This window comes from Triticum dicoccoides, chromosome 4B (genome assembly GCF_002162155.2).
Source record: "Triticum dicoccoides isolate Atlit2015 ecotype Zavitan chromosome 4B, WEW_v2.0, whole genome shotgun sequence".
Taxonomy (NCBI): domain Eukaryota; kingdom Viridiplantae; phylum Streptophyta; class Magnoliopsida; order Poales; family Poaceae; genus Triticum; species Triticum dicoccoides.
Genome location: NC_041387.1, coordinates 334,228,743 through 334,291,659, shown reverse-complemented (window position 1 = coordinate 334,291,659; position 62,917 = coordinate 334,228,743). Strand labels below are relative to the sequence as shown.

Sequence of the window (62,917 nt, the reverse complement as noted above, 5' to 3'; positions counted from 1 at the left end):
GGTGAGCCACCACGTCTCTCCCCTCGCTCCCCCGCACGGATCCATCACCGTAGCCTCCGCGCCATTTTTTTTGCCCGAACGGAGCTCCGCCACCGTGGCTGCTGCTATCGCCACAGGCGTTGTCGAGCTCGGCTGAGCTCGCAGTCGTGCCCGCCGTAACCGTAGGATTCGAATGTGCCACTCGCTCCCCTCCCATTGCTCCTTAGCCACGTCCTCGACATCGCCTGTTTCCGGCCGCCGCCTTTGCTCATTGCCGCCGTCTCCACGGGCCACTTCAGGTCGTGCCACCGCCACCAAACGATGCAGAGTTGAACGCCCGTTCCAATGCACCCAACCGCGCGCAAAACGAGCCACCACAGCGCGTTTCCGAGCTCGCCGGAGCTCACCGCCGCGTTACGGGCTCGCCGGAGTAACTCCGGCAGCCGGCGCTGATGTGGCGCCTATGTGGCAACCCCCTGGGTCACTGGCAGCTGGGCCCGGCGGTCCCAGTTGACCAGGTCAATGACTGACTGGGCAGCTCCAGCCACTGACTGGTGGGCCCCAGTTGACTGGTCAACTGGTCAGCCGGCCGCGGACGTTATGCTTGCGTCATGCTGACGTCATCATTTACTGTTCTGGATAATTCGTGTTTAATAACTAAATTAATTTTAGGAAATGGTTTAATCTTTGAAAATTCATATAAAATAATCCGTAACTCGGATGAAAATGTTTTCTATATGAAAGTTGCTCAGAAAAATCCAACGAATCTGAAAATGCGGTCCGTTCAGCTGTCACATACCTCTAGCATGCTGAACATGGAACTTTCCCCCTCCGGTCATCTGTCTGACACAGGTCCGGAACCGGGAAAACATTCCCGGTTGACTTCCGCCCTCGCCGGTATCGTGTTGCACCACGTTAGAACACGTCTAGCTCTACCTGTTGTCCTAGTATGCACTTGCTTGCTATGTATTTACTGTTTCTCCCCCCTCTTCTTTTCGGTAGACCCCGTTGACGATGCTGATGCCCCTGTGATCGACTACGTCGACGATGACCCCTCCTTGCCAAAGCAACCAGGCAAGCCCCCCCTTTGATCATCCCGATATCGCCCATTCCTTTCTCTCATGCTTGCATTAGATTTTGCTACTATTATTGTATGCTCCTATTCTGATGCATAGCCTGCTTTTGTATCTGTTATTGCACCTTACCTGCTTATCCTAAACTGCTTAGTATAGGTTGGTTAGTGATCCATCAGTGACCCCCACCTTGTCCTTGTTGCCCCTGCTTCATCATTGAAGACCCGATCAACGGGATTGAAGACCAGGCCCCGACACCGCACATCACTTTCCCCTTAGTTGCTCGACACTGCTGGGTTACTATCGAGTGCCGAGGGTGAGACCTCTACAGCACTTCTGATGTTAACCCTGTAGTGTAGCTATTCGGTCATGGTCATCGAGGGTGATTCCACCTTAACCACTTCCGATATGACTCTGTCGTGCAACCCCTCAAGTGTGAACCTCGGGGGTGATTCCTCTTACGTTCACCTTGATGATTACATTGAGTGGAATTCACCGGGGGTGATTCCTCGGGTTTTCCCCTTGATGTTTAAACACACAGTTACTATGGTTACTATGACTTTACACTGAACCATGTTACTAAAGACGGGTCGACCCTGAGGGGTGCCCGCGCGAGCATAATTGCGAGTGATGAGGAGTCGGGTTGACCTGGAAGGTGCCCGTGAGATAATTACGAGGCGTGGTCGGGCATTCTTAGCCCTTGCCGCAAGTCCTCGAGACGGGGCAACGGGGTCACATCTTTCGTGAGTATCTGCTTGTTACCGTGCGTTCCTAATCCACTACGATTTGGATATTTGATCCGAGGGGCCTCTGGCCTGATAGCACTAACCATCACGTGGGCATAGTATGGGCGTTCTGCGTCGTGTACATCAGCCAAAGCTTAATAGACGTCAGCGACGGAGCGGCGCGCGCCGGGTTGGACTGGTAAGCTCCTGCCTTTTTAGGGAGGTAGCTAGGTCTGCTCACCGGCCGCCCAGGCAACGTGCAGGAGTTCCCGGGGCGATGGCCCATGACCCCTGGGGGCATAGGTTTAGTCCGGTGTGCTTGACCTCTCTATTAAGCCTAGGTCAGGTTGCGGCGTATTGTTTGGCCGAGGCCGGGCATGACCCAGGAAAGTGTGTCCGGCCGGAGTCAATCGAGCGTGGTGGGTAAGTTGGTGCACCCCTGCAGGGAAGAACTAATCTATGCATAGCCTGTCCTACGGTAACGGACACTTGGAGTTGTATCCCGATCGATATAACTAGAATTGGATACTTGTGATGAGAATTGGATTGTGATGAGGTGATAACCGGATAGTATGGCTCTGGGATTGCTTTCTCGCAGGGAGTCGAGAAAGGATCTCCGGCCGAGGTTGATAACACTACTACTACTTTACTTTATGCTACTCTACTCCCTCCTGTTGCTGCAAGATGGTGGGTTCGAGAAGAAGCTAGTCTTCGATAGGCTAGGCTTTTCCCCCTTCTCTTCTAGCATTCTGCAGCCCAGTCCACATATACAGCCCTCCCTTTGATAATGTTGCATATGTAGTGTAGATCCTTGCTTGCGAGTACTTTGGATGAGTACTCACGGTTGCTTTGCTCCCCCTTTTCCCCTTTTTCTTCTTTCCGGTTGATGCAACTAGATGTCGGAGCCCAGGAGTCAGATGCCACCGTCGATGCCTACTTCTACGTGGAGACCGTCGACGACCAGGAGTAGTTAGGAGGCTCCCAGGCAGGAGGCCTTGCCTTTTCGATCGTAGATGCTTTTGTGCTAGCCTTCTTAAGGCAAACTTGTTTAACTCATGTCTGTGCTCAGATATTGTTGCTTCCGCTGACTCGTTTGTATTCGAGCTTATGTATTCGAGCCCTCGAGGCCCCTGGCTTGTAATATAAAGCTTGTATTATTTTAATTTGTGTCTAGAGTTGTGTTGTGATATCTTCCCGGGAGTCCCTGATCTTGATCGTACACATTTGCGTGTATGATTAGTGTACAATTGAATCAAGGGCGTCACATACAGGCCATTGCCTTTTATTTGTTTTAGCAGATCGGAATTGAGAAATTTCAACAGCGACAGCCGTTTCCGCCACCGGGCAGTACTTCAGATTCGAGAACTGCCAGCATGCAAATAAGAGACTGGACTTTGCGGCCTCGATCTAGGTTAGCGCAATAAAAAATATGTGGCGATCCGACCGGTGGCGCTCCAGCCCAAGAGATCATGCGTGCAACAGGACACCAGGGCCGACAAGAATTCGGCCATATGGCAACTTGCCGAGAGACTTAATCCTTCCTCTCCTTTTTGTATGTAATCAAAGCCTGGAGGCAGCCTATGCTTTTGTCTTGTTGTCTATCTTCCGTGCACTTTTCCACCTACTAGATTGATTTGACCCTCGCACTAAAAGTAAAATTATACTAGTATTAGCTAACACTTGGTGAGATGCTAGACCTCCTCCTGCTTATTTGATTCGAATCTGATGTCGATTACTACATCATCTGCTGATTGCCTCACAAGACATCAGGTGCTATTCTTCCGAAATGGAAATACAATACAAATTATATGTGCCATCATGTTTTCTGTTAGATTTGCACTGATGTATGTATACAGATCACAACACGACCTAAGTTCGCGTCTGCTGCTTGATGATACATTGGATCTGGACTCAATCTGGTCCACGCACGATCTAGCCGAAGAGATAATGCGAAGCAGTGCACCGATCAAAGCTCGGCTCGATGGCTGCACACCACATGGAGATTAGTTTCTTCCCCTTTTTTTAATTCAATACCTTGCACCGTGGCATGAGGACCAAAAAGTTTGCTATCTCGTTGGCCACTGGCATCATACAGTGGAGATCCAATCGCTGTCTATTTTCCTTGTTATTTAATGAAGACAATATATGCTTTTTGTTAATCATCTCTCTCTCATGCACTTCTCATGTGCTATTACTATTACTAGCTCGCCCCGCGTTCGCCTAAAAGAAGCAAATCCGTGAACATCCACATGTGTCTCTTCGGATTGCTACAACAAATGAACTAGGTGCTATTAATCCTAGAAATTTTTGCTTGCTTGGGTTTATTTTCCCGAGGAATTATTACTCTGGTTTGTTCCATCATCTATACACATGTCAGTCAAATGATGGCCGCATTAATGATGGTTGTGTGATGGTTTGGTCAGTTTCTCGTCTGCAGTTCAGCGAATGCCGCGTCGGGGACTCAGACCGCCCTGTGAATTCAGGCTTTGTCACACCGACACCCCGCATCCACATTGACTTCGACGCCAGGCCACATCTCTTAAAAAAAATATTTTGCGTAAATTAATTATGCGAGGAATTTTTTTTATATATTTATATTATTATTTTTTGGACTGCACTATTTTACATGTGTAGGTAATCGACTTCGACTACATCACGCGGTCACTCCGGCAAGCCGACGTCGTTGTCCCAATCGGCATAAATCGGCTCGCGTGGTCACCTTTTTTGTCGAATTGCCATACTTCGGCATCGTTGAGAGAGCTCTACCTCATCGAGTGTTCGGCACACGGGCCATATTTATTTTATTACTCACTTTGCATAAATTATTAATTATGCAACAATTATTTTAATTTATTATTATTATTACTATTATTTCTAGCTTGCACTATTTTTTGTGGACATGTAAATGATCCGGGTTGGGCAGCGCTGCCACCTCGGCATACTGACGTACCACATCACCTCGGCTGGACAGGGGCTTCATTATCACTTCATTAACCCACACCGGGGACTTTGGCGTCATACTGACGGCCTGCTTCGCCGCCTCAGCCGGACTAGGGGTTCCACCTCGCCACATTTGTCGTGCTATGTCGCCACTTCGGAGTGCCGAGCTCTTCGCTCCGCCACCCGGGGACCGGCTTGGGGGCTGGGACCTCGTCCTGCCATAAGCTTGGGTCGCGCATCGACACCAAGCACATTAACCAGCTAAGTCGCTTCCATGCTCAATTTTTTAATTCTTGTTTGGTTTGACCAAACATTATATTTGTGTTAAAAACTTAATTTGTCAAAAAACATTGTTTGTTAAAAGCACCGTCTTTCCTATGTTAACTAGGGGCTCTTAAAATTTATATGAGCTGTTTTGTAGTAAATGTGTTTTCTGCTTGGTCGTTGCAAAGTCTTTTTCTACCACTCCTTTTTCGACTCGAGTGTATGGTCAATAGACATATAGCCTAGATTTTCTCTAAAGCCGATCGAGTTTAGCTCTCTAAACTGGCCTAAGAGAAGCACTCCGCTTTTGGGATAAGGAGGTTGAAGCCGAAGCTGACCTACTTGCAGTTTAGAGATCAGATGTGTCATGTTAAAGCACGATAGAAGCACAAAAAGCTTTAAGACCAATTTTTGGATTCGCAGCAAATACTTGATTGGGTTTGGGCGTAAAGTTTTTACTCAGTATTTTTGGTTTTCCAAGCCTATGGCACTTTTAACCTATTTGTGTGTCTCCGGCATAAGGCCGGAGTACAAATGTCGGACACCTTTAAAGCTTCGGCAATATCAATGAGGGGCTGCGACTAGAGACGAACTCACCAAAAGCCAAGGTATTCCATGGACTCATCAGCAAAACATTCTCGGATACTGCTTTATATGCATCGGTTTCGAATCATGTCTTCAGTCAATAGTTGGGTTTCCCAGCTCCTGTGCTTGCCTCTTACGTTTCGCTTTGTTCGGCTCGGTGTGCAAAAGGAGAACCACTGTGATTGTGCTTCCAGCTTGTATGGCACCTCAGTGGAGAAAGCCGAAAACTGACTGTCACAACGGGCGTAAACTAGTTAGCGATCCAATGACGGTGACAAACTATAGATCGATACCAATTACCCTGTGTTAAACGATGGGCCTTTCATAACATTGGCCAAAGTGTTAATGGCTAGACTTCGGTCGGTGTCGAACAATAATCGGGGGCTTGTAGTTAGCTTCCCCAGTTTAAAGCTCCTATGACTTAGTGAAAGTTATAAAGCCCGCATATCTGATTGCCTCGTTTCTGCTAACACAACCGCCTTCTGGCACCGAGACATCGGCTAAGGGTTGTTTTGTTATTGCGGAAACACCCTGCATAGCATCTACAAGGGGATGGAAGCCGATGATGGGCCACTTTCAACTAATAAATGGTTTCACCGGAGTCAAAATAAACATATCATCGGCGTTTGTATTTAATATACGAGGGCTGCCTTCCGTAAATATCATTATAAAGCCATAAATATGCATCAATTTGACTTAAGATTTTGGCCAAGTGTTGGTGGGAACGACACCTATGGGATCACAAGAATCCCTACTGTGGTCGGCAGGCGCGGGTCATGCGAAGAGCGGGTCTAAGAGCTAGCACGAAGGTCTTTTACCCAGGTTCAGGACGCGGGGATCGCGTAATACCCTAGTCCTGCTATGGTGTGTATATCAGTGTTCTTGAACTAGCTATCGAGCGTGATTTGCTCAAAGAGCCGAATCCCTCTCCAGTACGCCTTGGGCCTCCATTTATAGTCGAAGGAGGCGCTACAGTGGCACACAGGAGGTGGAAAGGGGTACAGTGCGCAAGCCTATCGCTTGCTATTACGGGACAAAACACATTAAATGCGCCCCTGAGGTGTCCCCCTCACCTTTTCGCCGCCTCGCCTTGTTTTGACACGCTCCTGGGCCAGCAAGGTTATCAGCGCCATGTAGGCTAGCAGTCTGCTGAGGTGGCGGCATCTTCATGAAGATCTGCATGCTACCACGCAGGTGCTTGCTGAGTTGGCCTTGGGACCGCGCGTTGCCACGCAGGTACCCGCCTGGCTGGCTGGGCTGGCAGCTGCATGGGAACCATGGTGGGGTCTTGGCGCGCGCGGGCCTGGCCGCGGCCCCGTTGATGTCTTCGGCAAGGGTCTTGCCGGGGGCTTTGTCAAGGGTCTTGTCGCGGCACCGCAGTCGTAGAAATTGAATCGTAACAACAAGTGCAACTCATGCCACAGGAAATTCTTTAGAGCATTAAACTAGGTAATCCTCAAGGTTCATTGACTGACCAATTCTAGGTAGTCCTTAAACTAGGTACTTGTTCGCCAGATCAACAGCAACTAACTGGCCAATCTACCTCTTACTCTCCTAGAACTTCAACTAATTTTTCTTCCACTTCTTCATCCTTCTCCCAGCAACCAAACTTTCTTCAATGTACAATAGAATTAAGGAAAGGAAAGGAAGAAGATCAATAAGAGAAGGCGAGATATTCTACTACTTGTGCTCTCGAGCACGACCGCCGGTGGAAATGAGATTTTAGGTGCCCTGGCGGCGGTGCCGCTACACTGCCGCCGCCGCCTATCTCGTGGTTTGGTGGAACAGATTCGGCCATGTACCCCCCCCAGGTCTTATCTGGTCCGAGTTTTTTTCCTCGTCTATTTTCTGTTCAGCAAGAGACAAGTGGGGCCGTCCACTTAGAACACTTTCCCCATTTCGCTTCTCTGTTCTCTCCTCCCCTCCGCTCGCCGTCGGCCCTCCTGAAATCTGAAGTGCTCTTCACCGGAATTTCTCCGTTGCACTGAATCGGCTCCAAACAAAAGGTTCCATCCCTTCTCCCTTCCGACCTGCCTATGTTCTACTCGCCTCTAACATCTTCATCTATGTATATTTTGTTCAATCTTGTGGAAGTATCATCGTGATTAAGATCTTCTTCCAAGGATTGGAACTTAGATAGGTTGTTATTGCTATCTTTTTTTGGTGGGTCTGACTACAATGCGTGTTCTGATGGGCTAGGGTTTGTTCTCATGGAATATTTCAGCAACCATGTAGTTCAATTTGAACATGTCAGGAATAGTAGCCTTGTGGAAATACTATTTGTTCATGGTAATTAAGATGTTTTTCTGCTGATATTCACTAATTCGTAGAAGTATTATAACAAATGCTTATTAGAAGATAATTTTAGCAATACTAGTCCTACAACACAGTGCTTATTACAAGTTATGATGAGCTCCAGTTTGTTAGTAGTTCAACACAGTGCTTACAATGAATGCAGATTAGAAATTTGTGCATCAATACTGATAGATAGTGACACTTCCATAGCGAACCAACTGCCATGTTTTCCTACTTTGAATTTCTTCCCCCTTAATTTCATTAGGACAATTAAGATACTCTATTCACTGTGGATGGAACAAGGATGTACTAAGAAAAGAGCAGCAGAAGATATTGTACATGGAGGAAAAAGATCCAACGTAATGAACATATGCTCTATAACATTCTCTGATATGTTTTGCTCTGTTGACTAGCAGTACAATTTCTGTTTATGTTTTGCCTTTTATGTACCCATTTCATTTCCCAAAGCAGTGCGTAACTATCTTCCATGACCACATCCATCGTGAAATGATATAAAACTTCAGCAAATAGCAGTATTACTGCAAGTTATTCCTAATATGTTTGTTAAATTCCAATATCTTAATTGTTTGCATTGTTGTTCCAACCTGAATATTTACTTTCTTTTTTGTCACCAAATGTTTTTTTCTTTATCTGGAGGCTGGTAAAAGCTTGAAAAATCTGTCCACTTTCAGAATTTTTTAACATTTTTGTACAAAACATGTGCTGGCTCCAAGACCTCCTTGTCCAACCAACTTTATTGTTCTTTGCCATTCCTTACCAAGTACAAGTTTGCATTGTTTAATCAAACAACTTATAGAGACACTATTTCAACTTGATAAGCTGTGGAATAGCTAGCAGATTAGTGGCCCCTCTTGTGATCTTTTCAGCAGCCTACCTCTAGGATTCATGACAAAAAAGGGAAATATTTTATTTGACCAAATCCTCTAATATTTCCATTTATTCCTTTATTTTTTTCCATGCAGTGCAATCAATTTGAGCATGTCAAATCATTTCTGAAGCTTGCATCTGAAATGAGTGACAGACACAACCAGTGTGTAGGTAGTATGGGGTTTCAAATATTTCTAAAAATAATAAGCATGTCCAATATCAACTCCATTTACTTCTGGCTTTCAAACAATTTCAACACTACTTCTTGCTCCACTTAAATGGGAAATGGACTCAAATTCCCTATTAGAACTACAACTGTTCACAAGATTTTTGGCATGCCAATTGGTGGAGTTCCTATCATCATGAAACCATCAGAAGCAACGTATGAATTCATCAAGCACGAGTAAGGAACAACTTCACCCACAATCGAGTACCTTTTCTCAATTATCAATGATGAACTTCCTGAAGATAAATACTGCCGATTCTTCATTCTGATACTACTGTCACTGTTTGTTGCACCTAATTCAAGTGGAGTTGTTACCAAGTTTGTCTAGAATGCAGTAGTTGACATAGACCGTATTTCACAATATGATTGGTGTCTGCTATGTCTGAGCTACATGGTTTATTCAATCAAAAAAGCAAAACTAAACAAGGCAAGCACCAAAATGTTCATTCCTGGAGGATGCAAATTACTTATGGTGGTAAGCTCATTTCCCACACAAAATTTCTTTAATTTTTCTTTTTCTATGTACCAATCAATTTTTTGTCTCTGATTCACACTTGTCATTTTTTACCAAATCTGTCTGAATTTTGTTTTCAATGTCAGATATCCTATTTTGAGTTCCTCATAATAAGTGAATTGAAGTTGCCAAGCATTGAACCAAGGCTACCACTATGGTCAACAAACATCCTAATTCATACATGGCACTCGATGCGCTCCATGGCGAGAGAAACGAATATGGCAGACTACTGGTATGGCCTTGTTCTTCATAGATATTACTCTTGCACATTACATAATTCTATTCCCTGTATTTAATTTTCATTTTATAGTTATGGTACTACTTCAAAGTGCAATGGAACATTACATAAATATTAAACATCTTCTTCTTACCCAACAGATAAAACACATTTCCTCTACTCCATTCACTGATTCAGTTATCATTGAACTTCCTAAAGAGATATCACAATATATTGAATCCAAATTCACAGATATTAGTATGACACAAGTAAGTTCTCTTGCTGCTTTTCATCTTTTTCAGAGCAACAACAAACTGACTTTCTCATTTTTTTTAAAGTTTGTTTAACAAGACGTACTCTCTCATTTTAACATGACAAGATAATTCTTCAAATACAAGATCAGAAATTCTACACGAATATCATTCGGAACTCAGCACCTACTCTGAAGACCTATGTAGATGATATGCATACTTCATTGCTCAAGACGTGGACATCTTCCAGCAACCCAAACCTGCAATTTAAATCATCAGTTTAGGATAACACATTCAAAGTTCCTAGGACCAAAAAATTGTTGGCTATAGAATCACCTCCAAATTTCGCAAATGCTAACTGTCCCAACAATCATTGATGAAGATAAACAAGTCAACATCAATGAAATTCTTCAGCAATTGGTCAATCATTTCACTCAGTCTCTAAACATAACTAGCTCTAATTTGTCTCTATCTTTTAATGGTAATCTACCATCTTTCGAAGAGCTTGCTTGTTCGGAATTATTTGTGAAGACATCAAGTTGAAAAACAACACCTCCCACTGAAGTTTCAGCAATGTTGCATCGTAAGTTTTTGTTTCATAGCTCTTCTAAGCATGTTTTTTCTCTGTACCCAAATAGATCATGAAATGAGTAATCACAAATTTTTTTCTACAGGATTCTTGTCTGAATCAAACCCCCCAAAACAAAGAGTAGAAGAAACAAAATTTTGCTTTCCACTGTTCAAATTCTTATTACCAGGAGAGCATTTGGAAGGTCATTTATCTTACAAACTTCATTTTATCCAAAGTAATTTTTTCAAACATGTAGATGAACTGAGTTGTTAAGATTTCTTATTCTTAATGTTCTTTTCACTTTTATTTTCTACCAGATTTCATTGATGCTGAACTGGATAAAGAGTTGTTGCTTGATGAAAATTTAGTTGCGTCTTAGAATACTCTCAACAATACAATGCATGCCAATTCAAATGGAGAGGCCGGTACAGTCACTCAATATGAAGTCACAGATTCTCCTTCATTTGACGCAATTACCAATTCAATTGAGTTAGTTCAGAATGTTCCATTTGCATCTCGTTCCTCTAGTCAGTTCAGCCTCTCAGCAAATTAGTATAGCATGCATTGTCATGCCAATCCCAATGTTCATGGAACCGAGAGCCCTATAAGGATAATGGATTTCCTATCACCGAAACTCTACCCAAATAATATTGCCACGGCTATTGAAGATTCTTTGCTAGTTAAAGCACTCAAACAACATGAAGCACATTCCAGTAAGTTTTCAAAACCAGAAACTTCAACTTGGCAACAACGTGTGAACAATTCTTTCAAATCTGCGACACTAGTAATTCAAGAACCCAAAAAGGCTGGGCAACAGGTCATCTTTTCAGACGGAATAGAGAATGATTTCTACCAAACATTGGTTGGACTACTTCCCAAATTAACTGTCAGGTATGTACAAAAAGCAAATGAATCTTTATGTGATATGTTCTACATGATTCGAACAAAAACAATTTATATACGCTATCGATGCTATTTTCTCATGATTTATTTTCACTTTTCTTCATGATATTCTTCTGTCATCAATAGCCAAAGAATATTTGAGATTGAAGGAGTTTGGGTGGATCAGAAAACCATAACTCTATCATTCAAGCCTGGTGGTTGGATAAACCCTCGGGTTGTTGGCCGTTTTTCAAAACTAAAGAACAAAGACCAGCTGAACCGAGGAAGAAAAGGCCTCCTACCAAACAGTGAAATAGTAGAGCACATAGTTAGCATTGACGACATGGTCAGCCTATTTTTTAAATTCTTTTCCTCTGTTTTCATTTTCACATCATTGACTCCTTTTCTTAACTATCAATAATTTTCTGGGAAACAAACATGCAGGAGAAACTAATGAACCCAATGCTAAATCATTCAGATCCTGCAAATAAACTAATCTTACAGGAAAGTAATGTTGACTTCAGTTTATTGAATGCTTCCTTGGTAAGATAAGTTCTTTTTGTACAAACTATTTCTTATTGATTTTTCTTATTGAAAGAGGTTAGACTAATAGATTTTTCCTTTCCACAATTCCCTAGGTAAAAATGCCCGTATTCAAGGAAAAACAATGGATTTTAATCACTGCTAACTTCAGAGCCAAATTTTTTGATATCATGAACACGTACTACAGTGGTGATACATTTCTACCAACAATTAGTGCAGTTATCTACAACTTCAAGGTCTTGTTTGCTGCTACATATGGAAATTCTACTTCTTTCAACATAGGTAATTTTGAATCAAGATTTGTAGCAGCTCCCAAGGTCAATTTCAGGTGGGTTTTCCATGGAAATCTCCATTTTACAAGATTTGTACCAGCCACGGGCAAATTTTTGGCTCTTTCTCCTAAAAAACAGATTAGAAGTATTTTAAATTCACAATAATTTCCATCTTGAGTATGGAACTGATTGTGCTATTTATTTATTTTTTCACAGGTATGACTCAGGAATTTTCATTCTGCAGTATGTTAGCAAGTATAAAGGTCTTGAATTGCTGGGGTTCTCTAATGTAAGCTATAAACATTTTTTCCATTTTTGCTCATTACTTGGAACATATCAGGAATTAAACTGCACTTCTTCTAAAATACTGTAGGATGATTTACAAGCTCTACGTCAAAAATTCCTTTTTGAGATTGTAACATGCAAGGACAATGAAATTCAACTACCGTTAGTAACTTCTTTCCTGCAGCGACATGTAAGTTATCTTTTTTTCTCGCCTATGGAAACAAAAGAGATGTTATTTTCTTACAGCCTGTTCTTTCATTCTGAATAGTGAAATTAATTTCTTCTAATCGCGTATATGTTTATTCTAATTATTCTTTCTATTCTCAAGGGTCTCATTAATATTGTCACCTTCAAGGGAAGTGCACTGCAAGATTCAACTCAAAGGAATACTTCCATGGGAAAAAAATTCCTTACTGATAGAGCTATATTTTTTTCTCTTGCTGATCTAGTGATAGTTTCTTCCAAGACCTTCAGCTGTAAACAATGTCCGAAAACAGCTGAAACAGTTATGAAAATGAGCAGTAAGACATGTACATTTTTTTCCGTCTTTCATGACGCCTTGGTGATACTATTATCACTCAATTTCATCAAGTTGTAAGCTTACCACTTTTATGATAGTTTTAGAAGTACCACTTTTGTAATAAATGTAAAATGAAATTTCATGTTTTTTTCATAATTAAAAACTAGTTGAATCAATAGGAACAACACCTAGTTTCATAAAATGGAACCTACAACCATTGTTTAGTAAATTCAAGGTTTTTTTGTTTCATGTTTCTTCGGGAAACAATTGAAACAGTGGAACAGAAGAAACTGTACCATTGTTTAGTTTATACAAGGAAAACAGAAGAAACAGTAGAAACTGAAGAAACAGTGGAACCATTCTTTACTTTATAACAGTAGAAACAGTGGAAAACAGCAGCGACAGTAATCAGTGGAACAGCTGCGCGAAGCAGAAACAACGAAGCGGTAGAGACAGTTCAAAACCAGGGAAACACGCACCTCGCGGCCCACAAAGCCCACCAGTCAGCTGCCCCTGTGCGAAGCCGCACCTACTTGACGCAGAATGAATGACATAGGAGTTCCCCTATCCGGCATCAAGCAAATATATTACGGCGACTTATTGAGACCCTCTCTCAAGGGCCCGTCCGCCAATCACTACCTCCTCTAATGTGCATCTTGGATTTTAGGCCGACACACACACACCTTGAGGGCTAATGGCTATATATCTCGTCAGTAAATAAGTTGCATCAATCGAAAATAAAATCCGCAAACAATCAGCCGAAGCCCGAGGTGGTGCATCACCTCGGAAGCAGTGCGACATAAAGCTCGGATGCAAGTGGTTGGCTCTATAGAGGGCATTTCTGGCATTAAAGCTCGAGTAAACTCCGTTGACTTTTTCGAGCCAAGGTGATCTATGACACCTCGGATACAGTCTGGTGTTGGACTTAAGATATAGTCCGGCATTGGAGGTCGAATGCAGTCCAGTGTTGAAGCTCGGACACAAGAGGACACCTCCACATGAGGACAACTTCAAACCCGAGGTGTGGCATAAAAAATAACAAGGCATTGATAAAGGCTGATAACTTAAAGGGGCTCCTTGGATATCCGAGGTGTAAACTCTTCGCATTCACTTCGATGATCCTCAAGATCGAAGATGAGAAGGTTTGTTGAACAAGTTTTCAAGACCGACGATCGAAGATGAAGAACAGTTCAGAAGAATCGAGGAGCGTCCCCAACTTGAAGACCGGACCAGGGGGCTACTAACGGTGTCCTGGACTAGGGTGTACTCACCATGTCGTCTCCCGACCAGCTAGATCTGGCCGAGGACCCCCATGATGGTTCACTCATGGGCCACTTCGGGCAGCCCATGCCGCATACAAGGGAGATCCCATAAGACTTGGCGCACAAGACGAGGACTCTCCTAAACCCTAGGCCTCTGGTGTTATATAAACCGAGGCCAGGCTAGTAAATGGACAACATCTAATATTCATTAGATCAATCTTGTGGTAGATACATGTATTATGTACTATCCACCAATATGAATACAGTAAAAAGTAGGACGTAGGGTTTTAGCTCCATCAAGAGGCCCCAAACCTGGGTAAAACCTGTGTCCGTGTTACCATCGCTCCAAGACGCCTAGCTTAGGACCCCTACTATGAGATATGCCAGATTTCAGACCGACACCCACCTTGGTTGTTCCCAAGACACAAGAGCCGTTGCTACTATACTTGGCGGTAACCAACGAAGAGTTTAGCATAGGCTTGGTGGCGCCGCGAAAAATGGACGAAGCAGAGAGTGAGCAAAGACTAGCAAAGTTAGATAAGGATCAAGGCAGAAATGAGCACGGTAGTGAGAGAAACCCCACAAACACGGCAAGGAAGAAGCTGGTGCAGCGCCCATTGTACTTCTTCAGCTCCTTATTACAGGGGGCTCGATCGAGGTAGTATGGCGTACAAAAGTTGATCTTTGGTCTCATCATGGCCTCAAGGAAACTGTGCCACTACTTCCAAGCCCATGAGATCAGGGTTGTCACTCGCTTCCCGTTGCAAAGGATACTCCGAAACCTGAGGCTATTGGCAAAATAGTGGAGTGGGCTTTGGAGTTGTCCAGTTTTGGTATGAAATCTGAGATCACATCAACAATCCAGAGCAGGGCATTGGTAGAGTTTATTGCAGAATGGACACCATCCCTAATGAGGAAGTAACAGAAACAGTCACCCCCGATGAGGGAGTCCTAGACTAAGTGTCCTCGAGCGTCCGACCTATTCAAGATGGGTCGGACTGATGGGTTGTCGAGATAAAGGAAGAAGGCCACCTCCCGTGTCCGGATGGGACTCCTGTATTCATGAACGGCAAGATTTAGTGTCCGGATATGGTGTTTCTTTTCTGGTAAACTGACTTTGTACAACCCTAGGCCCCTCCGGTGTCTATATAAACTGGAGGGCTTAGACCAGAGACATGATCATAATATTCATAGGCTAAATAATCTAGGATTTAGCCATTATGATCTCGAGGTAGATCATGTCTTGTAACCCCCATACAATCAAGCAAGAAGTAGGGTTTTACCTCCTTTAAGAGGGCCTGAAGCTGGGTAAACATTATGTCCCTTTGTCCATTGTTACCATTGATCCTCAAACATACAGCTTGAGCCCCCCTACCCGACATCTGCCGGTTTTGACACCGACATTGGTGCTTTCATTGAGAGCTCCACTGTGTTGTCAACAGAAGGATTGATGGGACACCTCTACATCAACAACGATAATGTGTCCAGGGAGACTTTTCTCCCCGGACAGGTCTTTGTGTTCGGCGGCTTCATACTATGTGCCGACTCGACCGGCTGCCTCGACCAGGTCGGCAGCTATGCCCCTAGTCACCAGATCAGGTTCGGGAACGTGAACTACATCGCTGATATCCGAGGATATCTCATCTTTGAAGGATTGGCGGCCCCGACTGCCGCTCCCTACCCTCATAAAGAGGGCCATTCGGATCCACCATCAGATCCTGTCCAGGGGCCAACACTCACACCTGTCTCGGCCTTAGATCTCGGGCAGATCATGCTTTTCGACGACGGGAGGATCAACCTCGCCAGACTCTCTCCTACCATGGAACTCTCAGTCGGACACCTAGATGCGATTGCGCCATTGGTAACCCGGAATCAAACGGGACTCTCCCAGTCATCGGGGAGCCGGACTCGCCTCTGGAGGATAACTGTGGATCACTGAGGTCTGCACCGTGGACTCGATCAAGTCTCCGGCAGATCCGCAGACTCCCATACAGCTTTCGCTTAGACGAAGCTCTGGGCTTAATGCAATCTCTCGCCATTATGGAAGCTTCGCCTCCAAACTACACCTAGCATAGGTTGGAGGCTGAGGTCGGGGAATTTCACACCCCACCCACCACCCACTTATTAGCCACTTTCGAGGATTTAACCGACATGCTGGACTACGCTTCCGAAGACATGGATGGTATGGACGATGATGTTGACATCGAGCAAAGCCGAAACCTGCCTACTATAGTGTGTTGGTCGGCCACTTATGCCTACGATGTATACATGGTGGATACTCTTGAGGAAAAAGAAGATGATGGCATTCAAGATCCATGTAAGGACAAGCCCGTCGATGAACCACCAAAGTGCCAGCGTCAGCAGCACCGCTCACGATCGCATCGGGCAAAGCATAGTACTATCGGCACAGGAGACAACGAAACCCTGGACAACACCGAAGACCACCCCATCGAGCCCACGTCTGAACAGGACGAAAGGGAGGAGGGTCAATACAACCCCGAACATGCCGATCACGTGGACTCGGAGGACAACAATTACTTGCCTCTCTCCGAGGAGGATGTGAGCCTCGGTGACGAAGATTTCGTCGTCCCGGAGGAATCCCTCGAACAAGAACGCTTAAAGCGACAACTCATGACAACTGCGAGGAGCCTGAAAAAGAAACAACGGCAGCTTCAGGCCGAACAGGACACATTCAACGATAGATGGACCAAGGTCTTAGCCGCCAAAGAGTACGGCCTTGAGCGACCAGTAAAGAATTACCCTAAGCATAGGCTGTTTCCACAATTCGATGATGAAGCCCTCGAGCCAATTCCGTCGAAGTACAACTATGCTGATCAACCGGACCGACCACCACGTGGACGGGACAAAACGGCCTATCAGGCTGAACACCAGCCCGCACCACCTCGCCGTAGAGGCAGGGAGACAGCGGTGCCGGACTACACTTATGACCTATGTTAGGACCTGGCCAATAAAGCCAGGCAGACCAGATCGATCTATGGATCAAGAGGACGTGCTCCAGCACGAGATGACGGCCACCAAACGCGGTGTGATCAACATCATCAATTTTGATGTCAGCACCGAACACAGATGTCATCCGAATTATATCGCGATGTAGCCAGGTATAGAGGTGTCTCACACCCTATGTGCTTCATTGATGATGTAATGCGACACAAATTTCCAGAAGGGTTTAAATCCGTAAACATCGAACAATACGATAGAACAACAGACCTTGCCGTCTAGATTGATGACTTTATTCTCCACATACACATGGCTTGCAGAGATGACCTCCATGCCATTAAATATCTCCCATTGAAGTTGAAGGGACCAGCACGGCATTGGTTGAACAACCTCCCAGAGAGCTCCATAGGGAGCTGAGAAGATTTAGAAGATGCTTTTCTGACAACTTTCAGGTTACATATGTCCGGCCTCCAGATGCCGACGACCTAAGTCACATCATCCAACAACCCAGAGAGTCAGCCCGCAAACTTTGGAATCGGTTCCTCATTAAAAAGAACCAAATCATGGACTGTCTAGATGCCGAAGCCTTAGAGGCCTGGAGTCCATGCCGAGGGCTCTTGTCATGAGTTTGTGCTTCACGCCGCCATGCCTCCACGCTCTTGGATTCGCCTTTCTCCCTCCTTCGCCGTCGAGATGCCGCCGAGGGGGGCTGTGGAGCTCTGGCTGCAGCACCCTTCCGACCGGAGCGGAGGTCGAGGTTGTCGCTTCGGGCATGGTCTACATGACCCGGGGTTGGGGCGAGCTCGCCGGGTCTGCCGGACAGGGGGCGCCCTCGTAATTCATCTTGAATACGATGGCTCCTCCTTGATGTTCTTCAAGGTCTTTGAGGCAGAAGGACGCCGACTGGAGTGCTGCCCAAGGAAGGCGACCGAGGCATCGAAGTGGCGAGGGCCAGGCCTGCCAACCGCTTCCCCAGCAGCTCCTCTGGTAGAAACGGACAAGCCGGAGGGTCCAGCGACTCTTCCGAGCTTCTCGTGAGTCCGAAGACGAGCGACGATAGCTACGAGTCCCCAAGCTCGCGTCGCGCTTGGAGCAGGGCAGCTGCATCCGGCCGCCGACGCCGCTCATCTGGATGGGGTTGGGGCCGGTGCTTGGTGGCCCACTGTTGATGATGGCGTCTCCTATGGAGGCACGTGTAGTTTGCGTTCCTTAGGATTAGCACCTTTTGTTCCCTGCGAGGATTTGAAGAAACACCCCGCGGGGGTATGTAAGGCGTTTGCCATGTGTTTTGTGAATATTATCCTTATTATGAATCGATGCGAGATGCTTGTCCTGTCTCGGCTCGGCTCCCCCTTTCTATCCTCGCGAGGGCTTGGTGCTCTACGCTGACAGGTGCCGGTCCCCAGGCAGGCTTCAACCGTCGCTGGTATGCTAGGTCGCGATGCCGTGGTCAAGGCTAGGAGGTGAGTGGCCCAAGGTCCAGTAAGAGCCCCTGAGGCGCGATGCTCAGGAGGTCCCCTTTAGCGCTCAAGCAACCTCCGCTGGGCAAGAAAGGAAGGCAGCGTTGCCGTGACAAAGCCGCATTAGGCGAGGGTTTAGTGTCGCGTTGATTTAGCTTCTGCAGGGGCGTGACTTATCTCGTGAGCTTGGAGTCGTTATTCGGCGAGGTGCCTGGCCCGTGCGTCGGCAGCTGGGGTGTCGCTGGGTCAGGTCCTCGTGAGCTTCTCCCATCTTCCCCGCACTTTCCTTCATGCTCTACGTCCTCATGTCCCGGCCCTCGAGCAAGCTCAGCCGTCGTTGGTATGACAGGTCGCGATACCGTGAGTCAAGGCTAGTGGGTGAGGGATGGAGAGCCAGTAAGAGCCCCTGAGTCGCGATGCTCAGGCTCCCCCATTTTAATGCGCGAGCGGATCGCACGGGAGAGAGAGAGAGAGAGAGAGAGAGAGGGAGAGAGAGCTCACGACACCCCCATGCTATTCCTTAGGTGGATCATGTACATCAACACGAGGAAAACAAGGACTGCCATTATGGTTGCCAGCCAGCCATTGGTTGCTCCAAGGGAGTGATTGAGGCACTAAGGGCCTGGTGAGGTAGCACTTTGTGGGTCTGCCGCGGCCAGAGCTCGACCAGTCAGATTTGTCGATGTTGCAGGGACGAACCCATGCGCAAGCGTCGTGCCAGAGCGAGCGGCTCCAAAGGTAGGTGTCAATCGAGCAGGCGATTATCTCAAGCAGGGTAAGCATGGAGAAGCAAATTAACTTAGATAGATGCAGAAAAAGGCACACGCCACTGGGTCAGGCCCGAGCGGCTTGGGGATGATGAAGCCCGAGGGGCGCCCCCAACAAGGTAAGCTAAAGACATAAGAAAACCGGATACATGCCGCGGGGACAGACCCAAGCGACCTGGGAATGATGCAGCCCTGAGGGCGCTCCCAGCTGAAATGAAACTTGAGAGAAGTCACCTGATACCGTTGTAGAGCGATTGTCGGAGTAGCTGATGGTGCATGGTGAAGAGGCCAATCCTCACGAGCCCTAGGAGCTCCGAGCCTCGGGAGTCTCGGGAGGTCCGGGCGGCTCGGTGAGGTCCATCTCCATTTCCTCCAGGAGCGCGCAATGCTTGGCCACCCGAGCTTCCAAAATGCTCCTCATCAGGCGCTGGTGGGCAGCAGCCGCATTCGGCAGGCCGAAGGGCATGCGAACGTAGCTGTGCAGTTGACCCTCGCAACGTCCCATGCGCGAAGGCCAGAAGCGCTCTTGCGATGCGATTCGATTGAGCCCTGGATTGTCGATGCAGATGCGCAGCCCGCCATCCTCGCCTGGATGGGGAGCTACGCTGGGCAGGCGGCGGTTGCGGCGCATGACTTTTGATTCCTACTGCTCCTGAGCGACCTTGGTGATGAAATCCTGAGGGTTGGGCCCTCCTTGCCTTACGCCTTCCTGAGGGAGACGTGCCGCGAAGCACGCCTCCAAGTGGTTCCCGAGCGCCTCCCTCGTGATCTTGGCAAAGCCAGTGGCTCCCCAGGAGAGAGCCCCCAGCCTTGCCCGAGGAGGGCGCTGGGCGCGCCTCCCTATGCGACGGAGGGTGGCGCCCTTGGATGGGAGCATGTCCGGATGCGGCGCCTCCGGAGGTGCCTGCCTCCTGAGGCCTGGAGCCAGGTGATGTATTCTTCTTCTTGGAGGTTGCTTCAGGAAGGTTTCCACTCTTGCTGTCTGGGTCCTCGATTGGCGCGGCTTGGAAGGCGCGCTCGAGAAAGCACACCGCATCCTTCTCTTCACAGGGGACCGTGATGACTCCGCCACTTCCTGGCATCTTGAGGACGTTGTAGCCATGGTGAGTCACTGCCATAAACTTGGCCAGAGCGAGGTATCCGAGGATGGCATTGTATGGCAGACGAATGTGGGCAACATCGAAGTCAATGAGCTCGGTACGATAGTTCTTGCGCTGCCCAAAGGTGACAGGGAGGCGGACCTGCCCTATCGGGACAGTGGAACCATCAGTAACTCCTGAGAAAGGCTTGGTTGGTTGAAGCTAATCGTATGGCACTTGAAGATTGTTGAACGTCTCGACGGACAGGACGTTGAGCCCTGCTCCACCGTCGATGAGGGTCCTGGTAACTTGCACATTGCTGATGACTGGGGAGCAGAGCATTGGGAGGACACCGGCCATTGCCGCGCACTTGAGTTGATCCGCTGAGCTGAATGTGACGGCACACGTAGACCACCTGAGGGGGCGCGTGGCCTCAAGCTTGGGGAGGACAACATTTACTTCGCGAGCAAACTGCTTGAAGATGCGCTGAGAGGCTGGGGTCCGAGCGCCGCCCAAGATGCAAGCGATTGCACGCGGCTCTTGGAAGCCCCCAACCCCCTCGTCCTGATGATGGTCGTCATTCCTTCTTGGTGGCGGTGGCAGAGGGGGAAGTCCTGCATTGCCTTGCGGGTGATCCTCACGAGGCTAATCCCTCCAAGCCCCCTCGCGAGGCTGGTCCTGCCAGCGGTCCTCGCGGGGCCAGTCACACCACCCTTGGCGAGGGCCTCGGTCGTCCCATCATCCTCCACCTCTTCCTCCGCCTCGACCGTAGCCCCGATTGTTGCGCTCGAGGCATCGACCAACACGGCCTTCTCGCACGGCCCTGAGCTCTTGGCATTCGTTGGTGTTGTGGGTGTGGAGATCGTGGTACACGCAGTACCGGCTGCCCTTGGACGACTCCGGTTGGTCCCTGCCGTGCTTCTTGTCTGGCTCGGCTGTGAGCACAGCTGCTATCTTGCGCTTCACATCCTTGGCCTTAGCTTTCTTCTCTTCTGGATCTGCAGCCGGGAGCTCGAGAAGGGAAAGGCGTCCCTCCTCAGCCCTTGCGCACTTGGTCGCTAGGTTGCACAACTCCAGAGACGTACACAGGTCTTCGTGGATCGCAAACTCCTCCTTCATCTTGACGTCGCGGACGCCATCAGAGAACGCCGAGATGATGGCCTCCTTGGTCACCTTGCGAATCTTGAGGCGAGCGTTGTTGAAGCGCTGGATGTACTTCTGCAAGGTTTCTCCGATTTGTTGCTTGATGTGGCGCAGGTCACCCACGGCCGGCGGACGGTCGTGAGTGCCCTGAAAGTTGGCGATGAAGCGAGTGCGCATCTCGTCCCAGGAGGAGATCGTGCCAGGGGGCAGGTTCAGGAGCCAGGTGCGGGCACCGTCCTTGAGTGCCATGGGAAACCAGTTCGCCATGACCTTTTCGTCCCCGTTCGCTGCTTCGATGCCCAGCTCATAGAGCTGTAGGAACTCCGCGGGGTTGGCAGTGCCGTCGTAGTGAGGAGGCAGGTTAGGTTTGAACTTGGCTGGCCAAGCGACACTGCGTAGCTCGATGGTGAAGGCGCGGCAGCCTACGGTAGCCACCGGAGCTCTCTGCTGATGCAGAGCTTGCTCTTGGAGGTTCCCGCGCGCCGCTGCCTGGAGCAGCGCGGGGTCTTGAGGTGCTAGCGCAGGGATGCGGCCATGGCGCACCGGTGCCGGGAGCACACGTGCACCTTCTTGGGGACGAGGGATTTCATGGCAGCTCATTTCTTGTCGCGCGGGTGCTGGACGCGGTGGATCTTGTCCTGGGGCCGCACGCCTAGGAACCAGGGCGCCTTCTTGGGGAGAAGGTGGCGGAGGCGCCTCCTGATCTACGCCACCTGCACAGTAAGGAGGGCGAGGCAGCGAGAGGGACGGTGTAGGGGAGCCCCCTGCTGCGTTGACGAGCTCGGTGATGCGAGCGAGCCACTCCTCATAGAGGTCGTCGATGGGACGGTAGTGCAGGAGCTCACGCGCCGGGAGCAACACGGCATGCGCGTCCGTGGGGGCGCGACGGGCGTGGGACGATGAACCATCTGGAGTCAGCGACGGGGTGGCGGTGCGGCCTTCCCGGCGCACCAAAGGATGCAGCAACAAGGCCTACTGCTCGTTCCCCGCCGGGCCGGTGGCGGCGTTGGTGGCAGGCGACGGGGAATGACAGGGACACCCGCCGACGGGAGCCGTCTGAGCGACGCGGGCAGCGAGAGCAGCCCGACGCTCGGCGCGAGCCTGGCGAGCGTCAGCCATGGACGCGACGGGAGATCGAATGCGGAACGGCGGAAGAAACATTCCGGCTCACCCCTACCTGGCGCGCCAAATGTCGGATGTTGGGTTCCGGCAGACCCTTAGGGTTCGAACTCTGGGGTGTGCGCGAAGTACTTCCCCCTACCAATCCACGTCCGATCGCCTCGCGAGAATCTAAGCTAAACAATGAACAACACGGGGGACACACTATTTATACTGGTATGGGCCACCGTTGTGGTGTAAAAACCCTACTCTAGTGTGTGGTGTGGTGGATTTCCTCAGGGGCTAATGATAAACAGTACAGGGAAGAACTGCCTCGTGAGAGGCGTTCTTGAGCTGGTGCGATGAACTGCTTGGATGAGTTCGATCGCCTCTCGGTCTAATGAGCACTCGATGAGATGCCCTCCAATGTGGTGGCTATCCCTACATATATAGAGGCCCTGGTCCTCTTCCCAAATATTGAGCGGGAAGGGCACCAACAACGGCCATTTTGAAGGGGAACATCTAGTATAAGTTATCCTGACTAAAGTTGGTCTTCGGCTGCCAAAGGCACTAGTGATGATGCCGTCTTGGGCTCCACGGTGACCTCCATCCTGCCGCTCTGCCGGTCTTGGTCTTGTTGCGCTGAAATGGTATCCTTTACCTGATGACTCGGTACTCCACGTCTGTGCTTTCCCCCTTTGCACCAAAGAGGAAACAACGACACTGCGCGGGCCGGCGCCCACCTGGTCTCGATCGTCACGGCTTGTGTCATGAGCACCTCGCGAGGTACCCTACCTTGATCTCTCCGCCTCCTCGCGAGCCTATCTGGCGAGGCTGTTCCCGAGGAAGTCTTGTGTCGTTCGCCTCGCGAGGCTTCGCCCCTCGCGAGGGTCTTGAGTCTTGCGCTAATGAAGATGGGTCGTGCTGGGCCACCACTCGAGCCACGCCATAGGCCGCAGGCAGGCAAGTCTGGGGACCCCCGTTCCCAGAATGCCGACAGATGCTTGGTCCGAAGTCTTCTTCTCCAAGGACTCGCACTTAGTAATGGCGTCCTTGAGCTCTTGCTCAACTTCGCCCACACGAGCCTCATATTTGCGTCTGGCAGTTTGCTCCGCTTCCAGTTCCTTTGCCGCTTTGTCAGCGGCTGCCCTGTTCATCTCCGCCTCTTTCTGGGCTTGGGCAAGCGCGCTCTTGAGGGATTCGACCTCGATCGTGCCAATTGTGATCATAATCACAATATCAAATAAGGTAAAAGACTCAATACATATCTCACTTCTGATATATAAGTTCCGCATACCTTGTGTTTTGTCGAAATGCTTGTTGATGCGGTCGAGCTCCTCATCGGCCAATTGAAGCTTCCGATTGAGCTCGGAAACCTATGCGGCATGGGTGGTAGCCGCCAACATGGATGCTTGTCACACATTTGCACAGTATATTAGTAACTTCTCTTGGGGATCCTCTGTCCGGATTGTTCTAATCCGGACAAAGTCTCAGGGGCTACTGTCTATACATGGGTTCATCCTTTCATATGAACAACTTGTTAGAGGATTACATCGCATACCTCAAAGCCTGTGAGTAGGCTATTGAAGGCTTCGTTCAGTCTGGTTTTTGCAGACTGGACCTTTTCCATTACCTCCTCCGCGATGGAAGCGCTTTGCAACGGCTCATCCAGAGCATCAGCAGCCTCCGGATTAATAGGGGCCACTGCGGGAGCTATTGCTCCTCTCCCATCTGTTGAAGGGGGTTGCACATGCCTTTACGGAGCCGTACCGGTCTCCAGAATGGTGTACGGTGGGGGCACGAGCTGTTGGGGCTCCTCGTTGTTGGTACTCATGGGGGTCGCCTCCCCTAGGTCTTCGGCGACCGAGGTGTTGACTTTAGGCGCCTTCTCGATGCCCTCGTCCACCCCTCCTCGGCCAGGGGGAGTCCTTTGGGATGACACCTCGGTGTCCTCCATGGAAGTAGGTGAGGGGGCCAGCGACGGAGCATCACTCGCCACTTCCTTAGGCGCCAGAGAATTCCCCGACGAAGATGATGCATTCAAAATATCGCGAGGGGTCTGAAAAGCAAACAATAACATAGCTTATATCACAAAGGTAGGTAAGCGGGAACTAAAGAGTGAAATTTTGGATACTTATGAATCGCCCAGGGGCTTAGCCCTGGGGGCTCTCTTGGGGACGTGTTCAGACTCTGAGTCCAAACTAACCAAGAGGGTAATCTTCCCCCTCTTCCGTGCCGCCCCCTCCGGGTTCTTGGAGGCTATCCTCTTCTTCCTCCTCCCCAGGAGGGGGGGGTCTCTTTCCACCTCCTCCTCCTCCTCTTCGTTTTCGTCTCCCTCATGAGAGGATACGGTTTCGGTCTCTCGGGACATAGTGTCTGAAGGGCCTCTGCGGCGGGGGCCACCCTTAGGCTCCTTGCCCTTCTTCACCGGCGCCTGGTAGGATGCTGGGACGAGCATCGCCATCTTCTGGGGAGTGGCTCTGTATTCGGGCAGCGGAGTTGGAATTTTGATCCGTGCCACCATTGCTATCCAGCCCTGTGAAGAAGTGGATTGATAAGATTCTTATTGATTAAAAGATATTGACCAGACACATCTTCGGAAAGATTAATACTTACCGGAGTGGCCGAATTCTCGATGTCGAGCCTGACGTCTTCGGTCTCCATAGGCCCGCCCTTCTGGGCCTTGAAGAGCAGCTTCCATATTCCCTCGTGCGTAGTGCCGAAGAAGCACTTCAAGGTCCGTGGCTCCTCCAGATTGAACTCCCACATGCGGGATGCCCGGCGGTGGCAAGGGAGGAGGTGGTGGAAGAGAATGATCTGCACCACATTGGTGAGACCAACATTTTTTCCCAGCATGTTGGTGACGCACGTCTGTAGCGTCCTCACCTCCGTCTCGGACCCCCAGTCGAGGCCCTTAGCTGTCCACGAAGTAAGCCTCGTGGGGGGTCCGGATCTAAACTCCGGATTGGCCGCCTAGTTGGCATGGTAGGGCTTGGTGATATAGAACCATTCCTACTGCCACACCTTGATGGTCTTGATGAAGGCCCCTTTGGTCCATTGGCATTGGGCGACTTGCTTATCATGGCCCCGCCATAGTCTGCATGCTGTCTGTCAACCACCTTCGGCTTCACATCAAAGATTTTGAGCCATAGGCCTAAGTGTGGGGGGACGCGGAGTAGAGCCTCGCACACGCTGATGAACGCCGAGATGTGGAGGAAAGAATTCGGGGCTAGATCATGGAAATCTACCCATAATAGAACATGAGGCCCCCGACGAAGGGATGGAGTGGAACCCCTAGCCCTCCAAGAAAATGGGGGAGGAAGACGACCCTTTCACCGGGCTCCGGAGTAGGGATGATTTGGCCCTCGTCGAGGAGCCTGTGCGCAATGTCTGCGGCCAGGTACCCCGCGCTCCGGAGATTCTTCACATCCTTCTCCGTGACGGAGGAGGCCTCCCGCTTGCCCTTGGAGCCTGACCCGGACAAGGCTGGGGAAGGTGCTGGCGGTGAGGAAGATGAGAACTTTTTTCGGGCGCTGGAGCTTGAGAGATTGGGAGGTAGAGGCTAGATGAAGGCGTGGGGAAGAAAGGCAGAATCTTTTGCCCTCTTATAGGTAGCAGAAATGCCAACCGCCCCCCCCCCCCACTTATGCCTTAAAACTCGCCCATTCCTGATGTGAGCGTGCATCGTAGTCGGCTGGGTTACCCAAATCCCGTTGATAATAATCCCATGATAAGTGGGCACCATCTCTGTTTTGATGAGACGGGCCAAAAGGGCTCGACCTCGAAACACGAAGCGAGGAGTGTGAAAACGGTTCAAAATACTAAAGAGCCAAGCCTGATGCTTCACGAGAAAAAGTTGTCAGTAAAGGCACTATTCCTATTTTTTATATATTCAGCCTTTGCGGCTAAGGGTTGTGTTAATTATACAGAGTCAGATATAGTACTTTTATGATGGGAAAGCTGATGTACGGAATTCAAGGAGAGGAACCCACCTCACAATGTCGAAGACAATCCACATGCCGAACACGTCGTCATTGAAGACTGGTTCAGGGGCTATTGAGGGAGTCCAAGACTAAGGGGTCGGGCGTCCGGCTTATTCAATATGGGTCGGACTGATGGGATGTCGAGATAAAGGAAGAAGGCCACCTCCCGTTTCTGTATGGGACTCCTGTATCCATGAATGACAAGATTAAGTGTCCGGATATGATGTTTCTTCTCCGCTAAAACGACTGTATACAACGCTAGGCCCCTCCCGTGTCTATTTAAACCGGAGGGCTTAGACCGGAGACAAGATCATTGTCGGCGTTCTGGATATGGGGGTATCCGTCCCTGCCTTCCTGCGGCCCACAACATGGCTTCGGCGACGGCCTGGTACGGCCCAGCTTCAACATCAACAACTCAAGACCCTCGCGAGGGGCCAAGCCTCACGAGGCGGACGACACCAAGACCCCCAGGGGATCGGCCTCTTCAGGCTGGCTCCCGAGGGGCGGAGAGTTCTATGCAAGGTATACCTCACGAGGCTCAACGGACGTGAGCCATGATGACTAAGGCCAGGCGGGCGCCAGGTGGGCTCCAGGAAGGCGCAGAGCGCAGGTTTCCTGTTCAGTGCAAAGGAGGCAAGCCACAGGCGTGGTGTCCTGAGGAATCAGCCAAAGGTTTCCATTCTGGTGCAACAAGACCAAGACCGCCAGGATGGCAGGACGGAGGTCATCGACGAGCCCACCTTAGCATCACGAGCAGACGCTTTTCGTAGGCGAATACTACTTTTGTCAGGATAAGTTGTACTACTTGTCCCCTTTCAAATCCGGCCATTGTGGGATCCCTTCCCGCCAACATTTGGGAAGAGGACAGAGGCCACTATTAATAGGACTAGCAACCACCATAGAGGCAAGACAAGCCGAACTAGCTCACACCTCACCAGCTCCCTCGAACTCAAGAACACCTCACCTCCTGAGGCCAGTTCATCCATTGTACTAGTTCATCCTCAACCCTCTAAGGCAATCCACCAAAACGCTGGAGTAGGGTATTACACCGCAAGGTGGCCCGAACACGGATAAACTGCTGTGTCTCTTTGTCTCTTCGAGCTTGTTGCGCTAGGCCTAGGAGGATCGCGAGTAGGTAGGCTGGGTAGGTTAAGATCTCTGCACACACCCCAGAGTTCTAACCTCTCAAGGGTTTGCGGAACCCGTAATCTGACATTTGGTGCGCCAGGTAGGGGTGCGTCAGAAATCTTCTACCCCGACTGCCAGATCGCGCCACCGGCCCCGATGGCGGTCGCTCCTCCGTCGACCCAGCCGACACGCGACCCCGAAGAAGCGCCGGGGCTGCACTGTTTCACCCTCTCCCTGTGGCAACTAAAGTGGCCGCCCAAGTTTCGACCGGAGATGTCGCCACGTTATGACAGCGCGGCAGATCCAACCGCCTTTCTTCAAGCATACGAGAGGCAGTCTGGGTGGCCGGAGGGGACGACAAGGTGAAGGCCAACTGGCTCCCCATGGCCCTTTTAGGCGCACCGCATGCCTGGTTACTCAACCTGCCGACATCCTCTGTGGCCTCCTGGGAAGAGTTGCACGACCTCTTCCTCGTCCGCTACGCGACACGGGCGCCCCTGGTCGTCACAACTCTCCTAGGTGGCTCGCAGGCACCACCCTTCGACCGCCACATCAAGCAGTTCTACAGGCGAGTAAGCACCACCCAGGCGGGCTCGGGGGCTCCCCCGGGCTGGACGGCGCCCTAGACCGACCTAACCTTCGGCCTCGAGGATCATCCTGCCGCGACGACGGGAGCAGGCGTGCTCCCAATGCTTTGCACCCCCACCATCTGCAACGCGGTGGTCACAAGAACCCTCATCGACGGCGGAGCCGGCCTCAACGTGCTCTCGCCGGAGGCATTCGGCCTGTTGCACGTGCCGCCCAACTCGCTCCGCCCCTCCAAGACTTTCTCCGGGGTCATTGGTGGCTCCACCAGCCCCATGGGGCAGATCCGCCTCCCTGTCACCTTCGGAACCCGCGACAGCTACTGCACCAAGCTCATCAACTTCGACATTGCCAGGATCGACCTGCCATACAATGCCATTCTGGGGTACCCGGCCTTGGCCTAGTTTATGGCTGCGACCCACCCTGCGTACAACCTCATGAAGATGCCCTGCAGCAATGGTGTCCTCGTGGTGGCGGGGAAACCAAAGGCACGCTGCAGGCCCTCAAGCTCGCCTTCAGGTCAGCCGTGTCTGTGCTGCCCGATGAGAAAGGGAGTCAGGAGGCCCGAGAAGCAGCGCCGACCAAGAAGAAGCAATAGTTCTCCCAAGACCGAGCCAAGACGAAGCAAGTGCTGGTCAGTGAGGATGGGGCGGCCAGCGCAACCTTCACCATAGGGGCTGGCCTCCCTCGGGACCAAGAGGAGGCATTGGTCAACTTTCTGCGAGCCAACAAGGATGTATTCGCTTGGGAACCCAAACACCTGGCTGGGGTCCCAAGGGGAATAATCAAGCACCACCTGAGGGTATGCCCAAACGTGTGACCAGTGAAGCAGAAGGCTCGTCGCCAGTCCACCGAGAAGCAGGCCTTCATCGTCCAGGAAACCCGCAAGCTACAAGCCACATGGGTCACCAGAGAGGTATGATACCCGAAGTGGCTGGCGAACCCCGTCATCGTCCACAAGAAAGGAGGGAAGGAGCGCATATGTGTCGACTTCACCAACCTCAACAAGGCCTGCCAGCAAGATCTGATTCCGCTCCCTTACATTGACCAGATCATGGACTCCACTGCCGAGTGTGACCTGCTGTGCTTCTTGGATGCCTTCTCAGGCTAACACCAGATCAAGATGGCTGTGCAGGATGTGGAGAAAACGGTGTTCCTGACCCCCTGCGGGGTGTACTGCTACACCTGCATGCCCTTCGGGCTGCGTAACACTGGGGCAACTTTCAAGTGACTGATGCATATCGCCCTGGGCTCGCAGCTCGAGAGGAACGCAGAGTCCTGTGTTGATGATATAGTGGTGAAGTCTCGGGAGGTCGGGACCCTGATAGCAGATATGGAGGAGACATTTGCCAGCCTGCGCAAGGTTGATCTTCGGCTTAATCCCGAGATGTGCGTGTTTGGGGTTCCCTTTGGCAAGCTACTAGGCTTCTTGGTTTCACACAGAGGGATCGAGGCCAACCTAGAAAAGGTCAAGGCAATAGAGTACATGAGCCCCCCGCAAAGCCTGAAGGAGATGTAAAAGCTGGCGGGCTGCAAAACCTTGCTTGGGCGTTTCATTTACAAGCTAGGGGAGCGTGCCCTCCCGTTCTTCAAGCTGATGGAAAGGAAGGAGCCATTCGAGTGGACCCCAGAGGCGGACACAGCCTTTGAAGACCTCAAGAGATATTTGACTAGCCTGCTAGTGATGGTGGCACCGCGCCGTCTCGAGCCCTTCGTGCTCTATCTGGCAGCCACCCCACACTCATCCAGCGCCACCCTGGTGGCACTGAGGAAGGAACAACCGTCCAAGAAACCTCAGCAGGATGCACATCCATCGAGCAAGACACAACACCCTCAAGACGATGTGTTTGGGGCCTCGACCGACCCGGTGGTCGACATTCCTCCGGAGGCCACGATCGACCACGCGGCCATCGAGGCTCCTGAGGGCGGACCTCACAAAGCCATGGAAGACTCGTGCCCTCACGAAGAACAAGACTCCACTGATGCCTCCCCCTCGTCAAGCACCCTGCCTACTTCATCAGCATGGTACTAAGGGAGGCCCGGGCGCGCTACCCCATGCCTCAGAAACTCTTGCTCGCGCTCCTGGTCGCCTCCTGAAAACTGCGCCACTACTTTGAAGGCCACCCCATCAAGGTTGTTTCGGCATACCGGCTAGAGAGGGTGCTCCGGAGGCTGAATGCCGCCGGGCGAGTTGCTGAATGGAACATCGAGCTTCAGGCATTCAATCTCGAGTTCAGCACCACCAGGGTCATCAAAGGTGCATCCCTCGTGGACTTCGTGGCCGAGTGGACTGACACACCCGACCACGGAGTAAGCGAGGACCGCTCCCTCTTGCTAGGAGACGAGGAACCAGACGTATGGATCATGTACTTTGATGGGGCATTTGCGTGACAGGCGTAGGAGCAGGGGCCATCCTCATCTCAACCACCAAGGACAAGCTCTACTATGCAGTCAGCTCTTCTTCCAGTAGGGCGAGAAGGTCTCCAACAACATTGCAGAATTCGAAGGCCTGCTCGCCGGACTCAGTGCCGCAGCCGCGCTGGGGGTGAAGCGCCTCACCATCAAGGGCGACTCTCAGCTCCTCGTCAACTTCTCCAACAAGGAGTACACGCCTAAGGACGAGCACATGGAGGCGTATGTAGAAGAGGTGCGCAAGATGGAGAAGCGGTTCATGGGCGTGGAGCTGCAGCAGGTGCCACGCAGAATGAACAAGGAAGCGGATGACATGGCCAGGAGAGATTCCCGCATGCTCCCTCAGGAGCTGTGGGTGTTTGAGGAGCGGCTCTTCAAGCCGTCTGCGACTCCCCCCGCCATGACTCCAGCTCCTCGCAGGCTCCCTCAGGCACCTGAGAGGGGCGCCCCACCCTGTGGCCACCCCTCGGGGGCCCGCCTACTACTTGCGTTCGAGCCTCAAGAGGGGTGCTGGACCGAAGAGTTCAATGCGTACTTGCTTCAAGGGACCCTGCCAGAGAAGAAGGAGGACGCCGACCGCGTGGCCCGTCAGGCTACCGCGTATTGCATCCAAGATGGTGAGTTATATCGCAAGAGTCCCAATGATGTTTCGTTGCAGTGAATCCCTAGGGAACAGGGGCTCGAGCTGCTAGAAGACATACATGGTGGGGACTGCGGGCATCATTCTCATCACGCACTCTGGTTTGCAAGGCATTCTGCAGCGGCTTCTCCTGGCCCACCGCGCTCAACGACGCCGCCGAGCTAGTGCGCTCTTGTGAAGCATGCCAGTTTCACGCCAACCAAATCCACCAGCCCGCGCAGGGCCTCCAGACAATCCCGCTGATCACCCACAAGTGAAGGGGATCGCAACAGTTTTCGAGGGTAGAGTATCCAACCCAAATTTATTGATTCGACAGAAGGGGAGCCAAAGAATATTCACAAGTATAGCATTCTAGTTGTCAATTCAACCACACCTGAAAGACTTAATATCTGCAGGAAAGTATTTAGTATCAAAGTAGTATGGAAGTAACGGTAATAGTGGAAAAAGTAATAGTAGCAGTTTTGTAGTAATTGTAACAGCGGCAACGGTAAAGTAACTAAGCAAAGATCAATACGTGAAAAGCTCATAGGCATTGGATCAGTGCTGGATAATTATGTCAGATGTGATTCCTCATGCAACAGTTATAATATAGGGTGACACAGAGCTAGCTCCAGTTCATCAATGTAATGTAGGCATGTATTCCGAATATAGTCATACGTGCTTATGGAAAAGAACTTGCATGAAATCTTTTGTCCTACCCTCCCGTGGCAGCGGGGTCCTATTGGAAACTAAGGGATATTAAGGCCTCCTTTTAATAGAGTACCGGACCAAAGCATTAACACATAGTGAATACATGAAGTCCTCAAAGTACGGTCACCGGGAGTGGTCCCGATTATTGTCACTTCGGGGTTGCCGGATCATAACACATAGTAGGTGACTATTGACTTGCAAGATAGGATCAAGAACTCACATATATTCAGGAAAACATAATAGGTTCAGATCTGAAATCATGGCACTCGGGCCCTAGTGACAAGCATTAAGCATAGCAAAGTCATAGCAACATTAGTCTTAGAACATAATGGATACTAGGGATCAAATCCTAACAAAACAAACACGATTACATGGTAAATCTCATCTAACCCATCACCGTCCAGCAAGCCTACGATGGAATTACTGACGCACGGCGGTGAGCATCATGAAATTGGTGATGGGGGATGGTTCATGATGATGACGACGACGGATTCCCCTCTCCGGAGCCCCAAACGGACTCCAGATCAGCCCTCCCAAGAGAGATTAGGTCTTGGCGGCGGCTCCATATCGTAAAACGCGATTAATCCCTCTCTCTGATTTTTCTCTCCCCGAACGTGAATATATGGAGTTGGAGTTGAGGTCGGTGGAGCCTCAGGGTGCCCACGAGACAGGTGCGCGCCCAGGGGGGCAGGCGCCGCCCCACCCTCGTGGACAGGGTGTCTGCCCCCTGGTCTTGATTCTTTCATTAGTGTTTTTATTAATTCCAAAAATATTCTTTGTTAAGTTTTAGGTCATTTCGAGAACTTTTATTTCTACACAAAAATAACACCATGGCAATTCTGCTGAAAACATCGTCATTCCGGGTTAGTTCCATTCAAATCATGCAAGTTAGAGTCCAAAACAAGGGGAAAAGTGTTTGGAAAAGTAGATACGATGGAGACATATCAACTCCCCCAAGCTTAAACCTTTGCTTGTCCTCAAGCAATTCAGTTGACAAACTGAAAGTGATAAAGAAAAACTTTTACAAACTCTGTTTGCTCTTGTTGTTGCAAATATGTAAAGCAAACATTCAAGTTTTCAACAAAGATTATGAACTAACCACATTCACAATAACATCTAGGACTCATATTTACTCATATCAATGGCAAAATCAACTAGCGAGAAATAATAATAAATCTCGGATGATAACACTTTCTCAAAACAATCATAATATGACATAACAAGATGGTATCTCGCTAGCCCTTTCTGAGACCGCAAAACATAAATGCAGAGCACCTCTGAAAATCAAGGACTAACTGGACATTGTAATTCATGGTAAAAGAGATCCAGTCATAGTTATACTCAATATAAATTAATAGTAATGGATGCAAATGACAGCGGTGCTCCCCAACTGGTGCTTTTGAATAAGAGGATGATGACTCAACATCAAAGTAAATAGATAGGCACTTCACAGAGGGAAGCATGGATTTGTAGAGGTGCCAGAAGTCGAGTTTTGAAATAGAGATAAATAATATTTTGGGTGGTATACTTTCATTGTCAACATAACAACTAAGAGATCTTGATATCTTCCATGCTACACACATTATAGGCGGTTCCCAAACATAATGGTAAAGTTTATACTCCCCCACCACCAACAAGCATCAATCCATGGCTTGCCCAAAATAATGGGTGCCTCCAACTAACAACAATCCTGGGGGAGTTTGGTTTGCAACTATTTTGATTTGAGCATGGGACTGGGCATCCCGGTTACCGGCCATTTTCTCGTGAGTGAGGAGAGGAGTCCACTCCTCATGAGAATAACCCACGTAGCATCAAAGATATAGACAACCCTAGTTGATACATGAGCTGTTCGAGCATACAAACAAAATTTCGTTTGAAGGTTTAGAGTTTGGCACATACAAATTTACTTGGAACAACAGGTAAATACCGCATATAGGAAGGTATGGTGGACTCATATGGAATAACTTTGGGGTTTATGGAAGTGGATGCACAAGCAATATTCCCTCTTAGTACAAGTGAAGGCTAGAAAGAGACTGGGAAGCGACCAACTAGAAAGCGACAACAGTCATGAACATGCATTAAAATTAATCAACACTGAGTGCAAGCATGAGTAGGACATAAATCACCATGAACATTAATATCGTGGAAGCTATGTCTATTTTGTTTCAATCATGAGACATGTGCCAAGTCAAGCCACTCGAATCATTCAAAGGAGGATACCACCCTATCATACCACATCACAACCATTTTAATAGCAAGTTGGCACGCAAGGTAAACCATTATAAAATCCAAGCTAATTAAGCATGGCATGAGCAACTATAATCTCTAATTGTCATTAAAAACATGTCTCATTCATAGCTGAATCAGGAACGATGAGCTAATCATATTTACAAAAACAAGATTGGTCGAGTTCATACCAGCTTCTCTCATCTCAACAAGTCCATCATATATCGTCATTATTGCCTTTCACTCGCACGAACGAACAGTGTGGACAATAATAATAGTGCACATGCATTGTACTAAGTTGGAATCTGCAAGCATTTAATATAAGGGAGAAGACAAGGTAATATGGGCACTTGGTTAAATCAACAATAATGCATATGAGAGCCACTCAACATTTTCATCATGGTCTTCTCCTCTCCACCCCCAAAGAAAAGAAAAGAAATAAAACTATTTACACGGGAAAGCTCCCAACAAGCAAAAGAAGAACGAAAAATCTTTTTGGGTTTTGTTTTAATTACTACTACAAGCATGGGAAGTAGACTAGCGAATTCTTTTTTGGTTTTTCTTAAGGTTTTTCAAACACACAAGAAGAAGGCTTAGAAAAGAAAATAAACTAGCATGGATAGTACAATGAAAAAGTATTAGCACCGACAACTAGAATGAGTGTGTGAACATGAATGTAACGTCGGTGAGAAATACATACTCCCCCAAGCTTAGGCTTTTGGCCTAAGTTGGTCTATGGCCACGGTTGGCCTGGCGGATATCCAAAGTTGTAACTGGGGTCATACTAAGATGCAGCCGCTACTGCCTAACGAGTTGCAGCTTGGAGGCGAGCTACCTCCGTCCTCCTTTCATACTTGTTCGCCTCCTCCCTAGTTATAACATATCTCCTTTTTGCCTCAAAGTCAAAGAAAGTAGGATCAGGGAGAGCAATATGGACAGCAGGCTATCTGTCAAAGATTAGTCCGTACTGAAGGGGCTGCTCATTCCTCTCAATAAACTGATGGCGAAACATAGCATTATAATCTAAATAAATAGGAGGCAATTATATATCATTTGCGTGTATGGGTACATCAATATAGTTAGCTAAACGAGTTGCATAAATCCCACCAAACAAATCTCCACTTATACTATTATGATGCAACCTTCGTGCAACAATCGCCCCCAAGTTATATTGTTTATCTCTTAATATTGCACTTTTGAGAACACAAAGATCTGGAACGCACATGTGACAAGCTTCATCTTTACCATTAATTCATCTACCTATAAAGAGAGCAAAATAAGTTATGGAAGGAAATGAATGCTCCCTATGGCAGCTTGTGTTATTTCTCTAGATTCCCCCATAGTGATACTAGCAAGAAAGTCTTTATATTCAGATTTGCGAGGTTCACTAAAATTGCCCCACTGTGGGAGTTTACAAGTAGTATTAAAATCTTCTAGGTCCACGGTATATGATTTATCACAAAGATCAAACAAAACAGTGTGAGAATTGCGTGAGGATGTGAATTTGAACCTTCTCACAAAGGAATCAGTTAGGTAGTAGTATTGGGGGGCAATTATCTAACACAAATCCCTCAAGTTCAGCATTACGCACATACGCGTAAAATTCCTCCTTCATGCCTGCTTGAACCATAAAATCTTCCGATGGCCATTCACAAGGCCGCACTTGAGCTTCCCTCGGTGGTTCATCATCTGGGTCACGTATCGCGAGCCTTGGTCCTTGCTTCCTTGAGGAACCACCTTCGTATTTTTTCCTATCCATTTTTCTTTCTCTGAAAATTTTCTGAAATTCTTATGGACTCAAAATAAAAGTGAACCAAACTCAACAAGATTGATAGCAACTACTCCCACAAATGCCTAGAAGCTAAATCATGCATTAAAACTACTTTTGACCATATAAATTTGACATGCAAGCTCAAGAACAGGGTCATCTTAGCAGCAAAAATTTGTAGTAAATAAAGCACTAGAACAAAAACTAATTGGACCATTGGAGGAGTCACATACCGAGGAACAATCCCCCAAAATAGTTTCGTGAATGAAGCTTTGAGCAAGGAGATCAAAAATTGTAGCAAAATGAGCTAGAACACGAGTTTGAGCTGTGTGGTGATTTTTTTTGGAGGAAGACGAAGTGTGTGCATGCAGGAATAATTGGAGGGGGGCCACGAGGCAGGGGGGCGGGCCCAGGGGGGCAGGCGCACCCTGGACCCTCGTGGCCAGGTGGTGTGGCCCCCTGATGTGTTCTTAGTGCCAAATATTCTTAAATATTCTACAAAAATCATATTTCATTTTCGGGACATTTGGAGAACTTGTATTTTTGGGGTATTTTTTATTGCAAGGATAAATCAGGAAACAGACAGAAAAATATTTATTTTTCTTTATTTAATCTAAATAACAAAAAGTAAAAGGAGGGTACAGAGATTTGAGCTTTCTAACTTCATCCATCTCATGCTCATCAAAAGGAATCCACTAACATAGTTGATCAAGTCTTGTTAACAAACTTATTCCAAATCACATGAAACCGGAGAATCTCCGAATAGCACTAAGTTACCTCTATGGGGATATGCATGTCGCCAACAATAAGAATATCATATTTCTTCTTGACAATAGGAAGAGGAAATTCAAAACCTCCAATAATAATCATTGAAATTTTTCCAATACAACTGATAGTGTGGACTTGAGGTTGTTTCCTCGAAAAGTGTACCATATGCTCATTACCATTAACATGAAAAGTGACATTGCCTTTGTTGCAATCAATAACAGCCCCTGCAGTATTCAAAAAGGGTCTACCAAGGATAATTGTCAGACTATCATCCTCGGGAATATCAAGAATAAAAAAGTCCGTTAAAATAGTAACATTTGCAACCACAATAGGCACATCATCACAAACACTGACAGGTATGGCAGTTGATTTATCGACCATTTGCAAACATATTTCAGTAGGTGTCAACTTATTCAAATCAAGTCTACGATATAAAGAGAGAGGCATAACACTAACACCGACTCCAAGATCACATAAAGCAGTTTTAACATAGTTTCTTTTAATGGAGCATGGTATAGTTGGTACTCCCGGATCTCCTAGTTTCTTTGGTATTCCACCCTTAAAAGTATAATTAGCAAGCATGGTGGAAATTTCAGCTTCCGGTATCTTTCTTTTATTTGTAACAATATCTTTCATGTACTTAGCATAAGGATTCATTTTAAGCATATCAGTCGAACGCATACGCAAAAAGATTGGTCTAATCATTTTAGCAAAGCGCTCAAAATCCTCATCATCCTTTTTCTTGGATGGTTTAGGAGGAAAAGGCATGGGTTTCTGAACCCATGGTTCTCTTTCTTTACCGTGCTTCCTAGCAACGAAGTCTCGCTTATCATAACGTTGATTCTTTCATTGTGGGTTATCAAGATCAACAGCATGTTCAACCTCTACATCATTATTATTGCTAGGTTGATCATCAACAAGAACATCATCATTAACATCATCATTGGGTTCATGTTAATTACCAGATTGTGTTTCAGCATCAGAAATAGAAATATCATTGGGATTCTCAGGTGTGTCAACAACAGGTTCACTAGAAGCATGCAAAGTCCTATCATTTTTCTTCTTCTTCTTTTTAGAAGGACTAGGAGCATCAACTTTATTTCTCTGAGAATCTTTCTCAATTCTCTTAGGGTGAACCTCAGGATACAAAGGTTCCTGAGTCATTCTACCACCTCTAGTCACAACTCTAACAACATTATCATTTTTCTTATTATTTAATTCATTGAGTAAATCATTTTGTTCTTTAAGCACTTGTTCTGCTTGAGTTGTAACCATGGAAGCATGTTTACTAATAAGTTTAAGTTCACCTTTAACTCTAGACATATAATCACTCAAGTGTTCAATCATATAAGCATTGTGTTTCGGTTGTCTACCAACATAAGCATTGAAGTTTTCTTGTTTAACAGTAAAATTATCAAACTCATCCAAGCATTGACTAGCAGACTTATAATGAGGAATATCACTTCCATCAAATCTATAGAGAGAATTTACCTGTACTACCTGTGTCGGGTTATCAAGACCATGTATTTCTACAATAGGTGGTAAATTCTTAACATCTTCAGCTTTAAGACCCTTTTCTTTCATAGATTTATTTGCCTCATGCATATCTTTGGGACTGAGAAATAGAATACTCCTTTTCTTCAGAGTTGGCTTAGGAGTTGGTTCAGGAAGTGTCCAATTGTTTTCATTAGTCAACATATTATTCAATAACAATTCAGCTTGATCAACAGTTCTTTCCCTGAAAACACAACCAGCACAACTATCCAGGTGATCTCTGGAAGCATCGGTCAGTCCATTATAAAAGATATCAAGTATTTCATTTTTCTTGAGAGGATGATCAGGCAAGTCATTAAGTAATTGGAGAAGCCTCCCCCAAGCTTGTGGGAGACTCTCTTCTTCAATTTGCACAAAATTATATATTTCCCTTAAAGCAGCTTGTTTCTTCTGAGCGGGGAAGTATTTAGCAGAAAAGTAATAAATCATATCCTGGGGACTACGCACACAGCTGGGATCAAGAGAATTAAACCGTATTTTAGCATCACCCTTTAATGATAATGGAAATTACTTAAGGATGGCTATATTATTCAGTTTAGTAAGATGTGCCACAACAGTTTCAGATTCATAGCCATAAAAAGGATTGGATTCAACCAAAGTAATTATCTCAGGATCGACAGAGAAATCATAATCCTTATCAGTAATACAGATAGGTGAAGTAGCAAAAGCAGGGTCATATTTCATTCTAGCATTTAGAGACTTTTCTTTCAGCTTAGCTAATAATTTCTTAAGATCTATCATTGCAAGCAAGAAAATCTCAAACAGTTTCTTCAGCCATAACATAACCCTCGGGCACAACAGGCAATTCATATCTAGGGGGAGAATCTTAATCATCACTTTCATCAGTATTATCAGTTTCAATAATTTCATTCTCTCTAGCCCTAGCAAGTTGTTTATCAAGAAATTCACCTAATGGCACAGTATTATCAAGCATAGAAGTAGTTTCATCATAAGCATCATGCATAGCAGAAGCGGCATCATCAATAACATGTGACATATCAGAATTAATGGCAGAAGCATGTTTAGGTGTCGCAAGTTTACTCAAAACAGAAGGAGAATCAAGTGCAGAGCTAGATGGCAGTTCCTTACCTCCCCTCATAGTTGAGGGATAAATCTTGGTTTCTTGTCTTTCAAGTTCGTCATAGTGATCAACAAATATAAATCCCAAGTGACTCAAATAATAGAGATATGCACCCTGGCAACGGTACCAGAAAATAGTCTTGATAACCCACAAGTATAGGGGATGGCAATAATTTTCGAGGGTAGAGTATTCAACCCAAATTTATTGATTCGACACAAGGGGAGTCAAAGAATACTCTCAAGTATTAGCAGTTGAGTTGTCACTTCAACCACACCTGAAAGATTTAATATCTGCAGCAAAGTATTTAGTAGCAAAGTAGTATGGAAGTAACGGTAACGGTGGAAAAAGTAACAGTAGCAGTTTTGTAGTAATTGTAACAGCGGCAACGATAAAGTAACTAATAAGAGATCAACATGAGAACAGCTCGTAGGCATTGGATTAGTGATGGATAATTATGTCGGATGCAATTCCTCATGCAACAGTTATAACATAGGGTGACACAGAACTAGCTCCAGTTCATCAATGTAATGTAGGCATGTATTCCGAATATAGTCATACGTGCTGATGGAAAAGAACTTGGATGACATCTTTTGTCCTACCCTCCCGTGGCAGCGGGGTCCTATTGGAAACTAAGGGATATTTAGGCCTCCTTTTAATAGAGTACCGGACCAAAGCATTAACACATAGTGAATACATGAACTCCTCAAACTACGGTCATCACCGGGAGTGGTCCCGATTATTGTCACTTCGGGATTGTCGGATCATAACACATAGTAGGTGACTATTGACTTGCAAGATAGGATCAAGAACTCACATATATTCATGAAAATATAATAGGTTCAGATCTAAAATCATGGCACTCAGGCCCTATGTCACGCCCAATATGCGACCCTATCCAAAAGGAACTCGAAGGTCCCACCAAGGATAGACCAGCATATTGAAACGCTTTTGCAAGGTGGATATCATTACATCAACATTACATAATAGATGGGGATACATACAAGAGGCATACAGTGCCACACGAATACAACATCATCATACATAAGAGCACCATCCGACTACGAATGAAACACAAACAGAAACTCAAATGACATCCACCCTGCTAGCCCAGGCTGCCGACCTGGAACCTATCCCCTGATCGAAGAAGAAGCAGAAGAAGAACTCCAAAACAAGTCAACATCGCTCTCGTGTCATGATCATCGCATAACCTGTACCTGCAATTGTTGTTGTAGTAATCTGTGAGCCACGAGGACTCAGCAATCCCATTACCATGGGTATCAAGACTAGCAAAGCTTAATGGGAAAGGAAGGGGGGTAAAGTGGTGAGGTTGCAGCAGCGACTAAGCATATATGGTGGCTAACATACGCAAATAAGAGCGAGAAGAGAGCAAATGGAACGGTCGTGAAGCTAGCAATGATCAAGAAGTGATCCTGAACTCCTACTTACGTCAAACATAACCCCGAAACCGTGTTCACTTCTCGGACTCCGCCGAAAAGAGACCATCACGGCTACACACACAGTTGATGCGTTTTAATTCGGATCTGGTGTCAAGTTATCTACAACCGGACATTAACAAATTCCCATCTGCCTATAACTGCAGGCACGGCTTTCGAAAGATTATACCCTGTAGGGGTGTCCCAACTTAGCCCATGAGAAGCTCTCGCGATCAACAAAGGATATACCTTCTCCCAGGAAGACCCGATCAGACTCGGAATCCCGGTTTACAAGACATTTCGACAATGGTAAAACAAGACCAGCAAAGCCGCCCGATGTGCTGACAATCCCGATAGGAGCTGCACATATCTCGTTTTCAGGGCAACACCGGATGAGACATCCTACGAGTAAAACCAACCCTCAAGTTTCCCCAAGGTGGCCCCGCAGTCTACTCGTTTCGGACCAACACTTAGAGAAGCATTGGCCCAGGGGGGGGCTAAATAAAGATGACCCTCGAGAGAGCGACTCCCAAGGGAAAAGTAGGTGGTGGTGAGGCAAATGGTAAAACCAAGGTTGGGCCTTGCTGGAGGAGTTTTATTCAAAGCGAACTGTCAAGGGGGTCCCATAAATCACCCGACCGCGTTAGGGACGCAAAATCTGGGAACATAATACCGATATGACGGAAACTAGGGCGGCAAGAGTGGAACAAAACACCAGGCATAAGGCCGAGCCTTCCACCCTTTACCAAGTATATAGATGCATTAATTAAATAAGAGATATTGTGATATCCCAACATAATCCTGTCCACCATGGAGCAATCTTCAACTTCACCTACAACTAACAACGCTATAAGAGGGGCTGAGCAACGCGGTAACATATCCAAACAACGGTTTGCTAGGGAAGGTGAAAAGTTTAGAGGCTGGCATGGCAATTTGGGAGGCTTGAAGAGCATAATATAGGTAGCACAGCATAGCAATAGAACGAAGCAACTAGCATAGCAATGATAGTAGTGAGATCCAAGGTGACGGTCATCTTGCCTGAAATCCCACTAGGAAGAAGAACGAGTCCATGAAGAAGACGAACGGGAGTAGTCGAACGAATCCTCACAATCGCAACATTACTAGAACTAAAAAGCAACACTGGAAAGAAACAAACAACATGGTAAATGCACAAACATAAACATGGCATGATGCACAAACAAGTATGATGCATGTCCGGTTTAATGAGGCATGGCATGGCAAAGTGCAACAAACAACACTACAATTTAAGTGGAGCTCAATATGCAACGAGTTACACATTGATGAAACACCACATTCATTTATTTAGTTCTCTCCCGTTTATGTACCCAACAATATTAAATGTTGTTAAGCATGGAAAGAGGTGAAGCATAAGTAAACTAACTATTTAGGCAAGTTTAAATGAGGCCGGAACAACAAACAACAATTCCAGAAAATCCCCATATGCATATTTCGAATTTGGTACTGTTCTGCCCTAAACCATATTTTAGAGTTGTTAAATATGCAAAACAATGCCACCAAGTTAAACTAGGCATTTTTCCACCCCATTTACATATAAAGTTTATTAAAATTGGAGCTACGGTTATTTAGTTATGAAGTAAATCATTTTAGTATGGCATTTAAGCAAATTTAAACAAACATCATTTAAAACATTTTAAACATGGATGAAAGCAGCATATTATGAAACTAGATGAAAAACTAAGCATTTTACATATATAAAGTTTTTACATATGATGCACAGATCATGAGTTATTATATGCATGAAGTGCAAGGGGGTTTCTACAAATCTGTAAAACTTGGATAATAGCTAAATTCACAGCAGTAAAAAAACACAATATGGGCCAAATCTGGCTGGCCCGACAGGAGCACTGGGTGCGTCTTAGAGATGGGCTGCAGCTCACCTAGCTGGGTCGGCCCAGATCGGTGGAGAGGGAGGCCTGCAGGGGGCACGATGGGCCTGGCGAAGAGGCGGCTTGACAGGCCCGCACAAGCACTCGAGCGGGGCGCGGTCAACGCAGGAGGGCGGCTCTCGTCGTCGTCTCGTTCATGAAGCAGGGGAATGGGCAGCAGCAGGACGAAGCAGAGGACGCAGCGACGCAGCTTGGAAATGCGACGACAGCAAGGCAGATGCGGACGAGGGACTTGGCGGTGGAGGCAGGCCAGGTGCACGACGGGGAGGGCGTGGTCAACGCGCTCGAAGCAGGGGAAGCGGGGCATCTCCTCCTTGGATCGAAACAGCCACGGCTCGGGAGGAACTTGCTACCAGCGGGGTGGCGACGCAGCTACGGGAGGCCGAGGAACGGGTGGATCCGGTAGCGAGGCTGCGTGGGAGCCGGATCCGGCGGCGAGGAGGACTTGGACGGCATCAGAGACATTTGGCGGCGGCGGTCGCAGCTCCACGGGGATGGCGCCATCGGTTTCTTCAGGGGAAGAGATAGGGAGGTGAGGCAGAGAAAAGGCAGGGCACGGGAGAAGAAGGGAGAGGGAGAAGAACAACGGGGAAAACGAGGTAGGGTCGGAAGAGCTGAGGAGGCCGGTGTCTCGCGGCTGCGCGGGGACGAGCCGTCGGGGTCCTCTCCCACTCGGGATCGAGCGAGGAGGAGGGTTGCGAGTGCTGGGAATGGGTGGATCGAGAAGGGGATGGATTTGGTTGGCTTGTGACTGAAATCGAGGAGGAGGGGATCAGGAGCTTCACGCGTTGGCTCGGGTTCGATCCCGAGGAAGGAGGAGGCTGGTCGGTGGATGGATTGGGCAGGAGAGATCAGGTGGAGGTGCTGGGGTTGGTCAGGCACAGAAACAGAGGAGGTGGGTGGCGATGGATCTGGGTGATGGGATGGAGAGCAGTGGCGGCGGCTGGGAGGACCTAGGAAATAGGGTTAGGTCCAAAATGGACTAGGGGTAGACTATATATATGGAAAGGAGAGAAGTTTGGATCTTCCGATCGAAAACCGACGGATGAGAATAAATATGCTTAGGACTCCTGTAAATAAAACGATGATGTTTTAGGGATGAAAGGGGATGATCCGGACCTATTGGTAACGACTGTTCGGGTCGGGTTCGGAGCAGTCTTCGGGCGCGCTCAAGAGGGGTCTGAGGGAGGTCGACAAAGACAAGCGGGGAATGCGGCAACTATGAACAGATGAAAACTTTAAAAACAATGACGACAACGAGTGCAGATGCAATGCGGATGATGTCATGAGATTAGATGCATGACATGAACAAAACGCAAAACAAAAGACAAAGACCCAACCACGAAGGAAATATCATATCGCATCTCCGGGAAAGGCAAGAGTTGGAGTTTTGAATATGGAAAGTTGTATCCGGGGCGTTACATTGGGCAAGGCACATTGTCCACTTTCTACAAACCGGAGAACTCCCAAATGACCAAGATGAGGCTGAAAGAGTAGCCCGAAAGGCTAGTATGTATCAGTTTGTCGATGACATTCTATACAGAAGGAGGCGCAACGGAGTGAAATTGAAGTGCATCTGCCGAGAAGATGGAAAGGAAGTGTTGGCTGAGATACACAAAGGCATGTGCGGCTCCCACATTGGATCAAGGGCATTAGTTGGGAAAGCATTCCGACAAGGATTCTATTGGCCCACAGTCCTCAAAGATGTTGTTGAGCTAGTCACGAAATGTGAAGCCCGCCAGTTCCATTCCAAGAACATTCACCTGCCTGCCCAAGCTCTTCAGACAATCCCTTTATCATGGCCATTTTTTGTCTGGGGGCTCGATATCCTCGGCCCTTTCCCCCAAGCAATCTGGGGCTTTGAATTCTTATTCGTTGCCACCCACAAGTTTACAAAGTGGCCGGAAGTGACTCCTGTGAGAAAGGTGACTGCTCAGTCAGCTATGAAGTTCTTGAAAGAACTGATGTGTCGTTTCGGAGTCCCGACAAGGATCATTACCGACAACGGCACCCAGTTCACGAGCCGTGCCTTCATGCAATATGTTCATACCCTCAGAAGCAATGTCTCATTTTCCTCTGTGGCACATGCCAGAAGCATTGTGCAAGTTCAGAGGGTGAACACTGAAGTGTTGTGGGGACACAAGACAAGAACCTTCGATACGCTGCGGAAACACGACAGGCGGTGGATCAATGAGTTGTCGGTAGACTCCTTTCTCCCTGGTATATGGGGCAGAAATAGTTATCCCCACGAAACTCATTTATGGGTCACCTCGAATGCTTGCCTACGATGAAGTAGCACAAGATCAGCACCGGCGTGACGACACTGTGCTACTCGAGGAGAACCGTCTCCAAGCTGCTACGCGTGCTACGTGCTATCAGCAAGCCCTGCGTTGCTATCATAGCCGCTTGGTTCATTCCCGGTGTTTTGAGGAAGGCGACCTTGTCCTTAAGCGCGTTCAGTCGGCCATGGGTACAAACAAGTTGACGGAAGGCCCTGGTTGGGTAGTACGAGTCACCAGACCTCACGCAGTCTATATGGAGACCGAAGATGGCATACAATTGCAAAACTCATGGAATATTAAGTATCTCCGCAAGTTCTACCCATAAGGCGCAGATGTTGGGCCCTGCCCGGCAATCATCCTTTTGGACAGGCGTTGCCTCAGTTGCATATAACCCCTTGTACAAAGCTAGGATGATGACCCTGTGGAATAGAGAAATAAATGAAGCGCTAGGGCCCTTGACCAAGTTGCATGCATGCATGAGCATTCCGAAGCATTGCATAAGCATTTCATGAGCATTTCATATGCATATAGATAGGATCGCATCCTGCATCATTCTCATCTGCATGAAGCTGCAAGTTCCTACCGTGAATTTGGCTTCTTCAAGGAGTTGGGAAGATGGACCAGCACTTCGATCCCCGACAAGCCAAACAGAGTAGTTCTACCTCTTGTCCATAAGTGCTCTGTAAGCTAAAACTTGTGCATGAGAAGACCTCACCGCTCTTCAAAGATTAGGTGCTCCCACTTTTGGCTCGAACGTTGCTTCAGCCTGGGTGGTCGCAGTGGCCTTTGCTAAAAAAGGGTTGGCAGGGGGCTGGTCCCTTTATTTTTTTCTGGTAGACTCTGGTCCCTGGCAACAAAATAAAAAGGGTACCGGGAGGACAGCCTGCCGGGAAAAACTCATTTATTTAATGGAAGAGGTATCCCACCTCTACGTGGAGATACACATGCACGTGTTCCTGGCAAGGACCATCTTTTTCATTAATATGCTGATCATACAAGTACAAGCCTTACATAACACAAATATGGACTCGAGAGATTACATTATTTAAATTAAAATTTGGCAAGAGCCTACAGATTTAAGATTGAAAAAAGATAAGTGCCCTGTAATCTCCTCTTTTTGTTTTCCCTCCACCAGGGGTGAACGAGGTCTTCACTTCGTCTTCCTTGGACATGAAGATCCGGTGATACCCATAATGTGCATCCAGGAAGGAAAGCAAATTGCAGCCCAAAGTGGAATCCACGATCAGATCGATGCGCGGCAAGGGAAATGGGTCCTTTGGGCAAGCATTGTTGAGATATATGAAGTCTATGCAAAGCCTCCATTTCCCATTAGCCTTCCGGACCACCACTGGATTTGCTAGCCATATGGGATGTAGCACTCCTATAACCAAACCAGCTGCTTCAAGCTTCTTGATTTCCTCTGCAATAAACTGCCACCTCTCCAAGGCCTGCTTCCAGACTTTCTGCTTGACGGGTCTGGTGTGTGGGAAGACAGCAAGGTGGCGCTCGATTACCTCCCTGGGAACACCGGGGATATCAGATGGTTTTAGGGCAAACACATCGATATTCGCCCGCAGGAAGGCAATGAGCGCGCTTTCCTATTTGTCATCAAGGGTAGCACTGATAATTAAAGTACCATCAACGCCAGCCAGCCATGCCGGGACCTTCTTCAATTGTGGAGCAGTAACCTTGGTCCCTTTGCTATTGGAACTCTCCGGCAAGTCATCAATAGGCGCAGCATACTCTGAATTGGTATGCTTCCTTGATTCCTTGCCAGTGTCCTTGCTATCCTTCTTCTTTCCTCTGCTCTCCTTGGCAGGAACTACTGCTGTAGCTGCCTCTGCCGCGACCGCGTCTTGTTACATCTAGTCCACGTAAATGATTGCGTCCTTCTCATCTGACAGGATTGAAATGCCTCCAACTGGCCCAGGCATCTTCAAGGTGTTGTAGGCATAATGGGATGCCGCCATGAACTTAGCCAAGGCTGGTCGTCCAAGGATCCCATTGTACGGGAAGGGGAGGTCGACCACATCAAACACAATCTTTTCAGTATGATAGTTCAACTCCAACTCCCCTCCAAATGTCACAGGCAACATGATCTTTCCCTTAGGATGGCTCCTGCCGATTAACTCCTGGAAACGTCCCGGTGGCCTTTAACTCCTCTTCTGCTATATGAAGCCTGTTGATAACCTTTGGGGAAATCAGATTCTACCTGGCCCCACTGTCCACCAACATCTTAGTGACCTTGAGGTTTCGAATTGTTGGAGAGACCAACAATGGCAAACATCCTACCGCAGTGGTATGGTCAGGATGATCCTCTTCGTCAAAGATGATGGGTGTGCATTACCATTTGAGTGGTTTCCTGGCCTCTGGCGTTGGTTCCACGACATTGACCTCACGCACCCACCGTTTGAGTTGGTGGTGAGAGGTGTGCAGGGATGCACCCCCGTCAATGCATAGGGCGTCAGTGGCCTTCTGAATCTCTTGCTCACTGGTTTCCTCTTCATCCCCTCCATCTCTCTCATTATCACAGGATTCCTTCTCTTGACGTCTGGCGGGTTTTCCTTTGTTCTGGAGGGGTTTGCCGGGGAGATCTACTTCACCACCTCGACCCTTACCGCCGGCGACATTCTGACCCTTCTCCTTGTCACGCTTCTCGTACTCAGCTGTTTGCCTCTTGACAAGCTATTCAACCTGATAACACTCTTGAAGGTCGTGGCCCTTGATCCAATGAATCTTGCAATACGGCCCATCACCTTTCCCGGCCTTCTCAGCAGCCGCAACTTCCTGGCAGCCATCGCACATGGTAGCTTCCTTGCCGGGGGCTTCAGCCTTGGCCGTCTTGCCGGTACTAGGTGTACCGATCCTTCAACAATCATCGCTGCCTTATCCTTGCGCCTCTTATTGTGCTTCTTGCTCTTCTTCTGGCTGGTGGATTCATCATCATCCTCTAAATCAACATTGATACAGTCCTCCTCCCAGGAAACTTCGTTCCTTCCTCCATCCAAGCACACTTATCCACCAAGGTTTAAAGCTCCTTCATAGTCTTGGGAAACCATACGTCATCTTGGAATGAATCCTGCAGTTGCGCACATTGGACTGGAAGGCGGCTATCACAGCTGCTAGATGGATGTTCGGGATGTTCCTATGGACTTTGCTGAATCTCTACAAATACTTCCAAAGAGTTTCTCCTTCTTTTTGTTGGAGAAGCTGCAAATCGCTGGGCCCACCTGGTTCTTGATGGCCGCCAGTGAAGGCGCCAATGACCTCATGGCACAGGTCAGCCCATGATGAAATGGAGTTCTCTAGCAGGTGCATCAGCCAGAACCTCACATTGGACTTGAGAACCAAAGGGAAGTAATTGGCAAATACCTTCTCATCTCTTCCCCCGGGAGCGTGAACAACGAAGGTGTAGATGCTCAGAAACTCTATCGGGTTTAGCCTCCCATCATACTTCTTAGGTATCTATGGCTTGAACTGCAGACGAACAGCCAACGGAATCGCCGCAGCTCACAAGTAAAGGTAGGGAACCCAACCTTGAAAGGTAGGAACCAGCCAATATCGAGCGCAGGATTGTCGATGTTAGGACCATCGCACACACTGGTCTGGCGGCGGTTGTCGCGGTGTTGCTCAAGAACAATGCGTGCTTCTTCCCTCTGCCTATCCTCCGGGGCTTGCCGCCGATCTGGACATGCTCGAGGGCCAGAAGAGGCCATCGAGACGTCGTCAGGTTCTTGACTCTATCATGCTCGCGATGGCTGCCGGGCGGGGACTATACTATGGGGGGTGGCCCCTTCCATACAACCAGCAGCACGAGCCATCGTCGCCGCTTGGGGGGGGTCATGGCGGGCTAGCTTGCTGCGAGCCCCCAGCCTCGGCAAAACTGAGCAGGCTTTGGATGGTGGCACGCCACTCGTCCTTCTGCTCACCCGCTGGCGGAAACCTGAGCAGCAGCTGAGCCCGTGCCATGGCCTCCATAGCCGTGCTTGGCATGGGTGACGATGATGCAGATCGCACCGTCGCTCGGGTCCTGACGGTGCCAGCAGCGATAGTACCATGCCCTCGCTATTGCATGGCAGCCACTTGGATACCATGGTGGTGTGGCGATGGCGCTTGAGGGAAAGCGGGTCCATCGGGCGCAACGACTTGGTCAACTCGCCTCGGGGGAGGCATAAGCGCTACGGTCACTCCCATGATGGGGGCGGCCGGAGGGCGGTGATTCACCCCGGACCGAGCGCCATCATTGTGGCTGTGCCCGTCGGCGAGAGGAAGGACTGTGGATGGAGTAATCCCTTCACCCGTACCTCGTGGAGCATGGCCGTCGGGGTGTTGCCGATGTCGCTCGCCTCAAGTGTCTCCTGCTCCTGCTTCGGCCACGGGGGAAGTGGTGACGGTGCCGCCTGCTCTGACCACATCCCCACCAGCGTCCACATCCTCGCCCGCCTCAGCACCTGTTGTAGCATTGGTGGTTGCGGGCAGAGAAGCCTTTGAGCTGGACGGGTGAGCCAAAGCACTGGATTTCTTCTTGGGCACCATGGTTGATGCCGCTGTCAAAAATGAAGATCGCGATGAAGATGAAGCGCTGCACATTCTTTCAGGTTCGCGCAAGTGATCCCCCTACTTGGCGCGCCAAAGATGTCATGGGAAACTACAACCACCTATGGGACCAAGGGTCCCTTGCTGGTTTGGCAAGGGGGATGTCATGTTGCACAAAGAGCAGAGCAGCTTGGGCAGCACGGTAGAGATCACATGAGCAATCTTACCCAGGTTCGGGCTGCCGCGAGGCATAAAACCCTACTCCTGCTTTGGTGGATTGATGTTGGAAGGATGGTGGTGGAGCGCGGTACACTTGCCCGGCAGGGGCAGCAGTGGCTATGCGCATAAAAGTGTGTGGGTGTCTGAGGGAGTCCTTGACTAAGGGGTCCTCGGGCGTCCGGGCTATGTGATATGGGCCGGACTAATGGGTCGTGAAAATATGAGATTAAAGACCTTTCCCCATGTCCGGATGGGACTCTCCTTTGCGTGGGTGGCAAGCTTGGCGTTCGGATCATGAACCTTCCTTTCTCTGTAAACCGACTCTATACAACCCTAGATCCCTCCGGTGTCTATATAAACCGGAGGGTTTAGTGCGTAGGGCAATGACAATCATAATGATACAGGCTAGACATCTAGGGTTTAGCCATTACAATCTCGACGTAGATCAACTCTTGTAACCCCTATACTCATCAAAGTCAATCAAGTAGGAAGTAGGGTATTACCTCCATTAAGAGGGCCCGAACCTGGGTAAACATCGTGCCCCCTGCCTCCTGTTACCTTCGATCCTTAGACGCACAGTTTGGGACCCCTACCCGAGATCTGGTGGTTTTGACAGCGACATTGTTGCTTTCGTTGAGAGTTCTATTGTGTCATCACCAGAAGGCTCGATGGCTCCATCAACCATCCACAACAATACTGCCATTAGGGATACTTTTCTCCCCAGTCAAATCCTCCTATTCAGCGGCTTCGCACTACGTGACAATTTGATTGGCCATCTAGAGCAGATCGACAGTTGCACCCCTGGTCATCAGATCAGTTTTGGAAACCTATACTATGTCACTGATATCCGAGGAGACATGATCTTCCAAGGATTCGCGGCCTCAACCACAGCTCCGGCCTTAGATCCGGAACAACTCACCGAGTCCGAAGACGGGGATCTAGAGCCTGTTGGACTCTCCACAGTCACAGAGCTCGACACCGGAGACACAGAGGTGATCATTTCACCGGCAGGCCTGAAGTAATACCAGGCTCCCCTCATCAACACGAATCCAGAATCCTCCCCGAACACCATATACAAACTCTTGAGGTCCATGTTATTTGAGCTCGGCTTGGGTACTCCTGCCCCGCCCTGCTCCATGGACTCTCGCTCCCCTGTCCAAACCGCACTCTTTAACGAGGCCCTGGACTTAATGCGATCTCTCGCCAAAACAGAAGGAGCGCTGCCGAACTAGGCCCAACCCATACTAGGGGCTGAGAGTGAGGAATTTCACGTCCCACCCACCACCCACTTCATAGCCACTGTCGAGGATTTAACCAACACGCTCGCCTACAATTCCGAAGACATCGATGTTATGGACAATGATACTAGAGGTGAGAAGAGCTGAAACCCGCCATTCACAGGTCGCTGGACGGCCACTTCCTCGTATGACATGTACATGGTGGACACACCGAAAGAGGATGACGACGACAATGGGAATAATCTAGAGGATGAACCTACTGAAGCACCTACGAAGCATCGACGTCGGTGTCGCCGATCAAAATCGCGTCACGAAAAAGACAACAATACCGGCACCAGAGACAATAACACCCCGAATAACGCTGAAGACCATGACGCCCCTGTCGAGCCAACATCCGAACAAGATGACCGGGAAGAGGGGCAAGTCAACCCCGATGATCCTATCGGGAATGAGGGCTCGGAGGATAGTAACTACCTACCGACCTCCAAAGAGGATGAGAGCCTTGGCGACGAAGACTTCATCGTACCAGAGGACCCCCTCAAACAAGAGCGCTTTAAGCACCGGCTAATAGCCATAGCAAGAAGCCTGAAAAAGAAGCGGCAACAACTTCAAGCCGATCAGGATTTACTCAATGACAGATGGACTAATGTCCTGGCAGCCGAGGAATACGGCCTCGAGCGCCCAACTAAGAGTTACCCAAAGCACAGGTTGTTCTCCCAATTGGACGATGAGGTCCCAAAGCCTATACCGACAGCATGTAATGCTGCTGACGGGCCAGACCAACCACCTCGTGGCCGGGACAGAGCGGCAACCCAAGCCGAACACCAACCTGCGCCACCTCGCCCTAGTGGTAGAGAAACAGCGGCTGCAGGGTACACATAAGACCTGCGATAGGACCTCGACAATAGAGCCGGAAATACAAGATCAATTTATGGATCATGGGGGCATGCATCCAGTGCGAGAAGACGGCCATCAGGCCTGGCGCAATAAACAAAACCTCACCCAGGCCGAAAACCACACACGGACTCCTTCTGAACTGCGTCGTGACGTCGCCCGACACAGAGGAGCCGCACACCCCCTATGCTTCACCGATGAGGTCATGGAGCACCAGTTCCCAGAAGGGTTTAAACCCATGAATACTAAATCATATGATGGCACAACAGATCCCACAGTATGGATTGAAGACTTTCTTCTCCACATTCACATGGCCCGCGGTGATGTCTTACATGCCATCAAATACCTCCCCCTAAAACTTAAGGGACCAGCACGGCATTGGCTGAACAGCCTCTCAGAAAAACTCTATTGGAATCTGGGAGGACTTGGATGATGCCTTTAGAGAGAATTTCCAAGGTACCTATGTTCGGCCCATGGAAGCCGATGACCTTAGTCACATAATCCAGTAACCCGGCGAATTAGCATGGAAGCTCTAGACCAGGTTCTTAATTAAAAAGAACCAGATTGTGGATTGTTCGGATGCCGAAGCCCTTGCGACCTTCAAACACAGCGTCCAAGATGAGTGGCTCGCCTGACACCTCGGCCAAGAGAAGCCGAAGTCCACGGCAGCCCTCACCGCACTTATGACCCTCTTTTGCGCGGGAGAAGATAGATCGCTAGCTCGTCAAAGCAATAGCACCAGCGACCCATGCACCTCTGAAGCCAGGGATGGCAATGGCAAGCCACGACGCAATAAGCACAAGCATCAAAACAAGTGTGAAGACACGACGATCAACGCCGGATTCAGTGGCTCCAAATCCGGTCAGCGAAAGAAGCCATTGAAAGGAAATAAATATGGTCCATCCAGATTAGACAGAATACTTGATCGGCCTTGCCAGATTCATGGCACCCCTGATAAACATGGCAATCACACTAACAGAAATTGTTGGGCCTTTAAATAGGCCGGCAAGCTCAATGCCCAACACAAGGCGAAAAGGCCGCCCAGCGAGGAAGACGATGAAGAGCCTTGCCCACCAAACCTGGAGGGGCAGAAGCAATTTCCCCCCGAGGTCAAAACAGTGAATATGATCTATGTCACCCACATCCCCAAATGTGTGCATTGAGGGACGTCGATGCCGTCGAGCCGGTTGCGGCAAAATTCAACCCATGGTCGGCTTGTCCGATCACCTTCGATAAAAAAGGACCACCCAGCCAGTACCCGTCATGGAGGATCAGCAGATTTAGTCGTCGACCCAATCATCGACGGATTCCATCTCACGCAAGTCCTCATGGACGGTGGCAGTAGCCTTAACCTTCTCTACCAGGACACCATCCACAAAATGGGTATTGATCCGTCAAGAATCAAGCCAACTAAAACTACCTTGAAAGGAGTAATACCCGGCGTAGAGGCCCGTTGCTAGGGCTCAATAACATTGGAAGTTGTCTTTGGCTCGCCCGACAACTTCTGTAGTGAAGACTTGATCTTTGATGTCGTACCCTTCTGAAGTGGCTATCACGCACTGCTCAGATGGACCGCTTTTGCTTGATTCAATGCGGTGCCACACTATGCTTATATAAAGCTCAAGATGCCCGGTCCATGCGGCGTCATAACGGTCAACGAAAAACATAACGCTCCCTCCGTACCGAGGAGCACACTGTGGCTCTCGCAGTTGAAGTACATAGCGGGCCCCTCAAGCCGCACACCTCATCGACCATCAAGCCGGTGGACTTTGCTAAAAAAGTCCGATCGGTCCCGCAAGTTGACGGTTCGGTACTTCCGGAGCTAGACTAGCAGTTTCGCCTCCGTCGATCACTGCGCACAACCGCAGAATTCATACGCGCATGCATCACTATGCACTCAAAATACCTTGGGCATCAACGGAGGCACAATACGAACAGGTCTATAGTACGGTTCGACATTGTATGACCTTCCACCTGTCTTCGGCTACCACATGTACACTCGAACCTATATATCCTAGGACTTACAAGGACTCTCTTCGAGATCGGTTTCGTGCAGATAACCGAAGACCATTCCCTTCAAGGAACCCCTCTCTACAAGGCGAAAGTGGCACGGACGTGCGGCAGGATATCCAAAGAACTCTTCGGACCAAACCTTTTTTAAAGGACTTGTACTAAGCTTTTCTCTTTATTATTAGACACCTAGCATGTCAAATGACTTTTGTGCTTATGGTAACCTCTGTATGATCATATTTTGATGTATCAAATCATATCCTAGTAAGGACAATCTGTCGGTATCAACTTTATTCATAAAACTGTATTCCGTCTCTGCAATTATCTCACTCACATACCCCGTCAACAATTGCCAGGGGCTCTATACGGCCACATATCTACTGCTAAGCAAAAGCCCGGACAGCTTTGTAGCACACTTCGGCATCCTGAACTTGGCATTATATGCATCGGCTCTGAATCTTGTCTTTGGTCAATAGTTAGGTTCCCCGGCTCCTGTGTTTGCTACCTTACGTTCCATTTGTTCGACTAAGGTAGTAAAGGGAGAACTACTGCGATTGTGTTTCTGGTTCGTCCGGTCAAAAACCTCAGTAGAGAAAGCCGAAAATTGACTGTCCTGATGCGGCGAGAGCTGGTCAGCCGCTCGGTGACTTACTAAATCTTTAGCGATTTTTTTTTATTAAACGAAGGACTGTTTTTCCAGTCATATATGTAATGCATTCGCATTCGGATAGCCGCATACATACCAGGGGCTATTTTATAGTCCCATCATCAAACTTCTATGGCTAAGTGAGAGTGGTAAAGTTGTATAGTCCAATTGCCTGGTTCGCCGCACTGACACCTCCGTCACGGACCAAGAAGTTGGGTCAAGAGTGCTTATGTGCTATTTTGAACACCCCCGTAGCATCTACGTGGGGGTCGAAGCCGACGACTGGAAAACTCTCAGGCATACAAAATCGGCCACACAGGAGGAAAGCAACTTCAGATAATGGCATATTACAAAAGCCTTAATATATATAGTACACATGACCGGGTCGTTCGGATACATTCATTCAAATATAATGTCCTTTGAGCATTGACACTCTATCAAGCGAGCACCCTCCAGGACGTCGTCTAAGTAGTGCTCCGGCGTGTTGTGGTCCTTGCCTTCAGGAGGACCCTCCACCACGATAACGGTGGCTTTCATCTTCTCCTAGTGCATGTTGACATGGGCGAAGGCCCTATGTGCACCTTCTATGCACACCGGCCGTTTGATGGCATCAATTCGGGGCACGACATCAATGAGTCGCCGCGCCAGGCCAAAATAGCTGCTCTGAACGGGTTCAGCCGGCCATATCCGGAGTATGACCTCCTTCATGGCCGCTCCGGACATCTTATGCAACTAGGCCCACTGCGCCATTTGGTCGTTCAGCAATGTCGAGCGCTGCTACGTCGTGAACTGCGACGAGAACAGCTTCTTTCTCGCATGCCCCTCCTAAGCCCGGTAGAATTGCGCTGCGTCAGCGACACTCTTTGGAAGATCTGCAAAGGCGTCTGGAGAACTCTATAGTCAATTAAGTAAGGCATACCTCTGATCGCCAAACTTAGACTGTAAAAGAAAGGCCTTACCAGTCGCTATCTGTCTGTCCTGTCGGAGCTCCTCACTAGCCGCTCGAGATTCGGACCTTGCCTCTTGGGCATCCTGAAGGGCCTTGGCAAGTTCGGCCGCCTTAGCTTTATTCTCCTCCGTGGATCCCGCACTTGCGAGTTGCGTCCTTGAGCTCTTGCTCAATGTTGGATACCCGCTCCTCGAACTGGTGTCGGGTGGCCTGTTCGGCCTTCAAATCAGCAGCCGCTTTCTCAGCAGCCGCATCGCTCTCCCTTGCTTGCTCCTTCGCGCAGGCAAGGTCACTCCTGAGGATCTCGACCTCAGCAGCGCCATCTGCAATTATTCTTATAGCAGCGCGTAAGCTTCAACTTAGCATTTGCAAACAAATTCAATTCAATATGGAGCACTTGAAACATACCTTGCGCCTCGTCGAGCCGCTTGTTAATCCAGAAATTATCCTCATCGACCAGCTAAAATTTCCGCTTCAGTTCGGAAACTTCGGCGGACTGAGCGGTCGCCACTAATAGTGAAGCTTGATTTTTATCAAAAAAGATAAGTATGTTATTTCCTGTGGATACCTATAGACCCTCTGTTCACCCTCGTTATTGGACAAACAGAGTCTCTGTGGCTACTATCTATATATGCATTTTTTATGGAAAGCAGCTAAAAGACATTACATCACATACCTCAAAGCCTGTTAGTAGGCTCGTGAAGGATTCATTCAGTCGGCTCTTAGCGGACTGAACCTTTTCAACCACCATACCCATCAAGGTACGGTGCTCCTCCCAGACAGATGCACTTTGCAGAGCATCCATCAGCATTTTCAGCGCCTCTGCATTCGTAGAGGTTGCCGCTGGAATAGCCGTCTCCTCCTCTTGCAGAGGAGGCTGCTGATCCGATTCGGGAACCTTTCGGGTCTCCGGAACAGTATCTGGCTGAGGGTCGGATGATCCAGGACCCCCGTTGCCGGTCTCCATGGGGGTTGCGCCCCCCATATTCTCGGCAGCCTCCGGTGCCGCCTTGGTCCCCTCCCGCACTTCTCCGGAGACCGGAGAAATCCTATGGGACGACACCTCAGGAGTGTCCGCCCTAGGAGGCGGGGAAGCTCGTGGAGGCATCTCGTTCTCCATCTTCTCGGGTGAAAGATCCCCCGATGTCGGGGAAGCTGATCCACGAACACCTATGGGACCGGCGGACCGAGCCCCTTTCGGTTCGGCGGGGGCGGAGATCGCGCGAAGAGCGGATCGAGGCGAAACACACGAGCAGTTTACCCAGCTTCGGAGCTCTCCGGAGAGATAATACTCCTACTGCTGCTTGTCTGATTGTATTGAGTTCTTGCTCAGGAGCGCTGAGTGCTACAGTACACTCGAGCTGCTAACGAGACCGAGCGTGAGTGTTTTCTGGTTTCGAGCCCAACCAACCCCCCTCTACGTTGTGCATGGGCCTCCTTTTATATGCTCAAGGGGTCACCGACAGGTGGCAACGTAGACAAGGGCAAAAAAGGAAAAGAATAGGTGGTTGGTACAACTACCTGTACAGTGCATCCTACCTAACCCTGACGGCAGGGGACAAAGGCATTAAATGCCCGTCTGTGTCGCCCAAACAGTGCAGAAAAGGACCGTCAGGGACGCCATCGCTCGCCACGATGGTAATCTTGTCAGCGTCGCTTTCCACCTCGCACCGCTGGCTGCTCAGCCTCCTGCCACGCGCGCCTGGGAAGGCCCCGGGGCGACACGTTGGTGGATGCGCTGGAGCGCGGGTGCAGAGTGATAACCTGCCGCAGCAAGCGCCTTGCCGCGGCCGTTGTCTTGTCGCGTCCGGAAGCTTGTCGCTCACCGGGTCTTGCCGGGACGCGTGGCGCGTCGTGGCAAGTTCCTCGAAATGCCTTGGTTGGCCTTCCCGGCAAGCTCCTCTTGCCGGGGCCTTGTCTCCTTGGCTTGAATACTTTGTTCTTGAATGGCTCCAAGGGAACCACAGAGGACCTTGGCGGTCGCCCAGCAAGCCTTGCCGCGGGGTGTTGCAACTGCCCGTGCACAAGTTCGGGATACTAGGGTACCCCTACTCTAGTACACCGACAGGAGCCCCCGGGCCTGGGCCACACACGGTGCCGAGCGCTATTGGGCCAGGCCCATAGCGGGGCACGGGCACGCGCGGCTTGGGTCACGCCGTATCTTACTCCGTATCCACCGTGCTCTCCCCGAACGGCACGCGTTGAATGCGGCATCGTGGGAGAGATCGTGGGTGGTTTCTTTATTCGGAAGGACGAAACGTCTGCCCCCTCCCTCCTTATAAGCAGGGGAAACAGGGGCAGTTCGCCCACCTCGCCGGTTGCTACTCCATTTTCACAAACCTCCGCCGCTCCCCCCCCCCTTCTTCCCGAAGCTGAAAGAGAGCAGCGCTCCGCCCCCCATCACCACCAGCACCACCAACGCTGTCGATCTCCCCCACCACCTCCGCCATGGCTCCGAAAGTCGACAAGAGGAAGGGCGTGAAATCGGTCGAGGCGCAGTGGCTCGCGGCGCTGCGGAAGGAGCAGGCCATCTTCCCCCCTCAGCTTGACGCAATGGAGCTGAGGGAGTACTACTACCTCTTCTGGTCGACGGAGACGCGAGCGCATCCGCGCACGAAGGTACTCCCGGCCAACGCTTCGAGACTGGCTTCGAACGGGTATCCCTTCTTTGCGCTGTTCTTCTACTGCGGGCTCTGCCCGCCTTTCTCTGAATTCTTCCGCGACATCATGAACACCTACGGGCTCCGCCTCCTTGACTTCACCCCCAACGCCGTTCTGACCATGGCAGTTTTCGCACATCTGTGCGAAAACTTTGTCGGAGTCCATCCAAACGTAGCCCTTTTTCGCCACTTCTCTTATGCCTCGGGTTGAGAGAGGAGAGCCCCTTGCCGGCGGGATCGCTTGGATCTCGAGAGTCGGCAAGAAGGAAGCCTATCTGGAGGGAGAGCTCCGCAGCAAGTGGGAGGAATGGAGAGCAGAGTGGTGCTGGATTGTCGAGGAGAACCCGCAGCCATTCATTGCCCTGCGCCAAGCCCCAATAGTACACGGCAACAATTGGAGCAACGTGGCCCCGGAAGACGACAGGCTGAAGATCGCCGTCACCCGGATCCTACGCCTCAGGCTTGCCGGGCTCACCGTAGGTGCCGTTGGCGCAGATTTCCTTCGCCGCCGCATCGCCCCCCTGCAGGAGAGGGGGAGACCCGCCTGGGAGTTCCAGAACTCGGCGGATATCATGAGGCTGCGCCCGGGCCTCAACTTTAACTTCACTGTCCTGGAGCTGGACGCGATGCTCCTGGAGCTGTTCAAGCGCGATCCTCAGCATCCATTCATGTTGCCGCAGGATGTCGTTCCGCTATGCAACAATTCTTCGCTTGACCGCATCCGTGCAATGATGCCGCTGTGCAACTCTCACAGAATCGTTCCGACTTGGCAAGAGCCGGCAGATGCCATCGTGCAAGAGTTCCTCGATGGCTTAGTAGAAGTGCCGGTCCACGCCGATGAGCAGAAGAGCCTCACCCGCGACACCACCGATGCGGAGATGCAGCACATCGCCACCAGGCTGGAAGAGGCGGCGGCAGCCGCTGCCGCGGGTGAGTTTGGATTCACTGTGGAGGAGGCAGAGGCAGCGGAGGCGGCAAGCCTTGCCGAGCGCGAGGAGTTTGCTGACGAGGAAGGGCCTGCCGGGCCCGAGGATGAGTCGAGCGAGCCCGGCGAGGGAGATCTTGTCGGGCCCGAACCTTCAGGCAGCTTGCCGCAAACGGAGCCCCCAGCTCCGCCAAGAAGGCGTCTCCGCAAGGCCGGGGACGCAGCGGGGCGGCAGACGGGTCAACAGCCGCCGAGCCGCGTGACACGCTCTACCGCGGCAAGCACTGTTGCCGCGGGAGCGCCTCACGCCATTGCGGCAACCGGAGCTGGGTCTTCCCGGTCCACCGCTACTGCTCTTGCCAAGCGGACAAGGGAGCCTACTCCTCCGCCTCGTCGCATCGGAGGCGAGCCGGACTTTGATCTCTCCGCGCTCAGCTCCGACGAGGAAGAAGAAGAGTAAGATTCCTTGCTGTACTTGTAGTTCTTCAATTCTTGCTGTCTTGTCTTGTGTCTGATTTGCTTCTGAACCTGTTCCTTTTCAGAACTCTGGCCCAGAGAGCGGTGAAGAGAGCCAAGGCCCCGGTGATTGTCATCGAGGACGACCCCACCACAATGGCAGAGGACATGTCTCGAGACCACCTTGTCGGACCCGGCAACCATTCCTCAAAGCATCCCCCAGCGCAGCCCCCAGCGTAAGTATATGGTTTACTTCTTGCTGTCAGGCGCTCATGGGTTCTCTTCCTTGCTAATATCTGATTGCTGGTTTGTGTAGGAGCAGAGCAGCCTCACCAGGAGGGCCCGAAGGCCGCTCCCGAAGTGCCATTTGCTTTGACTACACCGCCAAGGGAGGACTCCCCGGCAAGGGAGCATTCTCCGGCAAGGGAGAATTCTCCGGCAAGGGGCAGTTCTCCGGCAAGGAACAGCGCTAGTGATCCTCCGGTGGTTGAGACCACGACTGCAGATCCTAGCACAGGTAACCCTTTTGCCTGAAAACTTCCCTTGGGTTCTTCTTCTCCTGATTTTCTTTTTGAGTGTTTGCTTGACTTTTCTCCCCTCTTCGGTCGTCAGATCCACCTGCCACGGAGCCGATGGAAACCGAGGCCGCCGGCGAGGAGAACGCGCGCGGCAACAATGACGACGCCGCCGCCACCGAGGAAAAGGCCGGTGCTGATGATCCCGCCGGCGAAGAGGCCGCCAAGGCTGCCGCCGCAGAAGCTGGCGAGGAATCCGGCGATCGCACTGACGGTCTCGAGGCCGCAGGAGCGCCAGGCGCTGCACCGACCGCCGATCCCTCTGCCGCTACCGCAGCACCAGGCTCCGAAGAGCCCCAGCCCGGCGCCTATTTGAAGGCCGGCGATGGTGTCTTCATCAAGCTCCCCTGGGCGTCGAGCTCCAGGGCGCCGGTCGAAGGAGAAACTTTTGACGAAGAGGTGCTCGCCTCTGCTGGGCTGACGTTGGTCGACGCGCCAAGCAGCAGCAGCGATGAGCCTGAGGAGGAGCGGCTGCTGCGGAAGCTGTTGTCGCTCTACCGCGCCCAACAAGCCAAGCTGGTGTCCCGAGAAGCACTTGTCGCGAGGGCGGGAGTGGATATTGAGAAGCGCGCTGAGGAGCTCCGGGGTCTCAGGCAGGAAACTCTCCGGTCCCTGGCGGAGGAGCGGGAGCAATTTCTCGAGGAGCGGAAAGCCTTCCTCCTCGAGAAGGCTGAAGTTGAAGAGAAGCAACGGCTTGTCACCGAAGATCTATTTGCGCAGGAAGGAGAGTTGGCGCAGCGCAAGGTCAACCTTGACAGCCACGAGGAGGAGCTTGCTGCGCGCGAGCAAGCAATTGGCGGGGCTCTCAAGGAAGCAAAGGATGCTGCCGCAGCTGCCGAGGCCGCCAAGAAGGAGCTGGAGACAAAGGCAGCGCAGCTGGAGGCTGATCTCAGGGCGAGCGGCGAGGAGCTTGCCGTGCTCAAGCATGAGCGCGAGAAGGACGTTGCCGCTCATGGTGAGCTGCAGGGTCTTCTCGCTGAGAGGAGCAAGGAGCTCAGCGCCGCCAAGGATTCCAATGCAGATCTTGAGTTGAAGCTGGCCACTTTGACTCAGACGCTGGACGGTGCCAGGGAGCGGGAGGTGGCCTTGTCGGAGAAGATCAAGGCCAACGAAGCGCTGCTGGCGAGTGCTGCTGCCTCCCAAAATGCTTTTAGGGAGAAAGTGGAGCACTGCACTGACGGTCTGGTGAATATTGCCGCCGCCATCGACGGGGAGCTGGCGCAGCTGGGGATGGAGGATCTCGGGTACTCCTCCGACGAGCACCTCCAACCCAGCGCCAAGCTCAGCTTGTTCTTCAAAGGCGTGGCGACGGCCCTCCAGCGACTCCGGGAGAAGATCCCAAAGCACCTGGCCGACGAGTCGCGCAGGATCTGCGCGGGGGTTCTTCAGAAGGTGCTGGTGAAGGTGGCCTTCCGCAACCCAGGCCTCAACCTCACCAACGTCCTCAAGTCCCTGCCTCCAGATGCTGATCTGGAAGCGCTCAAGGCCCTTGTCGCACCCATTGTGGACAAGGTGAGCGAGATCAAGAGGGTTGAGGGCGATCGCGTAGATTCAGCCGCCCGTCTTTTCTTTTTCTTTGTCGCTGCTGGTCATGTCATGAGAACAATCTGTTAGAGCTGCGACAAGCTATCTTGTAATATAACTCTATCTTCGGTAGAGATTTATTATGTTATTCCCTTTACTTGATTCCTTCCTTCGTATGTTTTTGCCCTATGCTTTTAGGGAACTTGTCGGCGCAGGCACCTGAGCCGCGAGCGCTGAGTGCGGGACATCAGCAGCCTGCTGGCGGTGCCGCTTCCGACAAGAAACCTTGTCGCAACTAGTCGCAGCTCACTTAAGTTGTTGAGCGGACTCGAAACAAAGTAAGGGTGCAACAAGCTACGAGTTGGTTCCTCCGTGCACAGGTTTACCATACAAAGTACAGTCGCTCAAGGAAGATAACTTAAAAATTTAAAACTGATTGCTCAAACTTTGGCAACTTAGCTTTTCTGTCGTTTGCTTTCCGGTAAGGCGAAACTTCCTTGAACGATGCTTGGCCCACACCATTATCTTCTCCTTTCCCCCCGGCAAACTTGTGTGCGAGGGAACCTTCCTTTCCTTTGAGAAAGAGAAAGAAGAGAAAATAAAGATATGGAGCCTCACGGCTCGTTATTGCTTACCGGGGGTGGGTGCTGCACAAAGTGTCAGATAATGCATGCAAATGTAAAGTAGAAAGCATGAAATTGACAAGATGTGCGGAGCACATGAGCTTTACTTATGCACGCGATCTGCGCCCGGCTTTGTACAAAGGATTACATGCAACATCGGCAAGACTTGTACAAAAGGTGGTTGCCGGAACGGTTTCCGGCAACCGCGCCCTACGGGTAAAACTTACGAAGATGCTCGATGTTCCAGGAGTTGCTCACCGGAATGCCATCTTTGGTCTCAAGGCGGACAGCGCCAGGCCTAGTGACTCATTTTACCCGGTAAGGGCCTTCCCACTTCGGCGTCAACTTGTTGGAATTCTTGGCGGACTGAACGCGCCGAAGAACAAG

At 49.6% G+C, this 62,917-nt stretch overlaps 1 protein-coding gene across 1 annotated transcript; it reads left to right on the top strand.

Moving 5' to 3' along the window:
• The first annotated feature begins 8,654 nt into the window (after window positions 1-8,654).
• On the top strand, window positions 8,655-13,108 carry LOC119293607. The gene is made up of 13 exons (XM_037572019.1): window positions 8,655-9,152; window positions 9,279-9,450; window positions 9,576-9,721; window positions 9,868-9,975; window positions 10,460-10,540; window positions 10,632-10,730; window positions 10,846-11,419; window positions 11,558-11,756; window positions 11,855-11,953; window positions 12,049-12,281; window positions 12,442-12,514; window positions 12,599-12,700; window positions 12,839-13,108. The coding sequence occupies exons 7-13, from the start codon at window positions 11,088-11,090 to the stop codon at window positions 13,106-13,108; spliced, it is 1,308 nt and encodes a 435-aa protein (XP_037427916.1). The 5' UTR covers window positions 8,655-9,152; window positions 9,279-9,450; window positions 9,576-9,721; window positions 9,868-9,975; window positions 10,460-10,540; window positions 10,632-10,730; window positions 10,846-11,087.
• The last annotated feature ends 49,809 nt before the right edge of the window (window positions 13,109-62,917 follow it).

Excerpts from the sequence above, each read along its gene's own strand:
- LOC119293607 (XM_037572019.1), top strand. The coding sequence starts at position 11,088 with ATGCATTGTCATGCCAATCCCAATGTTCATGGAACCGAGAGCCCTATA. Across the intron at positions 12,282-12,441 it reads GCTCCCAAGGTCAATTTCAG|GTATGACTCAGGAATTTTCA; the intron begins GTGGGTTTTCCA and ends ATTTTTTCACAG. Across the intron at positions 12,701-12,838 it reads CTTCTTTCCTGCAGCGACAT|GGTCTCATTAATATTGTCAC; the intron begins GTAAGTTATCTT and ends TCTATTCTCAAG.